Source organism: Sciurus carolinensis, unplaced genomic scaffold, assembly GCF_902686445.1.
Source record: "Sciurus carolinensis unplaced genomic scaffold, mSciCar1.2, whole genome shotgun sequence".
NCBI classification, from domain to species: Eukaryota; Metazoa; Chordata; class Mammalia; order Rodentia; family Sciuridae; genus Sciurus; species Sciurus carolinensis.
In genome coordinates this window covers 617,202-689,290 of record NW_025920139.1, presented here as the reverse complement: position 1 = coordinate 689,290, position 72,089 = coordinate 617,202, and the positions used below count along the sequence as shown (strand labels likewise).

The window sequence follows — 72,089 nt, the reverse complement described above, 5'->3', positions numbered from 1 at the left end:
TTCAGAGGACACAGTGTGATATTATGTGAATGACAGAGGTCAGGGTGGTAGTAGTCTGTGTCTGAAGCCAAAATGTGTGTGTTATGTGATTTTCAGAAATCAGAATTGGGGATTTATGTGAGTGTCAGAGGGTACAGTGAAGGTATTATTGCCAGGGTCCAGCCCTTGCAGGGGTCATAGTGATCACAGGTGATGGAGTAGGCATCAGTGAGGTGGAGAACAAAGCAACACAAATTCAAGGAACAGATGCTCAGTTCTAAATTTTATTTTTCCCAGCCAGCTTTTTATACATTAAAAGGTGGGCAGTTACACATGTTTTTTCAGAACAGGAATAGGTCACAAGGAAAAATAACAAAAATATTTTGTATGATCATTACTAGACTAGATAAGGAAGTATTCTGATTATTTTTAGTAATTGCTTACTTGTGAGAACCTATAACTAAATAATAAGACATATTAACATTGTTTAACTAATCATAGAGGTTAAAGCAAGTGTAGCAGGGTTGAGTAAATGTCAGTTGTGTGGCTACTGCTGTGGTTAATAAGTGCTAGACAGTTTAAGCTAACAATAATATGACATCATCTTCTACTGTGTGAACTTAACATTGAGGAACTTTTTCTCTGGGTGATAGGTGGCCAATAATATTTACAGCATTTAGTAAATCCTAATCTTTAAGAAATGGAATATCTTGTACTCTTGTATGTATACTTTCAAACCAGATTATAACATGTCCTGATTTTACATCTAAATATCCTGTGGGAGATAAAGGAGGGTCTAAATCCAGGGGCTTAAGAGGCATCCCTCTGTAAGGATGTCATGGCTTTCCATTAATTAAATAAGCATTGTCATAAGGTGTTTTAACTGTAGGAACTCTATTTTCTTTATTTCTCTTATTCCTGTTAATTATTCCTGATGGGGTTGGAGTTATTTGCCTACATACTTCAGGTCATCTGAGAGTAGTCAACTGGAGATTGGCAGCTAGAATCTATTTTTGTATATTCTCATAACATGCTTGGTTAATCAAAGTTTCATTAAATATGACTAAATCTGAAATCACTGTTCCATTAGAAGTCTGGTTTTTATGTTTTAGCCCTGGTTCTGTTAAGAGCCCTCTTTTCAGGGAAAACACATAAAATATTAATAGTAAACCTACACATATTAAGCAAGCAAGGAAGGAAAGTCTGCAACCGAATTCCCAACAAAATGAGACTTCGCAAACACCTTTATTACTCAGTGGAATCCTTGTCAAGCACTGAGGGGAATTGCAGGTGGCATAACATATTATGTGAGTGCCAGGGGTCACAGTATAGTTATTATGTGTCAGAGGTAGCATTGATGATATTATGTGTCAGAGGCCAATTAAAGATATAATGTCTGTGTCAGAGGTCAAATTGAATCCATAATATGAATGTCTGAGATCACAGAGAGGTTATTACTTGAGTGTCAGTGGTCAAAGTGAGAATGTTGCATTAGTGTCAGAAGTCCATTGAGGATATTTTGTGAATGTCATAATCCAAAGTGATGCTATTACATAAGTAACAGAGGTCTAGGGATGCTGTATTGTGATTATAAGAGTTCACAGTGAGGACATTATGTGAGTGTCACATAACAAGTGAGGAAATTAGGTAAGTATCAGAGGCACCAGTGAAGATAAATGAAAGTGTCCAAAGTCATTTAAGAAAATAATGTGTCAAAGATCACAGTGAGGACATAATGTGAGTATGAGTGGCCACAGAGGTATCATGTCAGTTTCTGAAAAAGAACAATGAGAATATTATTTGAGTGCCAGAGGGCTCAGAAGGGGAATTATGTGAGAGCAAGAAGACACACTGAGGGTATTCTGTGAGAGACTCAGGCCATGTAAGGATATTATGTGTTTGAGAGAGGTCACACTGGAGTTATGTGAGTAACAGAGGTCACACTCAGGATATTATTTCAGAGTTTGAGGCCAAAGGAGGGTATTATATGCCTGTTAGGGGCCATAGTGTGCTTATTTTATGAGCGTCACAGACCACAGTGAGGGTAATAAGTAAGTGTTAGAGGTCACAGTGAGGGTAATCTGTGAGTGTGAGATGTTAGACGAGTGTATCATGTCAGTGATAGAGGCCAATGGAGGACATTTGTGTCAGAAGTGAGAGTGAGGGTATAATGTGTCAAATGTCACATTGAGGGTATGACATTAGTGTCAAAGGGCAAGTGAGAATATTTTGAATGTAAAAAGTGACAATAAGCTTATTTTGTAAGTGTGAGATGTCATAATGAGGATATTGTTGAGTGTCAGAGGTCAAATCAGGTTATTTTGTGACTATCAGAGTCACAGTGAAGATATTCTTTGAGTGTCACATGCCACATGGAGGTAAAGTGAGTATCATAGGAAGCAATAATTGTATTATGCTGTGTCAGTGGTCACAGTGAAGTTGTTTTGTCACTCTTAGGGTTATATGTGAGTTTCAAAGCCACTATGAGGAGATATGAGTATCAGAGAAAAAAGTGAAGTTATTATGTTGGTTTCAGAGGCCACAGTGAAAGTATCATGATTGTACCTGAAGTCACACTGAAGGGATTTTTTGAGTGACAGAGGTCACAGAAGGATATGTTTTCAGGGTCAGAGGTCACTATGGGGGTATTATATGAGTCTAAGAGGCCATGTTGATGGTATAATGTACACTTCAGGGGTCACCATGTGGGTATTTGGCGAGCATCATTCGTGAAACAGATGTTACTACCTGAGTGTCAGAGGTCACAGTGAGGTATTTTGTGAGTGGCAGGGCAATTTGAGGACAATATTTGAGTGTCAAAAACAAAGTAAAGGTGTTGTGTGAGTGTCAGAGGGCATTTTGAGGGAATCATGTGAGAGTCAGAAGTCACAGAAAGGATATTATATCTGAATCAAGGTAATAGGGAGGTTATTATATGAGTCTTAGAGGTCACACTGAGAGTATTATAAGTGTCAGAGTTACCAGAGAGGTTATTATATGAGTGTCTGAGACCTCAGTGAGTATATTTTATCAGCATGAGAGGTCACAATGAGGGTAAAATGTGAGTCATAAGCCATGATGAGGGTATTATGTAAGCATCACAGACCACAGTGAGTGTATCGTGTGAGTGTCAGTGATCACACTTAGGATATAATCTGAGGCCACACTGAAGGTAATAAGTCAGTGTCAAAGGTCACAGCAAGGGTATCATTTGAGTGAGAGAGTTCACAGTGGGGATAATATATGAGTATCAGAGGTCACACAGAGTGTTATGTGAGTGACACAGGAAAAGTGAGGATATTATGTATCAGAGAATATGAGAAAATATTTTCAACATCAGGGACCATATTATGGATATTTTATGACTGCAACAGGTTATGATAAGGGTATTTTGTTAGAGTCACAGGCCAAGTATGGAAATTGTGTGAATTTCAGAGGTCACATGGAAGTTATTATGTAAACATCAGAGATCAAGTGAGGATATAATGTGTGTCACAGGAAATAGTGAGAGTATTATGTGAGTATTAGAGGAGAGGCCAAAGTGAGGATATTATTTGAGTGTCCAAGGTCATATTCATATTATTAAAAAAATGTAAGAGGACAAAATGGGATATTATGCCAGTGTCATAGGACACAGTGAGGATAGTAAATGAGTACTCAGTGTTACAGTGAGTATATTATGTTAGTTTAAGTGGTCATACTAAAATATGTAGTGTCAGAGCCCAGTGAGTTATTGTAATAATGTCAGGGGCCACTGTTATGATATTATGTGAGTGTCAGAGACTAGAGTGAGGGATTTATGTGAGTGCCAGAAGCCACAGTGAGGGTTTCATTGCAGTATCAGATGCCCAGGGTAGGATATTATGTGTCAGGGGGTGATGTGAGTGTATTATGTCTGTGTCTGAGGTCACTTGGAGATAATTATATGAGCATCAGAAGCCACAGTGAGGATATGATATCAATTAGAGGACACATTCAGGGTATCAGGTTTGTGTCTCAGGTCACACTGAAGAAATAATATGAGTGAGACATAAGACATTATGTCAGAGTCAGAGGTCAGAATGAGGGTATTATGTGAATGTCAGAGAAAACAGTAGGGTATTATGTGAATGTCAGCAGCCAAGTGAAGATATTATGTGAATGGTATAGGATAAAATGAGGGTATTATGTGAGTGTCAGTGCCCACAGGAGACTACTATATGTCTGGGATCATACTGACTATCCTGTGTTCATATCAGAGGACACAGTGAGGATATTTTGTGGGTGACAGCAGCCATGTGACAATAATATGTGAGTGCCTGAGGACGTAGTGAGAATTTTTTTTCTTGTGATCAGAGTCCACAGTAAGGGTATTTTGTGAGTGACACAAGAACAGTAAGGATATTGTATCACTATCAGAGGACAAGTGAGGATATTATGTGAATGCCAGAGGCCACATTAAGGTATTATGGGAGTGGTTGAGTCACAGTTAGTAAATTATATAATGTCAGAGTTCTGGTTAAAATATTGTAAGACTGCAAATTGAAGATATTTTGTAATTGTCAGAGGGCAGAATGAAGGTATTATGTGATGGACAATAGGCACAGTGAAGGTATTAGGTGAGTGTCAGAAGACCCAGTGAGAATATTCTGAGTGTCAGAGGCCACATTTTTGATATTATGTGTCATAGAGCATATGCAGGTGTTATATTAGTATCTGAGGTTACAATGAGGGTATTATATGAATGTGAGAAATCACAGTGTGTGCATTTTGGGGGGATCAGAGGTCACATTAGGGTGACAATGGTTATACTTAGGGTATTATTTGAGTGCCTGTGGTCACACTGAAGGTATTATGTGAGTGTGGTCATACTGAGGTAATTGTGTGTCAGAGGTCACAGATATAATATATGAGGATCAGAGGTCACAGTGAGAATATTATGTCAGTGTGAGAGGCCAAGTTGCTGTCTTGTCCATGATGAGAAAAAAGGATGAAGGGTAAGAAGAGGGAATAGAGCCAAGAGGTACAACAGACAATGCAGCAGGGAGAGAGAGGATATTTTGTGTTTTACAAGTCACATTGATGGTTTTATAACAGAAGTTCCAGTAAGGTAATATGTGAGTGTCAGAGACAACAGTGAGCAAATTCTATGAGAGTCAGAGGCCACAGTGACTGTATTATGTGAGTGTAAACTTCAGAATGATATGTCAGTGTCAGACACCAAGTGAGGATATTATATTAGTGTCATAGACCACATGTAAGGTATTATGTAAGATTCAAAGACCTCACTGAGTATATATGTGTGTAGGAGGCTACAATCTTGGTATTATGTGAGTGTCTGAGGTCACAATGAGGATATAATGTGTCAGTGGTAACAATGAAGGAATTATGTAAGTGTCAGAGGCCACAGCATGGTATTATATGAGTGCTTGATGTCAAACTGAGTATATTATGTGAGGAACTCATGTGACAGTGAGTGTAAAATGTGAAAGACATTTTGTAAATGAGAAGATTTGTTTTAAATTTCAGAGGCCAGTTAGGAAAAAATTTTAATGTCCGGGACTATTCTGAATAACTATATGAATATACATGAACATTGTAAGCATATTTGAGAGTATTAGATGCCATAGTGAGAATATTTTGTCAATGGCAGGGGCCAAAATGGTATTGTGTGACTGTCAATGTCACAGTGATGATATTGTATGAATGTCAACATAAGAGTAAGGATATTTTGTAAGAGTCAGAGGCCAAGTGAGGGTATTATGTGAATGTCAAAAGCCACAATAGGGTATTATATGAATGTCAGATGACATATTGAGCATAACATGTGAGTGTGAGAGCCCCAGTGAGGGCATTAGTTGGGCGTCAGAAGTCAGTGAAAATGCTATGTGTGATAGGCCATGGTGAGGGTGTTATGTGAGAGTCAGAGGCCAAGTACGGATATTATGTGAATGTCAGAGGCCATAGTAATGCAGCATATCAGTGTAAGAGGCCACAGTGAGGGTATTATGTGAGTGTAAGAGATTATAATGAGGGCATTATGTGAGTGAACCATGTCATGTGAATTTCAGAAGGTGATATTCCTCCATTTATGAAATTGAAAAAAATGTTTATCTTGAAAGATTAACTAGAAAGTTTAATGCACATACCCAGGATTTCATGGATGCCCAGTACACAGCTGTCTTGCCCATGATGATGAGAAAAATGGATGTGGGGTAAGAAGAGGGAATAGACCCAAGAGGTACAACAGAAAATGCAACATGTTGGGACCAGGAGCCCCACATTCCCCTATGAATTGTAAGGTAATGGTTGTCAGGCCTGGTCCTCAGGTCTTAATATGAGGAATGGACCACTTTCTTAACTAAGACCATTTTCTGAAAGTCCATTTCCCTTGCTAAGCCAAATTTAGACTGGTAACAAATATGTCAAAACTCCTCCCAGCTATTGTGTGCCATGTCCCTCTGGGAGTCACAATATGAGATCAGTACACTGTTGGCTAATTGAGGTTTAATTTTGCCTCCATTCCTTCTGGGCACTTTGGGCTAGGTGCTAAGGTGAAGACTGGCACAGATTCTTGGGCATGACTGACATGGCCCTGAGTCACCTAGGATTTTCTAGCCAGTGCAAGTATCAGCCTTCACAAGAAATAATGACAGTAGGGGGACCAGGGGGAAAATATTACATGTTAAAACAATTTATAAAACTATTCGGTAGTATTTTAAATTTATTTTTATTGTAAACAAATGGGATACATGTTTCACTATACATGAAGTAAAGGCATACCATTAGAATAATCATACATTTACATAGGGTAATGGTGTTTGATTCATTCTGTTATTTTTACCCCCCACTTCTCCCACCCCTCCTGCCCTCTATACTATCCCTCCTTCCTCCATTCTTGCCTCCCTCCCACCCCCATCATGTGTCATCATCCACTTATCAGTGAGATCACTCATTCTTTGGTTTTTTGAGATTGGCTTATCTCCCTTAGCATGATATTCTCCAATTTCATCCATTTGCCTGCAAATGCCATAATTTTATTATTCTTCATGGCTGAGTAATATTCCATTGTGTATATATACCACAGTTTCTTTATCCATTCATCAATTGAAGGCCATCTAGGTTGGTTTCACAATCTGGCTATTGTGAATTGAGCAGCTATGAACATTGATGTGGCTGAAACTCGGTAGTATGCTGATTTTAAGTCCTTTGGGTATAGGCCAAGGGGTGGGATAGCTGAGTCAAATGGTGGTTTCATTCCAAGCTTTCTGAGGAATCTCCACACTGCTTTTCAGAGTGGCTGCACTAATTTGCAGCCCCACCAGCATTGTATGAGTGTACCTTTTTCCCCACATCCTCACCAACACCTATTGTTGCTTGTATTCTTGATAATCGCCATTCTAATTGGGGTGAGATGCAATTTAGGGTAGTTTTGATTTGCATTTTTCTTATTACTACAGATATTGAACATTTTTTTCATATATCTGTTGATTGCTTGCAGATCTTCTTCTGTGAAGTGTCTGTTTATTTCCTTAGCCCAATTGCTGATTGGGTTCTTTGTGTTTTTGTTGTTGAGTTTTTTGTGTTCTTTATATATTCTGGAAATTAGTGCTTCATCTGAAGTATGAGTGGCAAAGATTTTCTCCCAGTCTGTAGGTTCTCTCTTCACACTCTTTATAGTTCCCTTCACTTAGAAAAAGCTATTTAGTTTGAATCTCTCCCAGTTATTGATTCTTGCTTTTATTTCTTGTGCTATGGGAGTCCTGTTAAGGAATTCTGATCCTAAGTCAACAAGTTGAAGATTTGGACCTAATTTTTCTTCTCGGGATTCACAGTCTCTTGTCTGGTTTCAAGGTCCTTGATCCATTTTGAGTTGATTTTTGTGCAGGGAGAGAGAGAGAGGAGTTTAGTTTCAGTCTGTTGCATATGGATTTCCAGATTTCCCAGCACCATTTGTTGAAGAGGCTATCTTTTCTCCATTGCATATTTTTGGCACCCTTGAAAAAAGAGAATATTGTATTTATTTGGGTTTGTGTCCATGTCCTCTATTCTGTACCATTGATCTACCTGTCTATTTTGTTGGCAGTACCATGCCATTTTTTTTTATTATTGCTTTGTAGTATAGTTGAAGTTCTGGTATTGTGATACCCCGTTTCATTCTTCCTGCTAAGGATTGCTTTAGCTATTCTGGGTTTCTTATTCTTCAGGATGAATTTTATGATTACTTGCTCTAATTCTGTAAGGTGCATCATTGGGATTCTAATTGGAATTGCATTGAGTCCCTATAGACTTTTTGGTATTATGGTCATTTTCACAATATTAATTCTGCCTATCCAAACATGGGAGATCTTTCCATCTTCTAAGGTCTTTCTCAATTTCTTTCTTCAATGTTTTATAGTTTTCATTGTAGAGGTCTTTTACCTCTTTGGTTAGATTGATTCCAAAGTATTTTTTGTTTTTGACGCTATTACAAATAGTGTTGTTTTCTTCATTTCCCTTTCAGATGTTTCATTGCTTGCATATAAAAATGCTTTAGATTTATGCGTATTGATTTTATAGCCTGCTATTTTGCTGAATTCATTGATGAGGTCTAGAAGTTTTCTGGAGGGTTTTTTTGGATCCTCTAAATACAGAATCTTGTCATCAGCAAATATCGACAGCTTAAGTTCCTCTTTTCCTCTTCATATCCCTTTAATTTCTTTAGTCTGTCTAATTTGTCTGGTTAGAGTTTCAAGGACAAAATTGAATAGAAGTGGTGAAAGAGGTCATACCTGTCTTGTTCTCGATTTTAAAGAGAATACTTTCAGTAATTTTTAAATATATTTTTTAGTTGTAGGTAGGCACAATACCTTCATTTTATTTTTATGTGGTGTTGAGGATCGAACCTAAGACCTCACACGTGCCAAGCGGGTGCTCTACCACTGAGCCACAACCCCAGTCACTGCTTTCAGTTTTTCTACATTAAGAATGATGTTGGCCATGGGCTTAGCATAAATAGCCTTTACAATGTTCAGGTGTGTTCCTACTATCCCCATTTTTTCTACTATTTTGAGCATAAATGGGTGTTGTATTTTGTTAAATGCTTTTTCTGCATCAATGGAAATATCCATATGATTCTTATCCTTAAGGCTATTGACTTGATGGATTATGTATATTGATTTAAAGATGTTAAACCATCCTTGCATTCCAGGGATGAACCCCACTTGATCATGGTGCACAATTTTCTAAATATGGTTTTGGTTAAGGTTTGCGAATATTTTGTTAAGGACCTTGACATCTATATTCATCAAGGATATTGATCTAAAACTTTCTTTCCTTGATGTGTCTTTGCCTGTTTTAGGTATGAGTGTGATATTAGCTTCACAGAATGAGTTTGGTTGGGTACCCTTCTTTTACATTTCCTGGAATACTTTGAGAAGTATTGGAATGAGTTCTTCTTTGAAGGTCTTACAGAACTTGGCTGAGAATCCATCTGGTCCTGGGCTTTTCTTGGCTGCTAGGTTTTTAATGGCTTCTTCTGTTTTTTTTTTTGCTTGATATTGATCTGTTTAAATTGTGTATGTCCTCCTGGTTCAGTTTGGGAGGAGCATATGTCTCTAGAAATTTGTGAATGTCTTTGGTAGTTTCTATTTTGTTGGAATACAGGTTTTTGAAGTAACTTCTCATTATGTTCTGTATCTCAGTGGTGTCTGTCATGATATTTCCTTTTTCAACATGAATTTTAGTAATTGAGTTTTCTTTCTCCTTCTCTTTGTTAGTGTGGCTAAGGGCTTGTATATTTTGTTTACTTTTTCAGAGAACCAACTTTTTGTTTTGTCAATTTTTTGAATTGTTTCTTTTGTTTCAATTTCATTGATTTCAGCTCTGATTTTAATTATTTCTTGTCTTCTGCTACTTTTGCTGTTTTTCTAGGACTTTGAGCTATAATGTTAGGTCATTTAGTTGTTGACTTATCATTCTTTTCTGGAATGCACTCCATGCAATGAATTTTTATCTTAATACTGCTTTCATAGTGTCCCAGAGGTTTTGATATGTAGTATCAGCATTCTCATTGACCTCCAAGAACTTTTTTTTATCTCCTCCCTGATGTTTTCTGTTAACCATGTTTTATTCAGTACCATATTACTTAGTCTCCATCTGTTGGAGTAATTTCTGTTTTTTATTTTGTCATTGATTTCTAATCTCAGTCCATTATGATCTAATAGAACACAAGGCAGTATCTCTATTTTTTTGCATTTCCTAAGGGCTACTTTGTGGCATAACATATGGTCTATTTTCAAGAAGGTTTCATGTGCTGCTGAGAAGAAAGTGAATCTGCTCATTGATGGATAAAATATTCTATATATGTCTATTAAGTCTAGGTTACTGATTGTGTTATTGAGTTCTACGGTTTCTTTGGTTGGTTTTTGTTTGCAAGATCTATCTAGTGGTGACAGCGGTGTGTTAAGTCACCCAGAATTATGGTGTTGTGGTCTATTTGATTCCTGAAATTGAGAAGGATTTGTTTTATGTACAGAAATGCACCATTGTTTGGGGCATAAATATTTACTATTGTTATGTCTTCCTGATTTATGATTCCTTTAAGCAGTATGAAATGTTCTTCTTTATCCCTTCTGACTGATTTTGGCTTGAAGTCCACTTTATCTGATATAAGGATGGAAACCTCCACTTTTTTCTGAATCCATGTTCATGGTAGTTTTTTTCCCATCCTTTCACCTTTAGTCTGTGGATGTCGTTTTCTATGAGATGAGTCTGTTGCAGGCAGCATATTGTTGGTTCTTTCTTTTTAATCCATTCTGCCAGTCTATGTCTTTCAATTGATGAGTTTAGGTCATTAACGTTCAGGGTTATTATTGAGATATGATTTGTATTCATAGTCAATTGAGCTTATTTTGGGTTTTGAAGTTGGCTTGCTTTCTCCTTTGAGTGGTTTTTCTCTAAGGTAGTTTCTCTCTTTGCTGACCTACATTGTTGTTTTTCATTTTCTCCTCATGGAATATTTAGTTGAGAACATTCTGTAGCACAGACTTTCTATTTGTAAATTCTTTTAACTTTTGTTTATCATGGAAGGGTTTTATTTCATCTTCAAATGTGAAGGTTAATTTTGCTGGACATAGAATTCTTGGGTTGGCAACCATATTCTTTCAGAGCTTGAAATATGTTTCTCCAGGTCCTTCTAGCTTTTAGAGTCTGGGTTGTGAAGTCTGCTGCCATCTGTATTTGTTTCCCCCTATATGTAATCTAATGCTTTTCTCTCACTGCCTTCAAATCATATCTTTATTTTAAATGTTAAGCATTTTCATTATAATGTTCCTTGGCGTGGATTTGTTGTGATTTTCTCCCTTTGGTGTTGTGTAAGCCTCTTGTATTTGATTTTCCATTTCATTCTTCAGGTTTGGGAAATTTTCTGATACTATTTCTTTGAATAGGTTGTTCATTCCTTTGGTTTGTATCTCTGTTCCTTCCTGAATCCTGATAATTCTTAAATTTGGTCTTTTCTTGATGTCTCACAGTTCTTGGAGATTCTGTTCATGATTTCTTACCATCTTCTCTGTTTGGCCAACTTTATTTTTATGATTAAATATTTTGTCTATATTGTCTTAGGTTCTGTCTTCCAAGTGGTCTAGTCTTTTGGTGATGCTTTCCATTGAGTTTTTTATTTGGTCTATTTGGTCTATTGTTTCCTTCATTTCAAGGACTTCCTTTTTTTTTTTTTTTGAATCTCTATCTCTTTGCCGAAATGATCTTTTGTTTCCTGCATTTGCTCTTTCAGTTTATTGGTTTTATCATTTGTTGGCTGCATTTGCTCTCTTATCTCATCCTTTGCTTCACAAATCATCTTATTCATGTATAATCTGAAGTCCTTTTCTGACATTTCTTCTAACATACTGTCATTGAATTCTATTAATATAGAGTCTAGATTTGTTTGTATCATTTTCTTCCCTTGATTTTTCATGTTGTTCATGTATCTTCCCCTCTAGCAGTGCAGATCTGGGTATTGCAGATTCCCCCCTATAGGCTTATAGTGGCTCTATCATTTCCAAAACCTTTTTTAAGGGGAGATCAATAATTATCAGTGCCCAATTTAGACACTATGCAATCCTAGACCAAATAGCCTTTATGTGGACAATAACAATATTGTCATAATAAACAGAATGAGTTCAAATATTATCTTCAGTATGAAAAGCAGATTTGCAATAAGGTCTGCAGTTTCTAATGGAGGACAAATAGGATGCAGAAAGATGTAGGATGTAGCTGTTAATGGGATAAGAAAAGAATATACAGAAGTTCTAGATAATAGAAAGGGTGAGAGTGTAATCAAAAGAATTTGGATGTTAGCATGCAAAAAGGAAGAAAGAGACTCTGAGGGAACAGGTAAACAAAAGGAAAAGAGAGCAAGTAAAGAAATAAGAACTTAATTTTTTTCCCATAAGGAGAACAAAGAAATTCTACAGTATAACAGTCATATAGTAATAAAACCTCCCAGTGTTCAGTAGCCTGATGCATGAGAGGTACCTGACAATGAACTTCAAGGCTCCAGCAGGTGTTGCAGTATGGAATTTTCCCCACCTAAAGATTGGAGGTATGGCTTCCAGGATTATCTAAGATGGCCACTCTGGCTTCTATATATGTTAGCAAATGGGGAGCTGCATGTCAGAGTGTGGATGTGGTCAGCTGGAGGTCCTATAGGCGGGGTGCGGTTGGCCAGACAGGGGTTCTGGAGATCGGGTGTGTTTTGTATGGTTTTTGCATCCTGGAGGCCGGGTGCAATCAGTCAGTCTGGTGTCCCAGTGATTAGGTGCAGTCAGTTGGTCTGGGGTTCCTGGCGGCAGGGAGCAGTCAGTTGATGTTAGGACCCCAGAAGCAGGGAGTGATGGGTCGGGCTGAGGGATCATGTAGGTGGGGCTCAGTCAGGCCAGGGGTTCTATGGGGACTGGATCTTGTCTCAAAATGGCAGCAGCCACGTGTAATCAAACCTGCAGGTACTGTAACAGTGAACTTCCAGGCAACAGCAGGCAGCTGGTGCTCCACTGGTGGTCGGCGATCAGTTTGCCGACAGTTCTTGGATGATTGAGTGGGAACCTCATGCACTGGGTGATGGATAGGTGTAAGGCAGATGATGGACAGGCAAGAGGCTGGCAAATGGCAGATGATAGGCACCTGACAGTGAGCAATCTGCACTCAAAAAAGGCATTGATATGCTGGCAGACTGCAGGTGATCACAGCAGACAAATGGGGTAAACATCAGGGGATCGATAAGCACCAAAAACTGCTTCATCAAGAAACAGATATCCTCTATTTGAAATCGGAGTTAGGGAGCAACAAGGAAAGCAGCCTCCCTCTAGTCTGCCATCTTGGATCTCTGAATTTTTTAATTAAAATAAACAATGTCCTTAATATGATATTTTGGTGACTTAAAAATTTTAATGGAAAATAAAGTCAATGGATTATTTATGTTCCTGTAAATATAATGCATTCCACAAGTCAAAATATTAAGAACAATTTTACTATGAGTTTTGGACCAATCTGAATGTAGCTGTTAGTAGAATCTTCAACAAAACTGCTGACATTCAGGACAGTACATTTTGCTGTGGAGTCACAGCGTATATTCTTCAAGTACAAATGGTGTCAGCTACACTGAACAAAATATATGTGGGTCATCTGATGTAAGCATCAGAGTCAAAATTTTACTTATAACATTTAGGAGTTTTGTGAATAAATATAGAACAATTCTGTAGAAAGCAAAGCAAAAAATGTATCATCTTTATGGTATCAAATAAGGCATTAATCAATGCTTTCTTTCTTGGAAAAAGAGCTACCTAGAAAAACTCTAGAATTCTAATACATAAGTTCTACTCTCATTTTATTTAGAGCTCAATGTACTTCATACTTTGCTAATTTTCCTTACTGAACTATAAAATTAATATGACAAAGAAAGGTAGGAATTTAATTACATTAGGTCCCAAAATATTTAAGAATTGTATGTATTATTTTTTGTATGGAATTTTTATTGTGACAAATACTTGAAGAAATTAAAAAGAAACATATAATTTCTCCCCTTTTCATTTAAAAAATACCTGGTTGTATGGCTAATTAGAGGCTGTGGTTTATATTTTGGAAAGTTGTACTTCTTGAATTCATCATTTGAAGAAACACCTGGCCATGTTTCCTGAGATAGAGTTCCTGAATTAAAAAAAATAAATATACATAGAAATTTATACATATTCATGTAAATTATCCTTATGCACATATATATAGGCATTACTAACAAAGTGTCTTAGAGAACATTTTACATTTATTAGATATTTTATTTCATCTGAAATTACAATGATGGAAATTATAAATACCTTTGTGCTGAAAGGGGCAAGACAGGAAGGAGGAACAGCAAATAAGGAGATTGTGGTAATTTAGGAGATGGTGGTGGCATGAGCTAAGGCATAAGGTAACAGGAATAAAGGTAAACAAATAATTCAACACTTTATACTGCAGGAAGAACAGACAATTTGCAGATGCAGGGCGGTGTGTGTGTGTGTGTATGTGTGTGTGTGTGTTTGGGCAAGGGAAGAAACATAGGGAGAGTCAATGTAGAGACACTATCACCTAGGAGTTGTGTGAACACACAGGAGTTTAAGACACAGTCCTTCCTTTAAAATCTCACAATATAGCCAATATTGAAAAATTATGTAAAATCTAATTTAAATATTAATATATTATACAGAAAGTAAAATGATTGAAATGAGAAACTGTACACTGGTTCTTCAAAAACTTAAAAACAGAATTACTATGTGATTCAGTAATTCCATTCCCAGATCTATACCCAGAAAGAAAAGCACAATCTTGAAGAGATATTTGTATGCTCCCTTTCATAGTAGCATTGTTTACAGAAGTTAAAATACAGAAGCAACTCCAATGCCCTTTGATAGATGAATAGATAAACAAACTGTGGCACATATGTAAATGTCTGAAAAGAAAGTTCTCATGACACAATCTGCAACATGGATGAACCCTGAAGACACTGTACTAAGAAAAATAACTGAAATAAGTCAGTTACAAAAAATACTGTGTAATTTCATTCCTATGAGGTGCTCAGTAAATTTCGGAGACAAAAATAATGGTAATTTTTAGGGACTGCAGAAAGGGGTGGAATAGGAAGTTGTCTAATTGGTACAGAGTTTCAGTTTTGCCAGACAGATAAAAGTTCTGAAGACAGAGATAGGAGGACAATGATGAGAAGTTTTTTAAGGTCTGAAAACTACACTTGAAATTCATCAAAATGGAAAATTTTATGTTATGCAAAATTATTGGAATTCTATAAAGAGAAAAATACATTACACAAAACAAGTTTTTATAAAATTTCTTAAGACAATGATAGAAGTATATGATTTAGTACATAAATACAGAAAATAAATGCAACTGCAAGTCAGAGGAAGAAATTGCACCCAGAGTCTAGGTTATATTCAGGAGAGAATTTTTGAAAAGTTGTGTTTTGAAGGTTATGAGGCACAGGCCCCAGTTAGAGCAACAGAGCAGGCAATTGGGATGAGTGAACTGATATGAACACAGAAAGCAAACATAGGAAAACCCAGGTTTTTCTGAAGTACATTTAGCTAAAAGGGGAAATTTGCATTGAGAAATCGTTTGAAATTGTTGAAAAAAGTAGTTTACAGATGTGTTATGGAAATCTCTAAATACTGGGTTAAGAAATGCACTTTATAGCATAATGAGTGTACTGGCCACAAAGGTATTAAAATAGGGGAATATCAAGATCAACGTGAGGCATGAGAAAGATGGTTACAGGAATTGATTAAGTTTTTAGAACAACTTAAAACTGGCAGATTTTGAGGAATATTAAGTAATGATAAATAATTTTGCTCTCAATTAATGTGTCAATCAATATTTATCTGAATTTTTATATGTTAATTAATTTGGCCTTAACATTATGTACGGAACATTAACAAAGTTATTGTTAAATATTCCCATTCACTTAAATGTGGAATCTAAGGCACCGGCAAGTGATTTGGATAATGAAATTGATATTTAAATATAGATAATCTTGATACCATGCCAGAACTCTTATTTACTTCTTATGCTGTGACTCTTTAAAAATAACTCTTTTAAGATCACTATTAGTATGCCCTGTGTTATCAGCTACATGATTTCAAAATTGTAATTTTGTATCTCTATATATTTACCACTTGTCAATCTGTGTTGAGTACTCTGTAGAATCAAGAAACACATCAGGTGACTGATGCCATTGTGTGACAACATCACTTGAGTAGGTCTTGTGGGAACTGACATGGATCTGACTAGTTCTTACAAGGGAAAAAAACACAAAGAATTAAATATAACAAAATCCATTAGGAATATACAGGATTTCTTAGCCCCTATCCTCACCATGACTCCATTCACAGGGATACTGAGATGGCTACTACATGGCTTCTTGAAGCTTCAACAAAATTGATTTTATGAATTCTGCTGAGTACATGAGGTCTTGGGCCAGCATATAATTATATAATTAAACTAAATACAATAATTCTGAGACCACAAATTTTACTTTTATGTGTTGAATGTACCTGGTTTAAGGTGTAGATGTTTAGTTTATCTTAATCATAGCTAATGTTTTTCTTTGGTCCATAAGTCATGGTGCCAAAATTATTTTCTACCTGAAAATAAATAAATCCAAAATAGGTCAATGACACTGATACACAATTTTTCTTGCCACAGTTATAAACTTTTATCACCTTTTACCTAATTCTAGCATCCACTTGCTATACCACTTTTAATTAAAAATTCTGAAGTCATGAGTCTATAATCCAGTTGAATTTCACTGACAATTTCCTAGCAGAAATCAATTCAGAAAAGGTTTCCATGGAATAGAAATTACAATGCATTCTGTACTCCTTTGTTGCATGGATAAGTTTAGACTGAGATAGACCTTATTGCTTTTGAGTATTACCAATTGCTGTAAATGATGCAAAACATTTACCATTCCTTTGTCAATTTAATATGGAATACACTAATCATCCACAAATAAAGACTAGAGTTCCCAATTTTTTTTGTCATTAGCACTAGAGTTATTATCATCTCTAAGTCTCTAAATCCTGGTCACTTGAAGAAGGAGAAATTTTGAAAGATAGATTAAGAAAATAAATTTATTTTTACCATACATTTTATTTCAAACAAGATAATTTTTTAGGCTGAGATTACTATTACATATAACTTTATATGACACAAATTTATCTGATTAAAATATTAAAAATATCAAGCAACTTAAATCAATACATTATTACTTTGGATAAAAATTGCAGAAGCAATACCAGAAAGTTAAATCATGGCTAATGGTAACTGAAACAATGCTGACACCATTTTATTTATTATCAATTCTACTATTAATATCCCAACTTTGAGAAATAAGTTTGACAAATTATTTTCTACAATTTTTGGTAATTAATAGGATGGAAGGTAGTTTTATGATTTATCTTTCAGATGCTAAGACTGAGTTATAAGAAGGTAAAGGACAGAGGTATAAATTTGCTTATCCTATAGGTTTGCAAGTTGTCAGTTGTATTTCTCCTAATACTTTACTCTTCTGATCCTGAGAAGATCATAAACTAGCATGAAAGTCCAAATAGATTCCTGGTCTACAATCAGAATTTTGGTATTAATATGAAATGAAATAAACAATCTCTCAAACTCAACTAACTAAATGTCACATGATTCTACACAAGCCAATTTTTATCATTAGTGAAAATGATTATATTGTATTTCTTGGCCTCTGATTTTCACTGGTCATGAAAAAAGCATATAATTTTCAGAAGGATCAAGAACAACTTACAATATAAAGACTCAAATTTAATTGACCCTCACTTACTTGAAGCCCCAAGTGTATTTAGTATGCAATAAAATAAATAAATAACAAAAGCAACAAAGTTGATTGTATTTTCTCATGGAAAAATCAGAATTTCTTTTCTCTCTCTTTTGTTTCTTTCTTTTCTTCTTTTTTTGGTATTGGATATTTACCCAAGGGTCTCTTTACAATTGACCTATTATTTTGAGTCAGGGTCTTGCTAAATTGTTTAAGGGCTTTGCTAACTTGCAGAGGCTGTTTGTGAAATTGCAATCACTCTTTCTCTGTCTCCCAAACCACTGGGATTGCAGGCACACATCAATGCACCTGGAAGTAATCAGAATTTTTTACTCTCCTGTGAGAAGATAAAATTTGCTTTCTTCCTTTAAAGAAATTAGAGGGGGCCTGGGGAGATAGCTCAGTTGGTAGAGTGCTTGCCTCATAAGCACAAGGTACTAGGCTCAAATCCCCAGCACCATAAAAAAAAAAAAGTTAGAGGCAACATTTAAAGCACTCAGAATAGTCCCAGATAAAAGGGAATTTTTCATGGTCCTTGACATTCTTTTTGCATTTCAAATACTCATGAATGTTTCTCTGTCACAGTCTTTCATTTTTCAATTATGTCAAATAGCAGTAAAAGCAGTTTGACAGGGAGAAGGAGGAGTGGGGAAAATTAAAAGGGAAATAACAACATAAACTATTTTTAAAAGACTGTAAAATATATGCATGTGTATGTAAATAATTTGTAATTTTTTGTTTAAACATAGTTGGTCCACTCATTTCTTTTTTAAGGAAGAAAGTACAAATAGGAATTTACCCTTAAAACAAATACCAAAATACTAAGTGAGTAGAAGTATACATATTGCCAAAGACAATTGCACCATTTAAAAAGTAAATTTTTAATCCATTACTAATAAACTGAAAAACTCATACTTATAAAATTTAGTGAACTTTTTCAAAAGTGAAACTATTGTAATAATTTGTAATAAATTAAAAATGCGATTTTGGAGAACTGCATGGGTTTTTAAAAACTGAGATCTATCAAAGTATTCTGAGAGTAAAAAAATTTCAAAGCTATTCTACAAAGTTCTTTCTCCTTCTTGTAGAAACAATTTACTCAAAACAAAAAGAACATATAATTTTGTTTTACTTTCAAGTCCCTTAAAATCATATTACCTAATGATATAAGTAAATAACTACCAATTAAATTACTAAGCACATAATAAATGCAGTCATGGTGGCAAGCATATAAAGGGACCCCCCTTTCAGAGGTGGATTTTAAATTCTTGGATCTTGGAGCTCATTTTAAGTTCTTAAAAATTATTGAGGACCCCCAAGTATTTTTACTTATATAGATTACTGCTGATGTTTGCCATAAAATATGAGAAAAATTAAAACATTTAGTTATGCATTAAAAACACCTCTCATGTTTATATGAATATCATTTTTATGAAAATTTTTTCCAAAAAAGTTAGTTAAGAATGGTCTTTTTTAACATCTCAATAATTTTTTAGTCTCTAATTTGATAGAAAACAGCTGTATTCTGTATTTGCTTTTGCATTCTATCTGTTGTGATATGTTGCTTTACTCCATATCACAACATATCAATATATATATATAGCTATATGAAGAAAATCAAATATCACAGACATGAAGTTTGAAAAGAGGAGACACATTTTAACAGTATTTTCTAATTATTGTAGACAGTGTTCTTTGATATATTGGAATTCAATTAAGTTCTTTCTTCAAGCTTACATGGTAACTGAAATTATATCAATAAAGTGTTCATACTTTTGTTAAAATTCACTGGTCTATCTTGAACTTTAAATGAATCCTTTACCATGCATGATTCTATAATATGAGGTGCTGATAACTGGGAAAATATTTATTCTTGAGATATAGATTAAAATTTTTATATATTTATTCAAAATTTAAAAAATAAAAACTATTTGTTAATATCACAACTGACCTCATCAGAAAAGTTTCTAATTAGTGGGGAGATATTAAATTTAAACTAGCAGATACAAAAATTTAAAATTTAATTTGCATTTGTAAATCTGAATTTTAGTATTGGCAAGAAATACCTACAGTTGATTTCCTTGAAGTGACAAGCTTACTTCATTAGTTTTCAAGAAAAATCTGCGCTCTCTTCACGGGGCGATCCAAGATGGCGGCCTAGAGGGAGACTGCATCCCCAGTCACTCCAGAACCCTGGAGTTAAGAAGGGGAGGCATTGAGAGACTCGGACTGAAATAGAGCCACGGGTGAGTCTGCCCACTGGGTAAAGCTCGATACGGGTGGCAGGCCCAGATAGAGGTGGCTTATCGGAGCTGGGCAGGGCAGCTAGAGTCATCCACAGGCAGCCCTGCGCACTCCGGCGGTGGGTCCCACCCACACAGCCAGCTTCTCCAGGTTCTCGGAACAGAACTGGCCCGCTAGTGAGAGCCTTTCTGACCAGAACAAGCTCTGAGTCCCGGAGCCCCTGCAGTGCAGTGTACTCCAGCAACGAACCAGCGGAGAGCCACGATCCGCAAACAGCCTCTGGGATTAGGGCAGGGCAGCCAGAGACCTCTTCAGGTGGCTCTGCCCACTCTGGCTGCAGGCTCTCTTCACGGGGCGATCCAAGATGGCGGCCTAGAGGGAGACTGCACCCCCAGTCGCTCCAGAACCCTGGAGTTAAGAAGGGGAGGCATTGAGAGACTCGGACTGAAATAGAGCCATGGGTGAGTCTGCCCACTGGGTAAAGCTTGGCCCGGGTGGCAAGCTCAGATAGAGGTGGCTTATTGGAGCCGGGCAGGGCAGCTAGAGTCTTCCCAAGGTAGCCTTCCACACTCTGGCAGTGGGCTCCTCCCACACGGCCAGCTGCACGGCGCAGGCCCACAGTGAGAGCATTTCCGCACAGAGCCAGTTCCAAACCGTGGAACCAGTAGGGGGCTAGGGGCAGTTTTCTTCGGGTGAGCTGCTTTATCAGATTCCTCCAAGACATCAGGCTACTGAAGGCTGGGAGGTGATACACTGGAAATCTACCAGAACACTATAAGCCAGTAGCGGAAAACTGCAATATGTCAGGGTCCCACTGACAACTGACCAATATGAGAAAACAAGGGAAGAAAATGTCCCAAACAAACCTAGATACTGCATCAATAAAACCCAATGACAGCACAGCAGAAGAAATGTCAGAAAGGGAGTTCAGAATGTACGTAATTAAAACGATCAGGGAAGCTAATGAGGAGATGAAAGAGCAAATGCAGGCATTGAAGGAGGAGATGAAAGAGCAAATGCAGGCATTAAATGATCGCACCAATCAACAGTTAAAAGACCAAATACAGAAAGCAAGAAATCATTTCAATAAACAGAGATACTGAAAAAAAAACAAACTGAAATATTGAAATGAAGGAAACAATAAACCAAGTTAAAAACTCCATAGAAAGCATAACTAATAGGATAGAACACCTGGAAGACAGAACCTCAGACATTGAAGACAAATTATTTAATCTTGAAAGCAAAGTTGGCCAAACAGAAAAGATGGTAAGAAATCATGAACAGAATCTACAAGAATTATGGGATATCATGAAAAGGCCAAATTTAAGAATTATTGGGATTGAGGAAGGCTTAGAGAAACAAACCAAAGGAATGAACAATCTATTCAATGAAATAATAACAGAAAATTTCCCAAATCTGAAGAATGAAATGGAAAACCAAGTACAAGAGGCTTATAGAACTCCAAACATACAAAATTACAACAGACCCACACCAAGGCACATTATTATGAAAATACCTAACATACAAAATAAAGACAGAATTTTAAAGGCCGTGAGAGAAAAGAATCAAATTACATTCAGAGGGAAGCCAATAAGAATATCAGGAGATTTTTCAATCCAGACCCTAAAAGCTAGAAGGACCTGGAACAACATATACCAAGCCCTGAAAGAAAACGGATGCCAACCAAGAATCTTATACGCAGCAAAACTTACCTTCAAATTTGACGATGAAATAAGATCCTTCCATGATAAACAAAAGCTAAAGGAATTTACAAAAAGAAAGCCAGCATTACAGAACATTCTCAGCAAAATATTCCATGAGGAAGAGATGAAAAACAACGATGCAAATCAGCAACAGGAGGCGCTAGCCTAAAGGAATACCCAAATAAAGGAGAAACCAAATCATGTCAAAAACAAATATGAGTCAATTGACTGGGAATACAAATCATATCACAATAATAACCCTGAATGTTAATGGACTGAATTCATCAATCAAAAGACACAGACTGGCAGATTGGATTAAAAAGAAAAATCCAACAATATGCTGCCTGCAAGAGACTCACCTCATAGAAAGAGACACCCATAGACTAAAGGTGAAAGGATGGGGAAAAACATACCATGCACACGGACACAGCAAAAAAGCTGGAGTATCCAACCTCATCTCAGATAATGTGGACTTCAAACCAAAACTAGTCAGAAGGGATAAAGAAGGACATTACATGCTGCTTAAGGGAAGCATAAATCAGCAAGACATAACAATAATAAATATCTATGCCCCAAACATTGGCTCATCCACGTACGTCAAACAAATCCTTCTCAATTACAGAATTTAAAGAGACCACAACACAATAATACTAGGCGATTTTAACACACCTCTCTCACCACTGGATAGAATGTCCAAACAAAAATTGAATAAAGAAACTATAGATCTCAACAACACAATCAGCAATTTAGACTTAACGGACATATATAGAATATACCATCCAACAAAGAATGAATACACTTTCTTCTCAGCAGCACATGGATCCTTCTCTAAAATAGACCATATTTTATGCCACAAAGCTACTGTTAGCAAATACAAGAAGATAGAGATACTACCTTGTACTGTATCAGATCATAATGGATTGAAATTAGAAATAAATGACAGAATAAAAAACAGAAACTTCTCCAATACCTGGAGACTAAATAATACACTATTATATGATGAATGGATAACAGAAGACATCAGGAGGGAAATAAAAAAATTCTTAGAAGTAAACGAGAACAAAGACACATCATATCAAAATCTCTGGGACACTATGAAAGCAGTACTTAGAGGAAGGTTTATTTCATGGGGTGCATTCAAAAAAAGAAGTAGAAATCAACAAATAAACGACTTAACACTACAGCTCAAAGCACTAGAAAAAGAAGAGCAGACCAATACCAAAAGTAGTAGAAGACAGGAAATAGTTAAAATCAGAGCCGAAATCAACGAAATCGAAACAAAAGAAACAATTGGAAAAATTAACAAAATAAATAGTTGGTTCTTTGAAAAAATAAATAAAATTGATAAACCCTTAGCCACACTAACAAAGAGAAAGAGGGAGAAAACTCAAATTACTAAAATTCAGAATGAACAAGGAAACATCACAACAGACACGAGTGAAATACAAAACATAATTAGAAGCTATTTCGAAAATCTGTACTCCAACAAAACAGAAAACCTCGAAGATATCAACAAATTTCTAGAGACATATGAACTACCTAAACTGAACGAGGAGGACATACACAACTTAAATAAACCAATTTCAAGCAATGAAATAGAAGAGGTCATCAAAAGCCTACCAACAAAGAAAAGTCCAGGACCAGATGGGTTCTCAGCCGAGTTCTACAAAACATTTAAAGAAAAGCTCATTCCAATACTTCTCAAACTATTCCATGAAATAGAAGAGGAGGGAACCCTACCAAACTCGTTCTATGAAGCCAATATCACCCTGATACCTAAACCAGACAGAGACACATTGAAGAAAGAAAATTTCAGACCAATATCCTTAATGAATATCGATGCAAAAATTCTCAACAAAATTTTAGCAAATCGCATACAAATATATATTAAAAAGATAGTGCACCACGATCAAGTGGGTCTTATCCCAGGGATGCAAGGTTGGTTCAACATTCGGAAATCAATAAATGTCATTCACCATATCAACAGACTTAAAGTTAAGAATCACATGATTATTTCAATAGATGCAGAAAAAGCATTTGATAAAATACAGCATCCCTTCATGCTCAAAACACTAGAAAAAATTGGGGTAGTGGGAACATTCCTAAACATTATAAAGGCAATCTACGCTAAGCCCATGGCTAATATCATTCTAAATGGTGAAAAACTAAAAGCGTTCCCCCTAAAAACTGGAAGAAGGCAGGGATGCCCTCTTTCACCACTTCTATTCAACATCGTCCTTGAGACTCTAGCCAGAGCAATCAGACAAACCAAACAAATTAAAGGGATACGAATAGGAAAAGAAGAACTCAAACTATCCCTGTTCGCTGATGACATGATTATATATTTAGAGGAACCTGGAAATTCCAGCAGAAAACTTTTAGAACTCATAAGGGAATTCAGTAAAGTAGCAGGTTACAAGGTCAATGCTCATAAATCCAATGCATTTTTATACATAAGTGATGAATCTTCAGAAAGAGAAATTAGGAAAACTACCCCATTCACAATAGCATCGAAAAAAATAAAATACTTGGGAATCAATCTCACAAAAGAGGTGAAAGACCTCTACAATGAGAACTACAGAACACTAAAGAAAGAAATTCAAGAAAACCTTAGAAGATGGAAAGATCTCCCATGTTCCTGGATAGGCAGAATTAATATCGTCAAAATGGCTATACTACCTAAAGTGCTATACAGATTCAATGCAATTCCAATTAAAATCCCAATGATGTACCTTGCAGAAATAGAGCAAGCAATTATGAAATTCATCTGGAAGAATAAAAAACCCAGAATAGCTAAAGCAATCCTCAGTAGCAAGAGCGAAGCAGGGGGTATTGCAATACCAGATCTTCAACTCTACTACAAAGCAATAGTAACAAAAACGGCATGGTATTGGTACCAAAATAGACAGGTAGATCAATGGTACAGAATAGAGGACATGGACACAAACCCAAATAAATACAATTTTCTCATACTAGACAAAGGTTCCAACAATATGCAATGGAGAAAAGATAGCCTCTTCAACAAATGGTGCTGGGAAAACTGGAAAACCATATGCAATAGAATGAAATTAAACCCCTATCTCTCACCCTACACAAAACTCAACTCAAAATGGATCAAGGACCTTGGAATCAGACCAGAGATCCTGCATCTTATAGAAGTAAAAGTAGGTCCAAATCTTCAACTTGTTGGCTCAGGATCAGATTTCCTTAACAGGACACCCATAGCACAAGAAATAAAAGCAAGAATCAACAACTGGGATAGATTCAAACTTAAAAGCTTTCTCTCAGCAAAGGAAACTATCAGACATGTGAAGAGAGAGCCTACAGAGTGGGAGAATATCTTTGCCAACCATACCTCAGATAGAGCGCTAATTTCCAGAATCTATAAAGAACTCAAAAAACTCTACACGAAGAATACAAATAATCCAATCAACAAATGGGCTAAGGAAATGAACAGACACTTCACAGAAGAAGATGTACAAGTAATCAACAATATATGAAAAAATGTTCAACATCCCTAGTAATAAGGGAAATGCAAATCAAAACTACCCTAAGATTTCATCTCACCCCAATTAGAATGGCGATTATCAAGAATACAAGCAACAATAGGTGTTGGCAAGGATGTGGTGAAAAAGGAACACTCATACATTGCTGGTGGGGTTGCAAATTAGTGCAGCCACTCTGGAAAGCAGTGTGGAGATTCCTCAGAAAGCTTAGAATGGAAACACCATTTGACCCAGCTATCCCACTCCTTGGCCTATACCCAAAGGACTTAAAATCAGCATACTACAGAGATACAGCCACATCAATGTTCATTGCTGCTCAATTCACCATAGCCAGATTGTGGAACCAACCTAGATGCCCTTCAGTTGATGAATGGATAAAGAAACTGTGGCATATTTATACAATGGAATATTACTCCGCAATGAAGAATGATAAAATTATGGCATTTGTAGGCAAATGGTCGAAATTGGAGAATATCATGCTAAGTGAGATATCATGCTAAAGGTTGAATGATCTCGCTGATAAGCGGATGAGGACATATAATGGGGGGTGGGAGGGGTTAGCATTAGGTTTAGGGTTAGGTTTAGAGTTAGGCTAAGGACAGCGGCAAGAATGAAGGAAAGAAGGACTGTGTAGAGGGAAAAGAGGGGTGGGAGGGGTGGGGGTGGGGGGAGGGGAAAAATAAAATAAACATCATTACCCTATGTAAATGTAAAAAAATAAATAAATAAATAAAATTAAAAAAAAAAAAGAAAAGAAAAATCTGCCAAATATCTAAGTCTGAATAACCATAGTTTTTGTCTATTGGTCATTTTTTTCTAGAAAAAATGATGTTCCTTGAAAAAAAAAGAAAAAGGCTAGTTTAGCTTGCAGCCAAATAATCATGCAAAAATTTTTCCTTGAGATAAATATAGTATTTCTGTGTGCAGTCCATGTGTTTTTATATAATTCCCATTTCATCATACATATACAACACAAAAATACTAGTCATACTCAAGAATGGATTTAGTAAAATGACTGCATTTTACTGCTTGCAAAATACTTTAAGTGTAACTGATACTTTTTCTCTAAGAATGTGCAGTGATGAAGAATACCACAATATACTTTGGTAGCATTGCCTGAACATATACCAAGGAACAGCAATTTTATCCTTATTACTTCTGGATCAACAGTGCAAATATTAACACACAGGAAAAATAAAATAGCATTTAGTGAACTTCTGAAAATATATTTTTACCTCTGGACACTCCCTGAAATGGTATCAGAAACCTGGGGTCCATGGGCCACACCTGGGAACCCACACCATTTAGTATTGTTGATAACAACCTACATAAACCACCCACATTCTTTCAAATATTGTTCAGTGGGCTTAGAGAAAATTCCCAAACTCACATGAAAGTGATAACACATTGTGAAAATGGTTGTTCTTTTATACCTAACTTCCCGGAGTAATTTACAAATATTTAAACATTCCATACCCAAATCTGCTAGTTTTAATTGCCCTTTTTCATTAATGAGAAGGTTCTGTGGTTTCAAGTCTCCATGTAACACCATTCTTCTGTGTCAATAAGTTAACACATATATAATTTGGTATAGAAACAGCTACAAAAGCAAATAAGTAAAAATAAGTCTTACAGATATCAAGATATATTTGGTATTAGCATAAGCTATGGTTAGTACAAAAGCAACTGGTATAGAATAGTAAAAGAAAAAAACAAGAAATTATAGCATTTTAAGGACAATGTCTTTTCCATTTTGAGTTGTTTTCTCAATTCTAGTTCATTGTTCAATTTGAAGCATCTATCAATTTTGTCAAGTGTCTATGAAAATAAATATAAATATAACAAAATTTTGTTTTCATAATAATAGTTCATTTATTAGGGAAAGCAGCCTAAACAGATGTATCCTGTATAATACTAAAGCTTATAGTTTGATTATAAAATTCCATTATGTCAATCAAACACAGGCACTTACTCCACTAAAAAACAATCTGATCTGGATCAGCCTCTTTAAATGTGGCATTGGACTTGGTGACTTTATGTAATGTCTCAGGTATCAGAGAGAATGAGGCTGAATACCCTGGCATATTACCAGTTATAAAAATAACTCAATCAGCTTTTAACAATTACCTCCTGGATATTTTAATTTTAGCAACCCTTACTCAGTTTCAAAATCAGCTGTGATTCAAAAAGGGGTAATGCAATCTAGTTATCTGATAAAGCAATTTCTATATGACTAATGGTAGAGGTTTTGTTGTGTACTGTGGTGACAAGAGAGATGTGGAATACATCTTGATTTTCTGGGGTTACCAAAATGAACTTTAAGTACTGAAGACTCAAGAGGTACCTTCGGTTCACTTTTAGATGAAAAATGACATTTGAATACCAAGAAAAAACCAAGGCAGTAGGTTATTAATGGCAGAAATACCTCTGGTGGTTTTTTGGAGGGGTGTAGTAGGGATTAAACTCAAGAGCACTCTACATCAGAGCTATGCCCCCAAGTCTTTTTGCATTTTAATTCTGAGACAGAGTCTCATTAAATTGCTCAGGCTGGCCTCAAATTTGTGATCCTCCTACCTCAGTTTCCCAAGTAGCTGGATAGTGGGCATGCACCACCATGCCTCGGTCTGAATAAATTGTAAGTTGTGAAGTCTTCAGACTCCACATATTTATTTATGTGTTTTGAAAACTCTAAAATTACTACTTTAGTATACTCCTGTTGGGTTGCATTGGGGTTTCAGTGGTGAGCACAGCTACCTTTCAATATATTCCTGTAAAATTTTACATTTGGAAAACATTAAATGTGATTTTAGCAAACAATAAAATATTTTCTAATTATTTAGACCTGACTTAAAAGATTTCTCAAACCTCTGTCCAATTACGATAATTAAAGGGTATTTTCTTTCCAAATTAGTGCTAATATAAAAGCAGAAAAAACAGAATATTAAATACTGAGATCGAAAAATAGCCTTCACAACACCTTGCAAAGGAAAATATAACTGATGACAACAATCCTCATGAAATGTATATGGAAAAACTTTTAAAGCCTTTTTCTAAAATTCTTAGCATTGTGCTAGCCATATGTTCAGAGTTCTCTGTTAATAACAGAAACAACCTTTTCTTTATATTTACCAAGTTCACTATTTAAAAAATGTAACCTTAAAGTTACTAATTTACTATCTAAAGAATTATAAAGGTCTCAAACACACAAGAAGAGACAGTCTATTTTCAAAATAGGTTTCTACAAAGTGTTTAACTCTGGACAAATAAAATCTTCTTTTTTCCATCCCATGGTGCTGGGGATTTGGACACTGGTCCTTCTGCATGTGAGGCAAGTGCTCAATGAGGTGGGCTATATCATAAACACCAAATAAAATCTTTAAAAATGTAAAATATACCACTCAGAACAAAGAAGTCTATAAGAACACAAGTTTGTCAAGTGCTTTTATTTATCTAATAACTTCTGGGTTTCTTGTGGATCTGATTGTTATAGTAAATTTCTTTAGCAATATTTGAATTCTTAGATGTAACACAAAAACACAATTATCTTACTACTCCTTCTGACAATACACATAGTTACTTGAAGCAAAGCAATCACAATACCTACATGTTTCTGGCCTTACTTATAACCATTATTCATAATGCAAAACCCTGAAAACTCACTGTTATTATATAATTTAATACCATTTTAAATATATAAGGAGAGTTCATTTTTAAAGGTGGTCTTTTGCAAAGTGTACCCACCATTTGGATTTTTTTTTCAGAAAGCAAAATATACCTGCAGATTTATTCTACACATGTAGGACAATCAGTTATAATGTGAAATAAAATATCAAAAATATTTTTAGAAGACTTTTAAAATGAAGCAGTTTTCCAAAAACGTATGATCCCAGGAAATCTGTAGTATAGTAAATGGAAGTTGAGTAAATAAGCCAAACAGAAATTTCAAAGATTGGTTAAGAGGTTGGTATATTTCACTGTGCAATCTAGCTCATTTTCTTTATAATTTAACATTACACAATAAACATACCTTTATATTTTGCATACTCTTCATGTTCCTCCATCATCCATCTACTGTTTTAGGTTTTTATCCTGAAAAAGCACAGCATTCTTAGTACATGATAACAGAGTTTTCAGAATGCATAGTTGATCAACTTAATAGTAATTAATTTTTTAAAGAAAATTGTTTGTCAGGGAAAGATACAGAATGTACCTAATCTACTTAAATACGAATTAAAAAAATGGCCCTGGGACTGTTGAAAAAAAGTCTAAATTTCTATTACTAAAGAAAATAAATGCTTACTAGATACTCAAGGACCAGAGTCAAAGATTTTTCTGGGTGAACAATGTCATGTAAGGTTACTATGTTTGCATGTTTTAAATATTTTAAGAGTGAAACTGTAAAACAGAAATGAAAACCATTTGTTTAATATGTGGAAGGCCAGATTTTATAAAATTTTGAAGTATGTTTAACATATAAACCAATTGTGTATAATATTCTCTTAAGTTAAAAACAGCAATTTGCCATGTACAAACAGAGAAACAACATGTATCCCATTTGTTTACAATAAAATAAAAAGCAGCTATTTGCCAAGGAGATGAGTGGTAGAAAAACTGAAGGAATCAACTTTTACCATTTTTATGATTTTGAGTTTGATATTATGATACCTAAAGTCATCTTTAATATTATAACTCACCATCTTCTGCTTTTTTTCTTTAATGTTAACTTTTTGAGACTCTGGGATTAACTTATATACAGTTCAAGGTAGTCTTTCTTCTGCTATGTTGCTAATCAGTTGCCTCAAACATTATTTATCTATTTATTTATTTGTTTTGGTACCAGGGATTGAAACTGAGCCATATCCTTAGCCCCTGTGATTTTTCTTTAATTTTTATTTTGAGGCAGGGCCTAGCTGAGTTGCTTAGGGTCTGGCTAAGTTGCTAAGTCTGGCTTCAAATCTGCCATCCTGCCTTGGCATCCTGAGCCACCAGGATTAAGGCATTTACTACCATGTCTGAACCAAACCAATTTTGAATAATTCACTTTTTAAATAAAATGGTATCATGACATGTTTGTGTACAGTTTATTTCTTATATTTAACATATGCAGCCAAATTAGTTATCATGTTTCCCATATACCAATATATAAAATTTCCTTATCAGATATTTATCTATGTCAGTATTTTTAATGACATCATAGTATTTCACTATACATTAAGAATATTAATTTCTTTCTACTGTATGGGCTAATAAATTTGGTACTATGAGAATGTTATAGGCCAGACTATAAGGGAATTGACTAAACAGACTCCATTTTGCTCTGAGTCTCCATGTTATGTGAGAAATAAGTTTCTCCCATGGGAACACCTGGGAACATCCCACCTCTGTGCCCATCATAGTTACTTGGTGTGACATGTTTAGTAATATACAATGGCAACTCCTATGTAGTAAAGAATTGCTCTCTTTTGATTCCTACTGCTCCTAAACAATGTACCATGTAAACAGTGATTGTGTGGATGTTAGTAACCATTATTTAGTTTGTACCTAGGTAAGGGTCATTTTGACCCACTTCTCCCTCTGTCGATGATCTCATGATGTTAATGTGCAATTTTGAATCATAGCAACACACACTTATGATTAAAGTGATTTTTGGTATAAGAACCCCTACAACCCTGTGGTAGGGGCTGTTCTCCAAATAGACATTTCTGGGGCATTGTGACACAGTCAGCCAGCTGGCTTAATAAAGACTCTCAAATTTGGAATTCTCAGTGGTGATCAGTCTGTTCCTAAGTTGTGCCCCATAACACTACTGAATATGTTAGTTTTAGAAATAATTTTTAAAGGTCTAATTATATCTTGCAGTCACTTATTGCTATCTGCTTTTATTTATTAAAATTACTCTTATACAGCTTTGGTTTTAAAATAGTCTAAATAAATATACCTTCTCTTATAGCTGTACTGGGTGTGCCTTCTTCATGTTCCTAACAGATCTCTTTTAATGCCACCAAATTCTTTGTCAGCTTACTACTTCCTTTACAAACTGTTGCATATGTACCCTAAAAAACTTACTTTGGAAGAACAAGTCAGGAGTATCACAAGAGGGTAACAATGAAGAAAAATAAAGAGCACTAACTGAATTTCTAATTTCTAAGCATGTTGAATTCCATCTTGCAAAGAAAACTCCACAATGTATAGTATTAGATTTTCTAATGCAAAGATGACTTTCAGTTACATACACATAGCTTCCATGTTTTTATAAGACCAAAAATTGCCTCAAAAGTATAAAGCAAGAATTTAATTTACTTTTTGTGCTTTATTTCAAATTACGATTTGGATCAATCGTATTAAAATGAAAGGTACTTTCCCTGTAATGGAATATGAATACTGAAGGACATTGAGCACATTAATTGAAAGAATAATTATATTGTTAATTCAAAAATGTTTTTACCGGGTTTCCAAACTTTTCAAAATCTTTACACATTAATTCTGTTAAAAAGAAAAGAAGCTTCCCTTTCAACTTTTGTTTCCTTCCTGCTGTTTATTATTTATTACTTCTATCTTTTTAATTCTTACTCTTTATTTATTACTTTTTACTTATTATTTTCTTGCCATTTATTACTGTGGAAGATAGAATGTTTCTAAATTAGTAGCATTACAGGTAGTGGCAAGTTCAAGAAAAAAACACACTTTAAGAATTTCTTACCCTTCAATGAAATGTTTTTATTTCTAATGTTATCTTTCAGAAATTTTAAGTCATGTAATTTCCCATGACAGTAAAGACAGGATACTGCTAGGAGGCTAAACAAACAGATGCCTGTTGTGTTACCAAGAAAGCAAAATATTCTGTGTTTCAATAAAAGATTTTCAGCGTATTAAAAATACGCATTTCCTCTCAAACTGATAGGATACATTCAAGAATTTAAAGTTTCATTCCTCTTAATTTTGTTACCTTTTCAGAGCAACATATAATTTCTTAGGCAATCATGTTCACAATTTTGTATAGTTGGCAAAACCATACACTTAGATGATGAATGAGAAACTCTTACATTTTTAAAATAAGAATTTTTTTACCTTTCTAAACTTTTCCAATTTTATGTAGGTTCTTATTTTTCCAAGTCCAATTCTTTTACTTCAAGGAAAACTATGATAAATTGAGTATTTATTATTAATTTTTATCTCTTCCTCAACTTCTAAAGCTCTCCATTTCTACAGTGTTTGAGAACAGAAACAGCTGGTTACAGTCAAATTGTTGAACATCTATCAAGTTTCAAAATATACTTGATGTTGGAATATTGAAAAGGTCAAAAGAATCAGTATTCATGATTGAAATAGTCAACCTATCTTACATATGGATTGGATAATGGTCTGCAGTGATCACCTTGTTTTATTTAAGACCTCATTTTAAACTACCACAAACTTTCATTTTAAGACACTAAAGAATCTTGTAAAAATTATTGTTTGATTTTTCTTTTAATTAAATCACAAAATAATTTTCTGGCCAATCTTTGAATTCCTATGGAGATTTGATAGCAACAAGATGCTATTTGTTTCAGGTTCCTTATTCAAAATACAATTAAAGAGAAAACCAATTTACATTCTCATATTGATCATCAAACATGCAAGCACAAAACCAGTAATGTAAGTCTAAATTTTCCCTCCTTAAAAACTTTAAAAGTGAGTTCTCAAATCCTTTCTTTTAAACCTTAAACTCACTGCTTATTTTCTACTGAGTCAATAAATGGGGTACATGGGATATATCAAAATATATCACAGAAATCAAATATATCCAATGTATATTTTAAAAGAAAAATTAAAAAGGTAATCAACCTTAACACCAAAGATTTGAAAAAAAACAATACAAACAGGTGGAGAATAGAAACTGAGTGAACAAAATTTAAAAAAATAGTAAACAGAAGCCAAGAATAAGAATTTTCTTTTAAAAAGTTTTCTAGAATCCCTTTGCAATAGAAGAAGATACAATAATAATCTAAAAAAGATTCACTTCTTGCATAAATGATGCTAATGTCCTTAAAAAAAGTTAGTTAAAGGATGTATTTCACAATTATTAGGATGTCAAAATGTAATTGAGAGCATTTTTTCTTTCTGTACATACATAAATTAGTGATACAAATCATGGTGTAGTCTTACAAATGATGAAACAATGTACTTTCTACCAAACCCATTTCTTCAAAAATTTACACATAACTTCTTTCTGATTTACTTTCTGACTTGCAATAAGCAGGTTTATCAGATCACCATTATACTATAAGCCTTATCCTACATAAAAATAAGGTTCTCATAAACTCTTTTATGCTTGGACTGGGGTTGTGGCTCAGTGGAGGAGTACTTGCCTGGCATATGTGAGGCTCTGGGTTCAAATCTCAGTACCACATAAAAATAAATAAACAAAATAAAGGAATTGTATCTATCTACAACTAATGTTTTTAAAAACTCCTTTATGCTAAAATACATGTTTTACCAACCACCTCTGTTTACCTATTTCTGTCTGTATTTTGCTTATTGTCTCATTCTAAGGCTCTATTCTAAGTAGTTGAGTTTGCTGAACAGGTGACCTCTGCATAAGATACTAGTTATGTAATCATCTTTATTTGCTCAGAGGTTAAATGGAGGATATCATGTACAAATTTACAAGTAGCAATAATTCTGTCCCTTACCTTCTCCATGTTACATTTACTATATATTTCAAAATAAACACAATAAGAAAAATATAAAACCACACATATTGAAATAGCAAGAATTACAATTACATAATAATAAAGACATTTTTCACTCCTAAGCTGTAAAACAGGAGATGGACTTTTGTGAATTATTGAAAAGACTTTAATCCTTAGCTTGGTTTGGTTATAACACTATACTGACAAGAATATTCTGCTGAATATCTTCTATTAATTTATCTTTTAGATTACTATTTCTCTTTTAAACTGTATCTAACCTGCAACTAAACCTATCTATTGGGTTCTTTATTTTAGTTACTACATTTTGCCTGTTTCAAATTTTCTTTTATTTTCTATAGATCCCACTTCTCTAGTAAAATTTTCAATTTCCGCATGCATTTTTATAACTAGATCAGTTATCATGTTTTAATGCCTCTGTAACTCCCAAGTCTGTGTAATCTGTACCAAGACTATTTTGATGCTTTTAAACATTCCTGTTGTTGATTTTTTTTCCTCTTGGTCTTATTGTACACTTACCAATTTTTTATTGACTGCCAAGCACTCTGCGAATGATTGTATGAAATGCCTATAGAAAAAAATATACACATTCTAGATGCTGTTACCTTCCACCAAAGAAAATTTAATTCTTTTCTAGAGGGAGGTCAAAGTAGAGAAACAGATCAATTCAATCCAATCAATAACAGAGATTGCTTGAGACAGAGTTTGAACACTATTATAAAGATTTACCTGCCTGTGGTTTGTTCTCATTCTTATGACACAAATTCCACTGTAATTGAGCAAAAATAACAAACTATTAAAAGCTCCATTCAATTACTCCAGTTGCTTTTTGTTTAATTTTTATAACCTACTCAGCTTTTATTCTTTTCCTCTATACAGCTTGAGTTAGAAAATACAGGAGAAAATGTGTCTGTATCCTTCTCTCCTGAATCTAACTGACTCAGCAGTTCTACAATGCCTTCAAAAGAATTTTAGTTTCCTAGCACTTCTAGCAGTTTAAGCAGAAGCTTTAGTCTTCTACAAGTTACTCCATCATAGGCAAAAATGGAAGTTTTGATGTGGATTTAAAGATAACATAACACAGGTATTTTACCAAGGAGGTAGTCAATGAAATCAAAAGTTAAATCCAAAAAGAAATGTGTTTAGTGTAGGGCTGTCCTAAATTGTATCTCATATCTGACTGTCAAACTTATTGAGCTACCTTCATGATCAGTCACAAATGCCATTCATTTAAACATACTAATATTTAAGATGAACTGAGCTGTCACTCTCATCTCTCTAAATTAATCTGAAATAACACTTTATCCTAGAGACATGAGAGAGTGTCCCTCTAGCAAGTCATCAAGCATGGTAATTGTGTCAACCCCAAAACAGTCATGAAGAAATCTATATTCTACAGAAGTCCTAAGAGCTGGTAGCTCATAACCACCAACTTCTTAGACAGCAACATTTTTAAACACAGTCAAATGGCTACTGATGTCAAACCAACTACAAAAACATCATATCAAAATCTGGGCATGCAATTTTTTTTTAAATTGGGACCTGCCTATTTCACAATTTTTGAAAACTGGAACCTTCCTATTGTTCATAACAAGAATAAAATTAAGAAAGTATAACAGAAATAATTTATATCACATACTAACAGATCAATTATATATGAATTCAGTATACATTACAGCATAGAGCCTGGCTATTTGAAACAACAGTCAACAGCCAAATGTGGCTAAGGAGTACCTGAAGGAAGTTGGTACAAACTGAGTTGTGCCATATGTATGAAATATACATTAAATTTAAAATTCTTAGTAGAAAAAAGAATATAAAACAATTTAATAATTGTAATGAATATCATAGGAAAAGAAAATAGAAATGGTAGCTGCTGGGGGAAGAAGTGAAATGAGAATTACTGATTACCTGGTACAGATCTTCAGTTTTATAAGATAAAAAGGATTCTCAGAGACAGAAAATAGTGAGGGTTGCAAAACAACATGAAGTATTTTCATAATAACAAACACAATAATGGTTAAATCAGTACATATTAAATGTATTTTTAAAAACTAAAAACACTTAATTGCCTAGGACAGTAATAAGCATTCATTATCTCACAAATTTTAATTTTAAATTTTAATTGTTCTACTGATAATGAGGAAAAGATACTTTGGATATATTTAAGTGAAATACATTAGTAAATTAAATCCATCCTTAAAAAATCTTTTAAAAATACATATTCAAAACTTACTAGAGAGGACAGAAAAAGTCCTTCCCCTGTATGAGTTCATTTCTGAGTAAAAAATATAAAGGCTATCTGTTTAGCTAAATATTTCCCAAGAATCAGATCAATAATGTTAGATTGGGGCTACAGATTTGGGTAGTAGAATAATGAGCTTTAGGTATTTTCAGAATCAGATGTAGGAAAGTATAAAATATTTGAGTACTCCATGTAAAAAGGAGGAGGAGAAAAATAATAATGACAGAAACAGGAAAACCTTCATTTACACTAGTCACACAGAAATAACTTTAATAGTTGCTATTATTTTATTTTAGATGAAATAATTTTATTTTAGACATGGAAGAAAAGATATTTCAGGATCTACTAATTTAAAGCAAGCATCTGTATACAGATAACAAAAGCAAGAACTTTTTACAGCCTAGCACAATATCCAAAGCAAACAGGCTAACCCCTGAATATAATTACTTTTTAAGGTTACTGTGACCACTAAATATGTTTCTTACATGAAGAGCTGTACATTATTTGAAAGTACTCAAATGATGTCCCAGGGTCTTAATGTTTTAATTATATGGTTCCAATATGGGGATGTTGGGATGTTTGGGAGAAAAAAAAATGAATAATGGAGGGGGTGGAGTGGTCCAAAATAACCACTGAGTGAATTGCACTGCAGCTTTTATTTACAAGATATCCTTATTTTTTTATAAGAGAGTGGCTGCAAAATGCAAAACAAATTAATAGATATATTTTGTTTACAATATATAAACATTTAGGTATTGAGACCACATGAAAATTTTTGGACTACATAAATAAGTTTGGTATTGATACATGGAAAGGGGTTATCACTGAGCAATATATAGTGCAGAAGACATTTCTAACACAGCTTTCTGACAGTTCTTAAAGAGATTGATCAATATCATAATATAGCACAAATGTGATTCAACAAATATGACACTACAAAATTTCTTAACTGAAAGTTTTAAATATTTTACATAAGTACAAATTAACTTTGTGTTATTTAAACATTCTTGTGTTATTTAAACATACTCTTTTATGTAGTACATTAGAAAATTCTAACTCAGTTTTCAAGAAAATCACAGTATAGTTTTGCTTTGTTTTTTATTCCACTTCAACAAATGAAGACTGAACAACACTTAGTATTATGGAACTGCTTACTTGAACAGAGTAAGTCATCCAAATTCTCTTTGATAAACAATAATGAATGCTATGTTTTCTCTTTTAAAATAATCACAGATGCTTCATTACTTGTAACATGCTTGTGCTGAAGATGAATAATTACTGAAAACATTTACTTGTCATACCTTGTCAGAAAAATAAAATATATCAAGATCATATATGGAATGAAATAATACAGGTAAGATGAATGCAAACAAGAAAACATACAATTGTATGTAATTGTAATGATACTGGTTCTGAAATATTCTATTATTATTTTACAAAATAGTTACCAAGGTGAGGATATTTTCTTTCATAAATATTTCAGTTCCCTATTCTCTCTGCAAAATTTTGCATACTTGATGAGTATTCATTTAGTTTACAGGGACATTAAAATATTCATATTGTGACTACTATAGCAGATGAGCTTGCTTAATTGCTTTAAAACCATTTTTCTTGGATGTTTCCTTAACTTTCCCTCCCAAAAGAAACTCATTCAAAATAAAATAAGCCTTCTCAAAATGAAAGATGATATCAAGTTCACAACACTGTCAAGTAATTTACACATAACAGTTAATTATTTCCAGGCTACTTATTTAATTTTCCTGATTCTCAATAGCACAGCAAAAGGTAGACTAGCATATCTTTTGAAAACAATCTTCAGATCTCACCACTCAAGGTAGCACATTTGGGTTTCCTTGATAAATGGTCTGAAAAAGTTCTCATGTGATCTTTTTCTTCTCTGTGTATGACATTGGGACATACCATTTCAGTAGTCTACACTTGACCTGACAACTGAAAAACAACATAAATTGCATGGCAGCTGCTGGCCATGGACATAGTGAAGCTTAGCAAGGGTGACTGAGGAGAAGCGCCTGGAAATGTGCTAAGGAAAAGAAGTCATGCTGCTGTGATGAGGCAGATTTCAAGAGATGGAACATCTGGCAGAGGGCATTGCACAAAAATAAACATGAGTTTATATGGAAAAGATACACATTAGAAAAATAGAAAGAATTTAGAAAGCTGGATAGGACATTAGGTCTTTAGAACATACTGCCAAGAAATTTGTGGTGTCATATGTGTTTAATTTTCACAAGAAGGTTCATGGATTTTCACACCATTTTAATATAAAAATAGAGCTCTATAATTCTATTTCTTTGTGTGGTTGAGTCTCTTCATCATTATCTCCAGAACATGCACAGAGACAATTATAAACTCTAGACAAAGAAACAAAAGGAATTCTACCTGAAAACACTAAATAAGGATTAAGTCAGGACAGAGAATAGAGGTCCATTTAACACTTTGAAAAAGGCAATGTCATGGCATTGGGATTGGCACAGGTTTCCCTTCCTCTTTTTGCTTGAGAAGAAGCCACAGGGTGAAGGGGGTTAAAAACATTTTTAAAGAAACCTGTAACATGGGTTCATGCAGTCCCAGAAATCAGAGAGTTAATCCCCAGATAATGGAAAGTGACAGGTAATGCCAGAAAGAAGAAACCCTGATAATGGGGACCCAAATTTTTTGGATAACTTCTCCCCACATCTCTAATGACTGAAGGAGATGTTTGTAGGCAGATCAGAAACAAATTAAAGCTAATAGAACCGAGATCTGAATATCCATGAGGAGGAAGTTTCTGATGACTGATGTAATTAAAACTTTAGGAATCTAAACTCTTGATGCTAACTCATGAACAAAACATGGCAAATGTGTCTGTGCATGTTTTGTGTATGTGTATATTACAGGTGATACAAGGACCTGGAAAATGCCTTATAAAAACAAATTAAAAATGAGAAGCAACTTAAAATGATAGGAAATAAAAACCATATCTCAATAATAACATTGAATGTAAATGCCATAACTCATCAATCAAAAGACAGTCTGTAAGATTGGATTAAAAAGGAAGATCCAACAATATGCTATCTCCAAATGACTCTCCTCATGGGCAAAGACATTCACAAGTTAAGGTAAAAGGATGGAAAACAAATATTCACTTGGAACTCATATACAAGGAGGATTTAATATCCTTATAACAGATAGAGTGGACTTGAAGTCAAAGTTAATCAAAAGGAACAAAGAATGCCATATCATACTCTGTGTAAGGTTATTATACATCATTGAGACATACCAAGTATAAATATTCATGTCCCCCAGAATGGAGCATCTACATATATCAAACCTTTCTCAAATTCAAGAATCAAATAAACCAAAACACAATAATACTGGGTGATTTTAATATACTCCTATTAACAACTGATAGATCCTGCAACCAAAAACTAAATAAAGGTTTAGAAATAAATAATAGAAGTAATAATTCAGACATTACTGACATATAGAATATTTCATCCATTAGTGACTGAATACACTTTTTTCTCAATAGCACATGGATCCTTCACTAAAATAGATCACATTTTAAACCACAAAGCAACTCAGTGTAAATGCAAACTATAGCTCTGATACTTTGGATTATATCAGATCACAAAAGTAGGAAATGAGAAATCAATGATAAAATAAAAAAGAGTGGCAACCCTGACAACTGAACAATAAATACTACACTATATTTAATGGATAACTGAAGAAATCAGGGATAAAATTAAAAAAATACATAGAGGTAAATGAGAATAGTAACACAGCATATCACAATTACGACACTATGAAGAAACTTCTAAGAGGAAATATTGCTTTGAGTTTATTTAATAAAAGAATAGAAAATTTCATCTAAATAACCTAAAATTACATCTCAAAGCCTAAGAAAAGAACAAATCTATACCAAGACAGAAGACAGAAAATAATTAAAATCAGTACCAAAAATCAATGAAATTGAAACAGAAAATTCAAAACATCAATGAAACAAAAACTTGCTTCTTTGAAAATTAATAAAATTAATAAAAACCTACCCAAGCTAATAAAGAAAAGAGAGAAAAAATTAATAAAATTAATAAAAACCTACCCAAGCTAATAAAGAAAAGAGAGAGAATCAAATTACTAAAATTGATGATGAAAATAAAATATTACCACACACAACTGAAATGCAGTTGACAGAAACTGTTGTGAAAATCTATAATTTAATAAAATAGAAAATCACAAAGAGATAAACAAATTTCTAGAGAAATATGACCACACAAATCAATGTAGGAGGACATAGAAAATTAAAACACACCAACTTCAAGCAATGAAATAGAAAATGCCATCAAAAGTCTACCATCAAAAAAAAAAAGAAAAAAAAGAAAAACCAGGACAAAATAGATTCTCAGTCAAGTCCTTCCAGACCTTCAAAGAAGAATTTACCCCAATATTTCTCAAATTATTCCATGAAACAGAAAAGGGGAAAACACTTCTAAACTCATTCTATGATCCTAGTTTCACCCTGATATCAAAACCACACAAAAATTTATCAGGGTCTGAAAACTTCAGACTAATATCCCTGATGAATATATATGCAAAAAATTCTAAAGAAAATACTGACAAATTCCATACAAAATTATATTAAAATGATACAGTACCATGATCAAGTGATTTTCATGCCAAGAGTGCAAGGATGGCCCAACATAAATAAATAAAATAAATAAAATAATTCATCACATCAATAGATTAAACACAATAATCACATGATTATCACAATAGAGAAAGAAAAACCACTTGACAAAATTCAGCATCCATTCATGCTGTATACACTAAATAAATTAGGGATAATTGGAACTTTTCTCAATATTGTAAATGGTACATATGCTAAACCAAAGACCACTATCATTCTAAATGGATAAAATTTAAAGATTTTTCCTGCTAGAAACTGGAACAAGAGAGGGATGCCCTATTTTTACCACTTCTATTCAACTTAGTACTTACAAACCTCACTGGAACAATTAAACAAAAGAAAGAAATTAAAGTGATATGAATAGGAAAAGAAGACCTTAAATAATCTCTATTTGACAATGACATGATTCTATATTTACATTAGCCAAATCTTCATCAGAAGATTTCTAGAATTCATTAACAGATTATGCAAATTAACAGGATATAAAATTAATACCCAAAAAACAATGTGTTTCTATATATCACTGATGAATCCACTGAAATAAAATTAGAAAACTCTCCCATTCATAATAGGCTCAAAAAATGCTCATTTATTAATCTAACAAAACAGGTGAATAACCTTCACAATGAAAAACTACAGAACATTAGAAAAAGTAATTGAAGAAGACCTTAGAAGATTGAAATTTCTCCCATATTCTTGGATAGGCAGAATTAATATGCCAAAATGGCCATACTACCAAAAGCATTATAGAGGTTTAATTCAATTTCTATAAAAATTGAAATGATTTTCTTCATAGAAATAGGAATGTCAATCATGAAATTTATTTGAAAAAACAAGTGGACCTCAATAACTAAAGCAATCCTTATTAGAAAAGTGAAGCAGGAGACAACACAATTGTACGCCTTAAGTTATACCAGACAGCTATAGTAACAAAAACAGCAAGCTATTGGCACAAAAACAGACATGAAGACAAACAGGACAGAAAACACAGAAACAAACTTACATATATGCAGTTAAGTCATTCTAGGAAAAGGTGCCACAAACATGACTCTTCAGCACATGGTGATGGGTTAACTGGAAATCCATGTAGAATAAAATTTATCCCCTTTCCTTCATCCTGCACAAAACTCAACTCGCTTTTGGTCAAGAACCTAGACATTAGAAGAGATTGTTTACCTCATAAAAAAAAAAAAAGAGGACAAATTATCCACGAATTTAGCCTAGGAACTGACACCCTCATCGAGATTTCTAAAGCACAAAAGGTAAAATAAAGAATCAAAAAATTCATGACATCAAATATTTCTCACAGAAAAGAAAACAAGAATGTGAACAGAATGCCTACAGAATGGAAGAAATCTTTGCCACCTGCACTTCAGGTAGAGAATTAAACTCTAGGAAATAAAAAGAACTCAAAAAACTTAACAAACACACACACACATGCACGCGCATGCACGCACACACACACACACACGCACACACACACACACACACACACACAAAACCATCCATTAAATGGGCAAAGGGATTTAGCAGGCACTTCACAAAAGAAATACAAATTTTCAACAAATATATGAAAAAATGTTCAATATCTCTAGCATTTAAAGAAATGCAAATCAAAACTACAATGAAATTACCTCCCACTCCAATCCAAATGGCAAATATCAAGAATACAGGTGATATTGTTGGTGAGAATGTGGGGGATAATGCTCACTCATACATTGCTGGTGCGACCACTCTGGAAAGCAGCATGGAGCTTCCTCAAAAAGTTTGGAGTAGAGCAACAATTTGACTCACTTATCCCACTCCTCAGTATATATACAAAGGATTTAAAATGAATACACTAGAGTGATGCAGCCACATCAATTTTATAGGAGCTCACTTTGAAGAATATAGCTATGGAACCACACTATGTGCCCCTCAACAGATGAATGGATAAAGAAAATTTGGTATATATAAACAATAAAATATTACTCTGCCATAAAGAAGAATAAAATTATGGCATTTGCCAATAAATGGGTGGAAATAGAAACTATCATGCTAACTTAAATATGCCAGTCTCAAAAATCAAAGGTCAAATATTCTCTCTGATATGTGGTTACTAACACATAATAAGTGGTGAAAAGGGAGTAACAAGTTTATTGTATTAGACAAAGGAGATTGAAGGTAAGGAAGTGACATGGGGATAAGACATTCAAATGAATTGGACATAAGTTTCCTATTTTCATCTATGAATACACAACCAGTGAACTTCCACATCATGTTCAACCACAAGAATTGTATCCTAATTAGAATAAAATATATTACATGAATCTCTAATATCTCAAATATAGTGTGTATGTGTATATATATATATATATATATGTGTGTGTGTGTGTGTGTACAAACACACACACACTTATATCTCATATGTTCTTCATCTACTCATCTGTTGAAGGGCATCTAGGTTGGTTCCATAATTTAGCTATTGTAAATTGACCTGTTATAAACATTAATATGGATGTGTCACTGCAGTACATTAATTTTAAGTCCTTTGGGTATAAATCAAGGACTGGGATAACTGGTTCAATTCCAAGTTTTCTGAAAAATCTCCATAATACTTTCCATATTGGTTGCACCAATTTGCATTTGCACCAGCAACAAATGAGTGTACCTTTCCCCCTGACATCCTCACCAACATTTATTGTTGCTTGTATTATTGATAATTGCCATTCTGATTGGAGTGAGATAAAATCTTAGTTTTTTGATTTGCATTTCTCTAATTGCTAGAGATGTTGAACATTTTTCATGTATTTGTTGATCAATTGTATATCTTTTTCTGAGAGGTTTCTGTTCAGTTCCTTAGCACATTTATTGATTGGATTATTCATTTGTGTTTGTGTATGTTAAATTGTTTGAGTTCTTTATATATCCTAGAAATTGAAGCTTTATCTGAGATGCATGTGGTAAAGATTTTCTTACAATCTGTAAGCTCTCTCTTCACATTATTGGATTTTGTCTTGTGCTGAAAAGAAGCTTTTAGTTTAAGTCCATTTCATCTATTGATTCTTGATTTAACTTCTTGCACTTTAGGGGTCTTGGTAAGGAAGTCAGGTTCTAGGCTGACATGGTAAAGATTTGGGCCTAATTTCTTCTATTAGGCACAGGGTCACTGTTCTAGTGCCTAAGTCTTTGACCCACAGTGAGTTGAGTTTCGTGCAGGGTGAGAGATTAGGGTTTAATTTCATTTTGTTACATGTGGTTTTCCATTTTCCCAGTACTCTTTGTTGAATAAGCTATATTTTCTCCAGTGGATATTATTGGTACCTTTGTCTCATATGAGATATCTGTATTTATGTGGGTTTGTCTCTGTGTCTTCTTTTCTGTACCATTGGTCTACATGTCCATTTTGTTGCCAATGCCATGCTATTTTTATTAATATAGCTCTGTAGTATAGTTTGAGGTCTGGTACCATGATGACACCTGCCTTACTTTTCTTGCTAAGGATTGCTTTGGCTACTCTGGGTCTCTTATTTTTCCAAATGAAGTTCATATTCCTTATTCTAGTTCTATGAAGAATTTCTTTGGGATTTTAATATGAATTGCATTAAATCTGTATAATGCTTTTGTTGGCATCTTCAGGCAGCAGCATCTGTGACAGAGTCTGTGGTGACTGCAAGAGCAGTTGCAGCACCCAGGGAAAAAAACCTCTGGGCATCTGCCATTGAAAACATTTAAAAAATGACTAGTAGCATATGTTACTAGTCAGCAAGTCTTGGTTAGGTTAAATCCCCTGTACTAAAAAAATAAACTTTTCATTTGACTCTATACAGTAATATCTTACATATTACTTACTATGTGCATGTGTGTGTGTGTGTGTGTGTGTGTGTGTGATTCACTGCTTAAACAGTTTTAAGTACAAATTCACATGATTATCTTAACAGAAGCAGAAAAGTTTTCTGACAACATCCAGCACCCATTTTTCTTTAAAACTCTAAGGAATTAGTGATGGAAGGAAATTTCTTCATCATTATAAAAACTGAATATGATAAACCCAATGCTAACATTATAGTGAATGGAGAAAACTTAAAAAAAAATTTCTCTGAAAAGCAAGAAGAAAACAAGGACATAAACTCTCACCACTCCTATTCAACTTGAAATTCAAGTCAGTATAATCAGGCAAGAGAAGAAATTCAATGGCATGCACATAGGAAAAAAAAAATTACTTGTGTCTACTTGATGATGACATGAACCTTACTTAGAAGATTTGAAATGCTACATTAACAAATATATAGAGATGATAAACAAATTTACTAAAGGATCTGGGTATAAGAACAACATACATAAATCAATAGCATTCCTATATTGCAAGAGTAAATCTGCTACAAAAGAAATTGGGGAAAAAGATCTCAATATCAGTACCCCAAAAAATACTTGGGAAAAAAATCTAACCTATGAGGTGGAATACATCAACAATGAAAACCACAGAATGCTGAATTTATAAAAATGGAAGCACACCTTAGGTGGTGGAAATCCTTCCCATGTCCTTGAATAATCAAGATTAATATTATCAAAATTGCCATACAACATACAGCAGTAAATAGACTCAATACAATCCCAATCAAAATATCAATAGCATTCTTTACAAGATACACTGATAAAAAGGCAGTTCTAAAATTCATTTGGATAATTAAGATACAAAGAATATCCAAAGTGCCCTGAATGAAAAAAAGGATGCTGAAAGCATCACAATATGTTAACCAATTATGTTATAGAGCTTTTGTATATAAACTGTATTACCAAAACAGACTTTAAGACCAATGGCATAGAAAATACAGAAAAATCCACATAGATACAGTGGCCTGATATGTGACAAAGGTGCCAAAAACATATGATGGAGGAAGGAGAAACTTTTTAACAAATGATGCTTTGAAAATTAGATATCCATATTTAGAAAAAGTAAAACTTGATCCCTATCTCTCGCCCTGCACCAAAACCAACTCCAGTGGATCAAAGGCTTAGGAATTAAACCAGAAAATCTAGAAGTTCTTAAAGAAAATGTAGGCTCAACATTCCAACATATTGATAGAAGCATCAACTGCCTTAACAAGACTTCTAGAGCATAAGAATTAAAACCAAGTATCAATAAGTGGAATGAAATCAAATTTCAAAACTTCTGCCCAACAAAGGAAACAGGAATGTGAATAGAGAATCTACCAATGTGATAAAATTATTTTCACCTGCTCCTAATGATAGGAAATTAATACATAGAATAAAAAACAACTAAGAAATTTGAGCCAACCCAATTACTAAATGGGCAAAAAAATCTAAACAGATATTGCTTAAAATAAGAAACACAAATGACCACCATATATATGAAAAAGTGTTCAACATGTCAAGAAATCAGTGAAATGCAACTCAAAACTACATGGAGGAGAGTCTATTATTATTGTGTACTTGCTCTTTTCCTCTACATCAATAACAGTATTACATTTAAAAAGAACTAAATAGAGATTTTTATCTCACTTCACTCACAATAGCACTTTTCAAGATTAATGTGGCGTATGCACATATCAGAGAGAACTTTGGAAGGAGACTATATACACAAGACCAGTGTAAATCCACATTATGTATAGCACAAGAATGGGAAGTTATACTTCATATGTATATAATATGTAAAATATACTCTACAGTCATGTATATCTAAAAAGAATTTTTAAGAAGATCAAAAGTAATAAGGTGGAAAATGTACACTTACACAGTGTTGGTAGGATAGCAAATTTGTATAATAATTCTGTAAAAATCTATGGATATCCCTTTCAAAAGTTGGAATGGAATCACCATATGACCCAGTTGTCTGACTCCCTAATATATAATCCAAATATCTAAAATCAGCATACTGTAGAAGAGCAACCACCTCAGTGTTTGTAACAACACAATTCACAATAACCAAATTACAGAACCAACCCACATGCCCATCAACAGACTCATGGATAAAGAAAATATTGTGTACATTCACAATGACATTTTAATCATACAGAAAAATGAAATAATAGCATTTGGTGGAAAATTGATGAAACTGGAGAACTTGATTCTATGTGAAATAAGCCAGATTCAGAAAGTCAAAAGTCAAATATTTTCCTTCATGTGTGAATGCTAGAAAAAATAATGGAAAAAGAGGTAAATCATTAAATATAATAGAGCCATCTGTGGAGTAGAGGAAGGAGTTATAGAAAAGGAGGTAGGACCAAAGTGGGATGAATAGTAGAATAAAACAAACCAAACTCTCTTATGTACATATATGAATAAAACACAGTGAATTTCAATTTTATGTATACCTATAATCACTAACATCTATAAATAAATAGAAGATGAATCAATAGAAGCCAAACTCATCATTCTCTCTTTCACTCTTTTTAAATTGTTTTTTCTTTATTTTGTCCTCCCCCTCAGAAACAACACATAATATTTTGCCTCTGCATCAGCCTTATTCAACTTTTTAAATTGCAAACCGTTTTCTATCCACTCATCCCATCTTTGTCCCTCTTAATTAAATCTATTTTTAACTTCTCTTAGTATTGGTTAGTTTACATAATGTCAGACTGCACCACTAAAGTTATAGCAAAAATTAATACACAGCAAGTCAAAGATAATTCTTACTGTTTGATTTTATGAAAGATATGATTTTATGATTCATGATTACCTATGGTCTTTACTGATAGAAACTGCTCTCTTACCATTTCTGTTTATTGTATCAACCAACCTTGTAGATGTCACAATAGGAAATAAGTATGTGATTTAATCCAATGTCGTATGCATAAGTTTTAGCCAACAGGATTCCTCAAAATTGTAGAGTAGAAGCCCTCGTTCTTCAGATCCATTTGAACATACAAATAAACATATAAACAATATGTGAAAGCAACGGAAGAAAACATCCAAAACAAAACAGTAAAACAGTGTGATTCAACAGTAGACTCCACTGACACTGCAGTGTCGAAAATGTCAGGTGAGGAATTTAGAAAGTACACAGATAAGATGATCTAAGAGGTAAAATATGATGGAAGGAGTAAAATCAGAGAGAAAATACAAGTGAAAGATCACTTCATTACAGAGTCAGAGATTTTGAAGAAAAATTTACTGGTAATTCTTTTTTTTTTTTTTTTTTAATGTGGTGTTTCAGATCAAACCCAGTGCCTCATGCATGCTAGGAAAGTGCTCTGCAACTGATTCACAACCCCAGCCCCAATTGGTAATTCTTGAAATGGAAGAATCAATAAAACAAATTTAAAATAAAATGGAAAGCATTACTAATAGACTAGATAATCTGAAAGATTTTCAGGCAACAAAGGCAATATACATAATTTTAAAACTTAAATCGATCATGGATAAAAGACGTTAAGAGACAATGAACAGAATTTTAAAGAAATATGGGATAATAATACAAGGTCAAATCTAGGATTTACAGGGGCTCTGAGGTACAAATTAAAGAAATACACAATATTTTCAATAAAATAATAATGGAAAATTTCTAAATCTTAAAAATGAAATGGAAAATCAAAGATACAGGAGTTTTACAGAACTCCAAATATACAAATTTACAACAAACCCATTCCAAGAGACATGTATTAGTCAGGGTTCTCTAGAGGAACAGATTCAACAGAAAGTATGATTATAAAAGAGGATTTATTAGATTGGCTTACATGAACAGAAGCTGGATAGTCCACAAAGGTTATCTGTAGCAGGAAAGCAGGAAGAACCAGAAACTACACAGTTCGAACACAGAAACCCCAGAATAAGAAGGATTAACAGTGCTACCCTAGTTTGAGAACAAGGCTTCTGGAAAGTACGTGGAGAATCACCAGCAGATTATGCTTTGGAAGAGTGAAGAAGCGAGAGTGTGATATCCTCAGATTATTCAAGCACTGATCAAGAACGCCTTCAAGAAGAGCCGAGCTTGCATCTGCATCTGCTTTCTTGTCCTTCCAGCTTTTATTTCATCCTATTGGGTGGTGCCATCCATGCTTAGGGATGGTCTCCAGTTCACTGTCCCACATTCCAAACATTTCTAGACACCACCCTCACTGACACACCCAGAGGTCTCTTAATCAACATCATCTCTTAATCCAGTCAAGTTGAAAATTCAAATTAAGCACTACAGGACATTATTATAAACATGTCTAACTTACAGGAAAAGGACAGAATTTGAAAAGCAGCTAGAGAGAAATGACTGGTCACATTTAGAAATTAACCACTGTAGATTTCAGTTGATTTTTCAACCCAAGTGCTAAAAGGTAGGAGGGCTTGAAATATTTTGCACAAAACTCTAAAGGACAATACACTATCCAAGAATACTATAACCAGGAAAATTAAGGTTCATATTTGAGGATAAAATAAAAACCTTCCATGATAAAAGTTAAAAGAATTCACAGCTTGAAAGTTGGAACTACAAAACATATTCAATAAACTATTTCATGAAGAAGACATGGAGAAAACATGAAAGCCATCAGAGGATGAAACTACACTAGGAGAATCAAAGGAAAATCAAATTCAACTTTAAAACTAGAAATAAATCAAAATGACAGGAAATAAAATAATAAATCTGTCTTTTAAGGGCTCAATTCATCAATCAAAAGACAGATTGTATTAAAAAACTAGACTCAACATTATGCTTTTTCCCAGAGACTCAGCTCATAGGCAAAGACATACACAGATGGAAGATAAATAGATGGTAAAAAACTTATCACACACATGGATCAATAAGCAAGCAGGTGTTTCTAGTCTCATATTAGATAAAGTAGAATTCAATCCAAAGTTAATCATAAGAGACAAATAAGGTCATTTCATAATGCTTAAGGGAATTATGAAATAATAAGAATTAACAGTTGTAACTACTTATGTCCCCCAAATGGAGCATCTACTTATCAAACAAACCCTTCTCAATATAAAGAATCAAAAAGACCACAAGACAATAATACTCAGTGATTTTAATAATCATCACTCATCATTAGAGATTATACAAACAAAAACTAAATAAACAATGTACAGAAAAAGTACAGTTTAGACTATATATTTATACTTATATTAATATATGTATAACATTTTATCCATCAGTGACAATACAATTTCTTCTCAGCAGCACCTGTAAAATTTTCTAAAATACACCATATTTTAGGACACAAATAAACTTTAGGCAATTTCAAAAAATGGATAATACCTTGTATTCTATCAGATCATAATGGTAAAATAATTAGAAATAAGGGCTAAGAAAATAAAAACTTCCCCAAATGCCTGGAGTTTGAAAAACTCACTAACAAATGATGAATGGAGAGCAGAAGAAATTAGGGGTGATATAAAAATTACATAAGGGCAAAAGAGAATAATGATGCAAAACACCATAATCTCCAGGACACTAAGAAGGTGATTTTAAGAAAAAAGTTCATAACATTGAACTTTAAATACATTAAAAAAACCTGAAAGAAACCAAATAAATAATCTTACACAACACCTTATGACCCCAATATGAAAAAAACAAATCAACAAAGAAATCAGTATAACACAGAAAATAGTTAAAATCAGAGCCAAAATCAATGAAATTGAGATTTTTTAAAACAATTTTTTAAAAAATCAATGAATCAAAAAGTTGGTTCTCTGAAAAAATTAATGAAATTGATTAACATTTAACCAAGTTAACCAAGAGAGAAAAAAATAATTTATTAAAATTTGTGTTGAAATGGGAAATTTCACTACAGGTACTACTGAAATACAGAGGGTAATCAAAAGCTATTTTGAGAATTTATATTCCAATAAGACAGAAAATCTTGAACATTGACAAATTGCTAAAGACATATGACATACCACTAATTGAACAAGGATTATATAAAAAATGTGAACATATCAATTTCAAGTAATGAAATTGAAGAGTCCATCAAAAGAGTACCAACTAAGAAAATCCCAGTACCAGATGGATTCTCAGGTGAGTAACATCAGACTTTCAAAAATTCATACCAAACCTCCTTAAATTATTCTACAAAAAAGAACAGAGGAGGAAACTCCTTGAAATACATTATATGTAGTTTGTATCACCCTGATATGAAAATCAGGCAGACATATTAAGGAAAGAAAACTTTACGCCAATATTCTTGATGAACATGGATAAAGATTCTCAATAAAATACTGATAAATTACATAAAAAAGTTAAAAAGTTATGCACCATGATCAAATGTAGTTCTTCCCAGGACAGCAAGTTTCTTTTAACATATGGAAATCAATAAACATAATCCATCACATTGAATAGACTTAAAGATGGGAATCACATGATTACCTCAATAGCTGCAGGAAAAGCATTTGGCAAAATGCATAATACATTTGTGATCAAAACACTAGAAAAAGTAGAGATAGAGGAACATAACTCAATATTTTAAAAGCTGTATATACCAACCCCATAGCCAAAAGCATTCTAAACAGAGAATAACTGAAGCAGTTTCCTCTAAAAAGAGGAACAAGAAAGGTATACCCACTTTTACAATCTATTCATCATAGTCCTAGAATACCTACTCAAAACAATTAAGCAAAAGAAAGAAATTGAAGAAACATAGTTAGAAAAAGAAATGCTAAACCTATCCCTTTTTGTTAACAGTGTGACCTAGATGTACAAGACCCAAAAAATCCACCAGAAACCATGTAGAACTCAAAAATTAAGTCAGAAAACTAGCAGGATTAAAAATTTACACTCATAAATCAATTGTACACCTATACTCCAAGAAAAACCAGCTGGAAAATAAATGAAGAAAACTAACCCCTCAAATAGAAATAGATACAATCCTTGGGAATCAATCTATCAAAAGAAGTGAAAGGCTCTATAGTGAAAAAAAAAAAAAGCACTGAACAAAGAAATTGAGGAAGACCTCAGAAGATGGAAGAACTTCTTCTGTTATTGGATAGGCAGAATTATTACTGCCAAGATGGCCATAGTACCAAAAGCACTATACAGACACAGTGAAAATTTTAACAAAATTGCAATGACCTTCTTCATGGAAATAAAAAAAAGCAGTCATAAAATTCAATCATAAAAATAAGTAGCCCAGAATAGATAAAGCATTCTTTAACAAGAAAAGTGAAGCAGGAGGTATCATGATACCGGACTTTATACTCTAAAACTATAGTAACAAAACAGCATGGTACTGGCACCAAAAGAGGCAAGAAAACCAATGGAGTAGAATAGAAGGTACAGAGACAAATGCACAGGAATATATCTATCTCATACTAAAGAAAGTCACCAAAAACATGCACTGGAGAAAAGATAACCTCTTCAACAAATGGTGCTGGGAAAATTGGAAATCCATATGTAATACATTGAAAGTTAACCCTATCTCTTACCTTACAGAAAACTCAACTCATAGAGGATCAAGGGCAAAGTACTGGATCAGCAATGCTGCACACACTGCAAAAAAAATTGTTAGACAAACAATGCAACATATTGATAACAAACTGATCCTCAAAAAGATATTTAAAACAAAAAAGATTAAAATCAAAAAACAGGTGTTGGGGATATACCTTTTTTGGTAGAGTGCTTGGCCCTTGGTTTAATCCCCAGTACCTCACCAAAAAAAAAAAATAATAATAATAATCAAGACAATAAATGTGATGGCATCAAACTAAAAAGCTTCTTCATAGCAAAAGACACAATCAAGATCATGGAGAGAAAACCTATACATTGGGAAAAAAATAACCTTTGATATCTGCTCCTCAGATAGGGTGCTAATTTCCAGGACAAATAATAATTTGAAATTAATGTAAAAAAATCAATAAATGGGCAAAGGAATTGAAAAGACACTTTATAGAAGAGGAAATACAAATGGGAAACAAATATGTGAAGAAGTGTTCAACCTCTCTTGCTATTAGAAAAATGCAAATTAAAACCACACTGAGATTTCGCATCACTTAGAATGGCAAATTTCAAGAATACAAATAACAATAAAGTTCATGAGCTCATGAGCACACGGGGAACAAGGTTCACCCATACATTGCTGGTGGAATTACAAATTGTTGCTACCACCCTGAAAAGCAGTATGGATATCCTCAAAAACTAGGAATGGAGCCACCATTTGACCAAGTTATCCCACTCCTTGGTAGACAAAGTGGTTAAAATCAGCACACTAAAATGATGTACCCATATCAATGTTTAAAGTAGTTCACTTTGCAATAGCTAAGCTATGGAACAAAATGGGTTGCCTTTCAACAGATGAATGAATAAAGAAAATGTGATATATATACACCCTGGAATATTACTTGGGCATAGAAAAGAATGATATAAAAAAGAATGACTTCATGTCATTTGACAGTGAATAGATAGGTCTGTAGACGATCATGCTAAGTGAAATTACCCAGTTCCAAAAGCCAAAGGTTGAATATTTTCTCTGATTTTTGGAAGCTAAACACATTGAGGACATAAGGGGAATAATGGAATTTCAGTAGATTAGACAATGTGGAATAGGTGGAAGGAAGGGGAATAGAAAAAGGAAGGAGAGTGGAATGAAACTGACATAATATTCCTATGTATGTATATGAAAACAACACACTGAACCCCATCACCAGGTACATTCACATAGTGGGGTCCTACTTAGAATAGGATATATTGAATGCTTATAAAATTATATCAAAATGAATTTTACTGTCATAGCCAAAAGGAACCAATAAATACATGAATATATAAAAAATAAATAAATGGTAAATAAAAAATATCAATAAATAGAAAAAAGACCAGTAGAACAAAGGAAAGGCAACAGGGGAACAATGAGGAAATCTAATGGGGAAAATCCGGGGCTTGAATTGGAGCAAATTATATTCTGTGCTTGTGTAATTATGTGAAAAGAGAACATAGTTTTATTTATAATTGTAATGCATTAATAAAGATTTTTTAAAAGTAACCCTGTAAATGGGAGCTTATCTTGATAAACATGAAATTTAAGTTGGATGTGGAGGAGAAAAGAAAGACAGAAGGAAATTAAAGAATGGAAAGAATGGGAGAGCTGAAAGGAATCTGGGGTTCTACAAAGAAGAACTTAATGAGAAAATGTGCATAGTTTTCATAGAATTTTACCAAAAAGAGTGGCTGGAGAAAGAGGAGAGAGGGCAGTTACAAAACTTTTCCCAATAAATTAAAGGAATGTATCAACAGGGAGAATATTTTAGTAAATTGCACACCAATATTACAGTTATTTCAGAAAAAATGATGTTTTCATATGGAAATAGAGACATGAATACAACAATTATGTATGCATTGTGGGAGGTTTTATTTAAGAAAAAGAATTTTAAATACTAATACTTAAAATCATGAAAAACCTTATGAAAATTAATGTCAGCAATTTGACAGTTTTATACCTTTGGAGGTAAAATTTTACTATAAAGTAAGATCACTGTACAGTGAATTTAATTATAGTATGAGCTACTGTTCTATTAATACTACATGAATTATTTTGCACACAGATGAAGAATTTCTGGATTTTATGTGTCACTCAGGTGATGTCAAACATTGTTATATATAAGGGTCACTTCTCAGGTTTTATATATTCTCTTTAGTTTTTAGTGCTGAGGCCCCAGTTTGCTCATTTGCAAAAGGCAATGCCATTCTTCACAGGATCCCACAGTTGGTTCAGACTGACAAAGACATATAGAAATTCAGCTGTCACACTAATTCTTCTGCCTTTTTTGGTTTCTTATACCATCTTTATTTTGCACTCAAAGATTAAGAGTCAAACATGGGTGCTGGTAAATTACAGAGGCCCTAAATTGAACATCAGTGTTAATACACTAGAAACTACATTACAGGGTGAGTAAGAAAGAGTGATTTCACACAATTTATATCATATTAAGGGGCTAAGGAAAGTCTTCTGTAGAATCATGTTAGTCCTCACATACTAATCAGCATCAGTGTCCAGGTGAGTCATCACAGTCTTCTGACACTCATCACTGACAACCTACTTTGTCCAATGGGGCCATGTGAGGGAACACACAGTGGAGTGTTTTAGAGAACCAGGAAAACCCTGAAGCACCTACAGCATCCTCTTTGCCTTTGACCTGCTCTAGGCAATACATAAAAGGGGGGAATAAAAGCTGAAACAAGGAGAAGCAGTCTTGCTACTGTATTGCTAATTACTGCTGTTTATAGAGATGCCATGCCTATTGCTGATTTGCAAAAATTCCACTAAAGCTCTATCCTTTTGTAAAAATCACTGGAAAATTTGAAATAAAAATGCTTCATCTGTCCAGAAGTTTGGATCTTTGCCTTTGCAAAAAAATTATGCTCATGAAATCAATATTTTTGCCTAAAGAAGGTCCTATTAAAGAGGAAAAGCAAACTCACCACTTGATTTCTGGGACACAGTCATGAGGTGTGGTTCTTCCCTGCATCTTTTGGGATACTTTTTTTTAATTTATTTTATTGTAAACAAATGGGATACATATTGTTTCTGTTTGTACATGGAGTAACTGCATACCATTTGTGTAATCACACATTTACAAACATTGATGGTGTTTGATTCATTCTGTTACTTTTTCCTTCCCCATCCCTCCTACCCTTCTTTTTACTCCATACAGTCCCTCCTTCCTCCATTCTTGTCCCGCTCCCACCCCCCATAATGTTCTGGCTAGAGTTTCAAGGACAATGTTGAATAGAAGAGTGAAAGAGGACATCCCTGACTTGTTGCTATTTTTTAAAGGGAATGCTTTCAGTTTTTCTCCATTAAGATTGATGTTGGTCATGGGCTTATCATAAATAGCATTTACAATGTTCAGGGATATTCCTACTATCCCTAATTTTCTTAGTGTTTTGAGCATGAAGAGGTGTTGTATTTTGCCAAATGCTTTTTCTGCATCAATTGAAATAACCATATGATTCTTATCCTTAAGTCTATTGACATTATGGATTATGTTTTTTGATTTACAGATGTTACACCATCATTGAATTACAGGGATGAACCCCACTTGATTGTGGTGTACAATTTTCTTAATATGTTTTTGGATATGGTTTGTCAATATCTTGTTAAGGATCTTTGCATCTATATTCATCAAGGATATTGGTCTAAAATTTTCTTTCGTTGATGTGTCTTTGCATGGATTGGGTATGAGAGTGATATTAGCTTCATAGAATGAGTTTGGTAGGGTACCTTCCTTTTCTATTTCCTGGAAAACTTTGAGAAGTATTGGAATGTGTTCTTCTTTGAAGGTCTTGTAGAACTTGGCTGAGAATCTGTCTGGTCCTGAGCTTTTCTTGGATGCTAGGTTTTTAATGACTTCTTCTACTTCATTGCTTGATATTGATCTCCTTAAATTGTGTATGTCCTCCTGGTTCAGTTTGAGAGAAGCATATGTCTCTAGAAATTTGTCAATGTGTTTGGTAGTTGCTATTTTGTTGGAATACAGATTTTCAAAGGAGCTTCTCATTATGTTATATCTCAGTGGTGTCTGTCATGATATTTCCTTTTTCTTCATGAATTTTAGTAATTTGAGTTTTTTATCTCCTCTTTGTTAGTGTGGCTAAGGGTTTGTCTATTTTGTTTACTTTTTCAAAGAACGAACTTTATGTTTTATCAATTTTTTGAATTATTTCTTTTGTTTCAATTTCATTGATTTAAGCTCTGATTTTAATTATTTCCTGTGTCTACTACTTTTGCTGTTATTCTGTTCTTCTTTTTCTAGGGCTTTGAGCTGTAATATTAGGTCATTTAGTTGTTGACTTTTCATTCTTTTCTGGAATGTGCTCCATGCAATGGATTTTTCTCTTAGTACCACTTTCATAGTGTCCCAGAGATTTTGATATGTTGCATCATCATTCTCATTGACCTCTCAGAATTTTTTTTATCGCTTCCCTGATGTTTTCTGTTATCCTAGCTTCATTGAAGACAATATTATTTAGTCTCCAAGTATTGGAGTAATTTGGTTTTTTTTATTTTTTCATTGATTTCTACTCTCAGTCCATTATGATCTGATAGAACATAAGGCAGTATCTCTATTTTTTTGCATTTCCTAAGGGCTGCTTTGTGGCATAACATGGTCTATTTCGAGAAGGTTTCATGTGTTGCTGAGAAGAAAGTGAATCTGCTCATTGATGGATGGAATATTCTACCTATGTCTTTTAAATCTAGGTTATTGATTGTGTTATTGAGTTCTAAGGTTTCTTTGGTTTGTTTTTGTTTGGAAGATCTATCTACTGGTGGCAGTGGTGTGTTGAAGTCACCCAGAATTTTGGTGTTGTGGTCTATTTGATTCCTGAAATTGAGAAGGATTTGTTTTATGTACAGGGATGCACCATTGTTTGGGGCATAAATATTTACTATTGTTATGTCTTCCTGATTTATGATTCCCTTAAGCCGTATGAGATGTCCTTTATCCCTTCTGACTAACTTTGGTTTGAAGTCCACTTTATCTGATATAAGGATGGAAACCCCTGCTTTTTTATCTGAGTCCATGTGTGTGGTAGTTTTTTTCTCATCCTTTCACCTTTAGTCTGTGGATGTCTTTTTCTATGAGATGAGTCTCTTGCAGGCAGCATATTGTTGGGTCTTTATTTTTAATCCATTCTGCCAGTCTCTGTCTTTTGATTGATGAGTTTAGGCCATTAAAGTTTTGGGTTATTATTGAGATAGGATTTGTATTCCCAGTCATTTGGGCTTATTTTTGGTTTTGAAGTTGGCTTGGTTTCTACTTTCAGTGGTTTTTCTCTAAGGTAGTTCCTCCCTTTGCTGACCTACATTGTTGTTTTTCATTTTCTCTTCATGGAATATTTAGTTGAGAACATTCTGTAGCACAGGCTTTCTATTTGTAATTTCTTTTAACTTTTGTTTATCATGGAAGGATTTTATTTCATCCTCAAATCTGAAGGTTAGTTTTGCTGGTTATAGTATTCTTGGTTGGCAAACATGTTCTTTCAGAGCTTCAAATATGTTGTTCCAGGCCCTTCTAGCTCTTAGAGTCTGAGTTGAGAAGTCTGCTGCCATCTGTATTTGTTTCCCCCTATATGTAATCTAATGCTTTTCTCCCACAGCCTTCAAAATTCTCTTTATTTTGAATGTTAGGCATTTTCTTTTTAATGTGCGTTGGTGTGGACCTGTTGTGATTCTGTGCACTTGGTGTTCTCTAAGTCTCTTGTATTTGATTTTCCATTTCATTCTTCTGGTTTAGAAAATTTTCTGAGATTATTTCATTGAATAGGTTGTTCATTCCTTTGGTTTGTATCTCTGTGCCTTCCTGAATCCCAATAATTCTTAAATTTGGTCTTTTCATGATGTCCCACAGTTCTTGGAGATTCAGTTCATGATTTCTTACCATCTTCTCTGTTTGGCCAACTTTATTTTCATGATAAAATATTTTTTCTTCATTGTCTTAGGTTCTGTCTTCCAAGTGGTCTAGTCTTTTGGTGATGCTTTCCGTTGAATTTTTTATTTGGTCTATTGTTTCCTTCAGTTCAAGGATTTCCACTTTTTTCTTTTCTTTCTTTTTTTTTTTTTGGATCTCTATCTCTTTGCAGAAATAATCTTTTGTTTCCTGCAGTTGCTCTTTCAGCTTACTTGTATTATCATTCATTACCTGCATTTTCTCTCTTATCTTATCCTTTGCTTCACAAATCATCTTAATCATGTATAATCTGAAGTTTTTTTCTGACATTTCTTCTAACATGCTGTCATTGGATTCTATTAATATAGAGTCTAGATTTGTTTGTATCATTTTCTTCACTTGTTTTTTTCATGTATCTTCCCCTGTAGTAGTGCAGATCTAGGATACCGGAGATTTACCCTTATAGGCTTATGATTTCCAAAATCTTTTCTTTAAGGGGAGATCAATATTAGCAGTGCTCAATTCAGACACTATGCAATCCTAGACCAAATAGCCCATATGTGGATAATAAAAAAATTGTCATCATAAACAGAATGAGTTCAAATATTATCTTCAGTATAACAAACAGATTTGCAATGAGGTCTGCAGTTTCTAATGGAGGACAAAGAGGATGCAGAAGGATGTAGGATGTAGCTGTTAATGCAAAAAGAAAAGAATATACAGAAGTTCTAGATAATAGAAAGAGTGAGATTATAATCAAAAGAAATTGTATGTTAGCATATAAAAAGGGAGAAAGCGACTCTGAGGGAACAGGTATACAAAAGGAAAAGAGAGCCAAAAAAAGTAAAGAAACAAGAGCTCACAATAGTTCAATAAGGAGAAGAAATAAAATCTACACTATAACAGTCACATAGTATTCAAATCTCCCAGTGTTCAGTAGCCTAATGCATGAGAGGTTCCTGACAATGAGCTTCAAGTCTCCAGGAGGCATCTCAAGATTGGATTTGTTCCACCTAAAGATCAGAGCTATGGCTTCCAGGATTATCCAGGTTGGCTGCTCTAGCTTCCAAATGTGTTGGCAAATGGGGAGGTGCAGCTCAGGGTGTGAACGTGGCTGGCTGGAGGTATTGGAGGTGGGGTGCAGTTGGTCAGGAAGGGGTTCTGGAGGTCAGGTGTGTTTGGTGTGGTTGCAGGATCCTGGAGTTCGGGTGCAATAAGTCGGTCTGTTGTCCCGGTGATAGGGCACAGTCAGTTGGTCTGGGGGTCCTTGCAGCAGGGAGCAGTCAGTCGATGTGATGGTCCCAGAGGCAGGGAGTGATCAGTTGCACTGAGGGATCCTGGATATGGGGCTTAATCTGTCCGTCCAGGGGTCCTATGGGGTCTGGCTGTTGTCTCAAAATGTCGGCAGCCATGTGTAACCAAAACTGCAGGTACTGTGACAGTGAATTTCCAGGCAACAGCAGGCAGCTGGCACTTCACTGGTGGTCTGCCGTCAGTCTGCTGGCAGCTGTCAGACTATCGGGTGGTGGGTGATGTGTAGGTGAAAGGCAGTCAATGGACATGCAAGAAGCAAGCAAATGGCCAATGATAGGCACCTGACAGTGAGCAATCTACACTCAAAAATGGTGTTGATATACTGGCAGACTGCAGGTGATCATCATACACAAATTAGGTAAACAGCAGGGGATTGATAATCAGCAAAAACTACCTCACCAAGAAATATATATCCTCTGCTTGAAACCGGAGTTATAAAGTGACAAGGAATGCAGCCTCCCTCTAGTCCACCATCTTGGATCTCTGGAATACTTCTTCCATGACAAAGCTCTAGGAGGTTGGAAGTGGTGGCACAGTCCTTTGATCCCTGAGTCAGGAGTGCAGTGTCTTGAAGATGCTCATATTTATTCTGTACAAAGAGAAAAATCTAAATTTAGACTTCAGGCTGCAAATTTCCATGACCATTTTTGCTACAAACTGAAATGGACTGCAGTTTATTCCTGGGATTTTTTGCTGTAAAAAGTTTTTGATGTTTGAATTAACCCCTGATTTACTCTTACAGTTAGAGACAACTAAATAATGTGATAGCCCTTTCTGAAAATATTATGGGGATTGGGAAAGTAGAGAAGATAAAGAGGTCTTTAAAGAATTTTTTGGAATAATTTTTCAGATAAATTTGCATCATAGTTGACTCTAGTATTCATCTAAAAAGATTAAAAGGTGTTCTAATTTTACACAATGCCAACAGTATTCATTTAACTTTAGAAAATCCTTGTACTCTGTTAGCCTCAACTCCATGATTTAAATAATTTATCCTACCTGTACAAAGGAACTTTAAGGGTAAAATACATAAAACTTGGTGGCAAATATTATTTTCACATTTGGAAGAAAGCATTATATATGTGCAGCATCACTCTTACTTTCCCATCTGAAAGAGATATTATATGGTTTTACTAATTTTATAATAAGAGTGACTCAACATCACTTGGACTGGTATGCTTGATTTATGCCTCCCTCCCTGAGGCTGGTGTCCATAGGCAGTAATCAGAAGGAAGAATGAATAGAATTACAAACAGGAATAGATGCAAAGATGAATTTACTAACTAGAAATACTAAGCTCTAGAGATCAGCCAGTGTGACTTTTGCTCTCCTGTTCTCCAAAATGCATCTTCCTCATATAGTCCTCATGTATTTCAATCCTGGCAAATTTTTAGGTATACAGGTTGAGTCACCTTCTATTCTTAACTCTGAGTGTCATTTCATTAACGCTTACTCTTCCTTACCAAATGGTGCAGGCATGTAAAACAAAGTGTTCCAAATATTTACACATTACAGTAATTTTTAGGTATGGAAAGAGAAATGGCTTTTATAACAGCAATAAACAAAATTTGTTTATCAAGGTAGCTAAGACCTGTCCCAGGATATTCAATAAGAGCTTGTAATAAAGTTTGAAACTGCTGTAATTAGTTGCTATCTACCTACTTTCAGTTTACTAAACTAATTATTTTATATTCATACTTCATTTTGATGTTTTAGTAGTGAATTTACTTTTGATTTTAAGTATATATTTCATCATAAATTATTCATTTTAATAAACTACATCAAAAGACTAACTTAAAATTCCATCAATTTTGTGTTATGATCTATGTATGATAACTTTCTATATTCTAAGCCTTAGCATTGGAATGCATGGCAATACTTCAGAGGAACATTTGGTTTTACATTACATAGATTACTGTAAACATTCTGGATAATTAAATAGTGACATTGCCAGCAAGGAGATGATTATATGGGATGATACATATTATATTCTTCACACAATGTCCAGCAGATAGTACACATTTTAAATTGCTAACACATTGTAATCATTACTTTTGTCATCATTTCAAGAGCTCTAAAAGACTATGCCACTTATTGTAATTGAAAGATTTCTGTTCAGTACACTGAACAAAATTATTTATCAGAAAATTTGCTATGTGTATATAAGCAATATTAATCTCACATATTCATATGTGAACACAGCATAATTTGTTAGGATTCATTGCCCAGTACTTCCTCACTTCCACCATGCCCTGCTCCTCTCAATCTCTTTTCTCTACTTTATTGATCTCCCTCATAATTTCATGAGAGTCACCACCATTTTTTCTTCACTGTCCAACATCAGCATATGAGAGAAAGCATTTAAACTCTGACTTCCTGAGTCAGGTCTATTTAACTTAGCATGATGTTCTCCAATTCCAGTCATTTTAAAGCAAAAAATGAAATTCCATGCTTCCTTATGGCTGAACAAATCTCCATCAGGCAAATATATATATATCTCACATTCTTTTTCCATTTATCTATTGTCAGGCACATTGATGGTTCTATAACTTGTTTTTTATGAATTGTACTGCTACAATAATTGGTATGAATGAAGATACTGATGTTTGATTGCATAGAATAATTGACCAAATATATCATAAAACAGTAATTGATAGTGCAAAAATTTATATTTTGGTTGTATGTCTTCAGATTATCACCCAAATAATGCTAATTGTGTTCAAACACTTTCATAGCACACTAGAATTCTGTTGCATCTTGGGATCCACTAGGAGGAAGAAGTGGAAGAAATTATACAAGTTTTCTCTATATTTTCTATTGCAGTTTCAACCACTAGAGTTCAATCATATTTATAAAGATTTTTGTAGAGTTCGCTAAGGAGACTCCTAAATCCCCCAAATTTGTCATTAAAATACTCAACAATGGGTGTAGCACTCTGCCTGTGAAACTAAAATACTGACTTCAACCTGATGCCAAGGAACTTGCTCCCAATGATAAAATTTTCTCCATCTTCTGGCAATTTCATGCTCCCTTGTCTGAACAGTAATGGTCTCAGGATATCTACCATTGTCATTTTAATTTTATTAGTCTCCTTTATTATGTGCTAAAACATTTTATTTCAGCCTACCTCACTTATCCTTCATTCATTACATGACATCCCAGCCAGAACCAATCCACCTCTTCCTCAGTCTGACCAAGAAAGAGTAAGCCCCATGTCCTAAAGTTGTACCTGTTGAAAACTAAGTTGATGAATGCTAAGCTACCTGTATTTTGCAATTTTGCATCCTGCTTGTCCCCTAACTCTGTTGAAAGTTTTGGATTACTTACTACCAGTGTTCCAGAGAGGCAATCCCATTAGTGCAGTCATTGGTTCCCCAGGTGGGACAAATCTATCTAGTCATTTGTTTAACCTTGGGAAATTGCAGTACTCTAAATGAGATAGAGGATAGCTCTCAGAATTGTGGGAACTTGGGACACAGGCCTGGAGAGATAATAATTTCTCTCTGGAACCAGATCATGTTGATTCCCTAAGTAAAGCAGTTCTCATTCATCAGATTTTTTTTTTCCTCCTTACTTCCTGGAATTACACCTGGCAGTTTACATCTGACAACTGTAATTCTGGTGATCTACTTCTTTTGTTTAACTTTTCTATGTTTTGCTAGCTTCTCCTAGTGTTATTATAGATGAATACACTTGCTGTGGCTCCTGGCTACCAAGGTGTGACCAATTCATATCCTTATAATACTGTCCAGAAAGGGTAATTTCAATACTATAATGTTAGTCAAGAAGATGGATGTATGAAATCCCTGCCTGGGAGAAGGGCTGTGAATTGTTTAATTAGTTTACAACTCATATCCTGAGGTCAAGCCATGCACACATCATAGGGATAATGTTCTTTCCTTTCTGAAATTTTATTATGCTGTTCAGTTCATAAAACTCCCACAGTTGTTAGGGGCTGTGCAGGTCCTAAAAGTTATGCTGGTCATAGAGGATACTCAGGTTATAGAAACTACATTGGACATAGAGGTAAGTCAGTTAATAAAAGCTATTCAGGTCATCAAGATATGGAGGACCAGAGGCTTCAGAACACAGAAAATATGCAAGTCATACAGGTTACTTAGGCAATACGGGTTACTCAGATCACAGTGTGTCACTGGCTCTTTGCGGTACCAAATCCGCGAATATTTGTCACTGCCTGCAGCAACAATTTGCACAGGGTCTTTAAGGGAGGTGGACTGGAATCTGAGCTACTTCTATTTCTGAGCTACTTACTTACTTGCTTGCTTGTTTATAAAGGATAGAGGAAATGTGGTTCACTTGCTTTGAGAGGAGAGAGAGAGAGAGGCTTTGCTTATCGGAGAGAAAGAGAGACTTTGCTTAAGAGAGAGAGAGAGAGACTACACTTCAGAGATCCATATCTTCTTAGTTCTGCTGCTTCTTCTTAAAGGTGCATCCTGCATCCTGTGAATTAAGAGTACGACTACCTAAGGCGCCTTAGTGATGTGTCCCACGTACTGCGATCTGTGATCTGCAACCTAAAGATGCGTTTTCATTTCTCCACTCTGCGATCTGCCTTCCACCGCTGCCCCTACTCGCTGCTTCTATCTACTTGCCACTTCTTCTTCCTTTCTACTAATGGCTTCTCTGCTTCTTTCTGCTAGCTGCTGCTCTTTGCCTTCTATCTACTGCCCGCTTATATTCCCTCCAGGAGGCAGAGGGCGGATGCCAGTTGAGATCAGGTGAGGAGCCAGCTGCCCAATCACAATTAGGCATGAGCAGGAGCACTCAGAACACCTGTGCATGCATACCTCTGATGTGATCAAAACAACTTCTGGCTGGCTGTCAGGTGCCATCTTGGCAAGTCCGCATGGCATAGCCCCCAACAACAGAGGATATCCAGATCACAATGGCTTTTCAGGTCATAGAGCCTAGCAAGTCCTTAGGTGCTACTAATTCCATATTTTACATAGGGCATAAACCTGTGGAGGTCATTAAGGCTGTCAGGATTACATAGGTAATAGATGCTTCATGAGTTATAAATGATATAGGGTCATAGATGTTACTCATACAGTAGAGAATATGCAGGCTATAAAAGCCTTCTCAATTTTTTGAGGCTGCTCAGGTTCTAGAATTTTCACTATTCATAAGTGCTTCTCAACCCATAGAGGTCATTCAGACTATTAATACTACACATGTCATATGGGTTACTCAGTTTATTTAGGCTACTTAGACCAGAGAGGAAATGCAGGACAGGGGATCTATGGTAGGTCATGAAAAACATACATATTACAGATAATATTATACAGATCATAGAAATTTTGCAGGTTATAAAAACTTCTGAGATTATAATGACAATTCAGGTCTTAGAGGCAATGCAGGTACAGGGGGCTTCACAGATTATAGAGGCTCTGAATGTTATTGTGGTCACATTGGTTGATAGAGACTACACAGACCATAGTGGCTGCATAAATCAGAGGCTATGAGGGTTGAAAAAGCTACTAAGCAGAGAATAAGCAGTAAAGTCATAAAGTTTACAGAGATCATAGAGTCTTTCCAGGTCAAAGAGTTATGCAATTCACATAGTTTAATAGGGCCTAGACACTACTCAGGACAGGTAGGTTGTCAGGGTCTTAAGCCCCCTTGCTCTTCTCAACCAGCGACAAGGGAAGGGGACACTCCCCAACAAGGTCAGACCGGGATAGATAGGGCTGACTGAACACCCACTCCCAGCTCTCCTGGCAGAGGACAATCAGACGCATCAGGGAGACCCGTCACAGAAGGAACTCATTTATTGAGGAAATTGCACAGCTTTTATGTAGGGTAGGGGCTAGGCGGGAACCAATCAGCTTAAAGGTCAGCAAGGCAGGGGGGTTCACACAGGCAAGAGTCCCATTGGACTATATGGCAAGCATGAGCTGATCATGTTCATGGAACTGTTCTTAACCAATCCCTGACGGTGGTCCGATTTACTGTCATTAACTATTGAAACCGCCTTTGAGGCCTTGATCTTGCTCACTCTCCAGGGAGTAAGGAGTCAGTCTGAGTTAGTTAACATGTCATTAGTCCCAACAGTAGGTTACTGTGCATATAAGTCCTATGCAGGTCAAGAAGGCTACATGATTCATGGAGGCTATGAAGTTCATAGTGCCTACTGATGTCATTTATATTTCTCAGCTCATAAGGATATGGAGGTCATAGAGATTATTTAGACCATAGAAGATACACAGGTCATTAAGCCTATGCAAGTTATAGAAGCTATTCTGGCTACAGAAACAACACAGGGCATATGAATTTATGGTCATTTTGGGTACTCAGGCCATAGAAGTGGTACAAGTCAGAGAGCATTTGCAGACCAGAGAGTCCATGCATATTATAGAGGTTATGCAGTTCATAGTGCCTATACATATTATAGTGCATACTAAGGTCATTTAGACCACTAAGTCCATAGTGGCTATTCACTTCTACCAGGCTACTCAGGATATAAACACATGCAGGCAATAGAGGCTATGTATGCTCTAGAGGATACCCAGGTCATAGAAGTGATACAGTTCCCAAAGGCTACTCAGACCATACAGGCAACACATGCCATAGTGATGTTGCTGATCATAGAGAATATTCATTCATACAGGATATTCATGTCACAGAGGCAACTCAGGACACAAAGAATACACAAATCATATCAGTTACTAAGCTCATTTACACTTTTTAGTCCAAATAACCTATGAAAGTTATAGAACTTACAAAGAAATAGATACTATTCAGGGCATAAATAACACACATCATAGAATGTATTCAGGTCATAGAGAATATGAAGGTCATACAGGTTATTCCGATGTTAGACACTATTGAAAACTTAGAGTCTTTGCATGCCATAGGGGCATTTAGGTTATTCAGGCTATATAATCTACATTAATCTTAGGTGTTACTCAGGACGCAGAGGCTTCACAGGTAATAAAAGTTCTGCAGATCTTAGGGGTGCCATAGATCATAGTGGTTCATGAGATCATAGAAATTATACAAGTTGTTTAGGCTAATCAGGCCATAAAGGCAACACAGGTTTTAGTGACTGTGTACACCAGGCTATGCAAGTCATGAGTCATACACATGTCCTGGATACTACTCAGGTTGTAGATGCTACATTGACCAGAGAGTTTATGCAGATCTTAGATGCTTCTAAGCAATAGAGGTTATATTGTCTTCAGATTGACTCAGTTCAAGCTGTATAATCATCTTAGAGGTTTAAGTAAAAAATAGAGGTTTCTTAGGTGATAAATTCTATACAAGTTATAGAAATTACTCAGGACATGTAGGCTACATAATTTATAAATGATATAAATGTCATGGAGAATACATAAGTCACAGATAGGACATAGAAGTTACTAAGACCATAGAGAATACTTTGGTAATTAAGGAAATCCAGGACATAAAAATGATGCAGGTCATAGAGGCTACACAGGTCAGAGAGGTTGTGTTACTGAGAGAGACTACTCAGTTCCAAGATGCTACTCAGGTATAGGGTGTAAGCAGACAATATAGATTATTTAAGTCATATGTACTACACCGGTCTTGTGGCTAATCAGGTCATAGAGGTTACATAGGTCATGGAGGATACTTAGGTCAAAGAGGTTATGGAGGTCACAGGGACTACTCAAGCCATAGAGGGCATGTAAGCCATAAATCTACTCAGGACCTAGAGTCTTTTTAGGTCACAAAGCCTGCAGGAATCATAGAGTGTTTACTGGTCGAACAGGCTACTTAGTTTATAAAGGTTGTGCCAACCATAAAATCCACTCAGGTCAAATAGGATACCTGGGTCATAGAGGCTACAAGAACATGGAGGCTATGCAGGTTGGAGGGGCTACAAAAATCATATGGATAAGAAGGACGTTCATGCTACTAAGGTCATTATCCTACATTTAGCTTTCTCAGGCCATCATGATTACACAGGTAATTAAGTGTATGCTGGTTAAAACCTACTATGTCACAAAACTCATACTGTTTATAGATGCTACTTAGCTGATAGAAGAGAGGCAGGTTACAGTGGCTACACAGTTTACAGAACCAACTCTGGTCTTAAGGGTTATAGAATTCAAAGATGGTACTCAAACTATTTAGGCTACTCAAGGGCATTAGAACCCACTTTGGCCACAGAGATATGAGAAGTCACAGAGGTTATGAAGATTATGAAGGCTACTATAGTCATACAGAGTGCTAAGTACATAAGGTTATTGAAGCCAAAGAAGCTTCATAGGTACTTGAGTCTAATCAGGTCATAGAGATTATGCAGTTAACAATGACTCTGCAGGCCATGGAGAATACTCAGGCCATAAAGGCTACATAGTACATAGAGTCTATGCAGTTCATGGTGGCTATACAGACCATAGACTTCAAAGGTCATAGTGAATATTGTTTTTCTAGAGAATACTGATGCCAAATAGGCTACACATGTTAGAAATACACAAGTCATAAAGGTTGTGCAGGCAATAGAATTTATTTATTCCATAGGTTCTATGCAGGTCATAGAGGTTGCACTATTTATAGAGTCTATTCAGGTCACAGAAGGAACATGGGCAATAGAAGTGATACTATTGAAGTGAAGCTACACAGACCATAGACGATATACTAGCCATAAAATTCCTCATAGTCAAAAAGAATATATAAGCCAAAGATGATACAAAGATCAATAATCTACTAATCCCATAGAGATACAGAGGACATACAGTCTTTTTTGACACAGATTTTTTATAGTTAATAGAGGCTAGTCAGTTAATAGAGGCTAAGTTCATTAAGGACAATAAAGTCATAGAGACTTGCAGGTCATTTAGGTTACTCAAACAATAAAGGTTACATAGGTCATAAAGGCTATACTGTTCATAGGGGCTATTCAAGCACAAAGGCTATGTGGATCACAGAGGCTACTGAGGTCATAGGATACACTAAGGTCATTTAGTCTACTAAGGCCATAGAGGCTAAGAAGTAATTTGGACTACTCAGTAAATCTAGGGTACAGAGGAATTAGCACCTTCCATGGTCATAATTAGTGACACAGGATATAAAGTCTATGCAGGTCTTAGAGAGTACTAAGGTCATAGAGGCCACACAGTTCCCAGAGAATTCTCAGGGCATAAAATCTAAAAATTCATAGTGGATACTGAAGTAATTGAACTTTTAGACCATAAAGGCTATGAGATTTATAGAAACTGTGCAGGTCATAGAGGCTAATAAGGCCATACATTGAAAGCAGGCTATATGGATGATTCATGTCCTACAGGTTACTCAGGTATAGATGCTATGAAAGTCATAATGGCTACACAGATCATAGAGGCTATGAAGGTCATTGCAGATTGGCAGGTAAAGTATGTTACAAAGATCATGAAGGCCTACCCTGGTCATAGAATCTACCCAGCCACTATGGCTAAGTAGTTCATAGAGGCCAAGGCCATGTAGGCTCTTCAGAGCACAGAAGCTATGGCCCTATCTCTAAGGCCATAGAGGCCACACACTGCAAATGGGGTAAACAGGGCATAAAGATACATATATCCTAGACATTGCACAGGTAATAATGTCTATACAGGTCATTTAAGACACATAATTTACAGATGTTACACAGGTTAAAGAGGTTACATTGTCCATTGTGTAATTGGAGATCTTGGAGAATATGTAGACAATAAGGACTTTGTTGAACTTGTGCCATAGAAATGCCAAGAGTCACACACGCTATGCCAGTCATAGAGGCTATTCCATTCAAAGGTGATATAGGTAATAATAGCTGCCCAGGGCATTAAGGCTGTGTGGGTCATGGAAGAAATACAGGTCATAGATGTTACACTGGTCATAGATGCTACACATTCCTTACAAGTTTTAGAGGCATGAGATAAGAGTGGTTATATTGGTCATAGGTGCTACTCAGCACATAGAGGGTTCACAGTCATAAGATTCTTCTCAGCCTATAGATGCTACATAACTCATAGGAGCCACTCATGCAAGATAAACCACTCAAGTCATAGAATATATGAAAATCATGGAAGACAATCAGTTCATGCATGTTGTGCAGAAAACAGAGGCTACTAACACCAGACAGACTATTCGAGAAATAGAAATTGTACAAGTCACATATGCTATACAGGTCATAGAAGTTATGGCTACTCAGTTACAAAAGGTTATTCAGATCATGAGACTATTCAGGCCAAGGATGCCTTCTAGGTCATATAGGCTACACAGGTCATACTAGCTACATAGGCCACAGAGGGTTCTCAGGACATAGAAGCCACATAGGCCATAGAGACTTTAAAAAGTCCTTGAGAGTTAATGCTGGTGACAGAATCTACTCAGTCTACTCAGGTCACAGAGGCAACCCAGGCATAAATGTTGCTCAAACCATGAGATTTATACAGGTCATAAGTACTACTTAAGTCATAGTTCCTATAGAGGTCATGGAAGATAGTCTAGTCATAATTGATATTTGGGTCATGGAAGCTACACAGCTCCTACAGACTACATAGGTATAAACGTCTTCTTGAAGATATGCAGAATACTTGGGCTACTCAGTTAATAGAGTGTAAGCTGGTAATATGGGTAATTCTGGACACAGATATAGATAGGTCTAGAACCTGCACAGATCAAAGAGGCCTTTCAGGACATAAAGGCTACTCCATCCTTTGAGGGTATGCAGGTAACAGGTTTTAATTAGTTGAGTTAGACTACTCAGTGCATAAGAATATATACTTTATACAGGTTACTCAGGACACAGAAACTATGAAGGCTTAACAAAATGTACAGGAAAAAAGTGTTATCAAAGAGTAAGCCATGTTAGCCATAAAATCTATGAAGGTCATGGAGTCATGCAGGAAAAAGTATCTGCAAAATAAAGGCTATACAAACCATAGAGGTCACTGAGCTTTTTGATCCTACCTAGGTCTTACTGTCTATTCAGGTCTTCAAGTCTATACAGGACATACAGCCTAGAGAGATCACAGAAGCTGCACAATGTCATAGAGGTTATTTTCATCATACATGCTATGCAGGTATTGGAGGATTTTTCAGGTCATAGAGGAAATTCAGGTCATACAAGGTTCAAAATCATAGGGATTGTTAAGTGAATTTAGTGTAATAAAGGCCTACAGGCTAGGAATATCATTTAGGCTACTCAGATTATAGAAGACATGCAGGTCACAGAGGATATACACTAATAAGTTCATACAGGATAGGCAGAAAAATTTCTACTTATGAAATAGATGTTATGAATGTTATAGAATTTACTCAAGCCACAGTCTTCAAAGGACACAGAGGCTACACAGGTTCTAGAAGAAACCCAGGTCATAAACTCTTCTCAGTTCTTAGAGGCTACACAGGCCAGAGAAGATACTCATGCCATAGAAGCTATTCAGGATACAGGTAATGCACAGGTCATAAGGATTATGCCAATAATAGAGACTTCTCATGTCATAATACCTCTGTAGTTGATACAGGCTAGCAGATAATAGAGGTTATGGTGGCCATAGAGGCTCTGCATATAATAGGGATACTCTGGAAATACAGGCTTTGTAGGTCACAGAGGTTAAACTCATCAGAGAGGCTACAGAAGTCAAAGAGGGTATTATGGTTAAGATGTGAAGTGTCCCCCAAAAACTCTCATGTGAGACAGTGCACGAAGTTTCAGAGGAAAAATTATTGGGTTTTGGGAGTCTTAACCCAATTAGTGAATAAATCCCAGATGGGATTAACTGAGTGGTCACTGGAAGCAGTTAGGGTGTGGCTGGGAGAGTGGTTCATTGAGGGCATGGCTATGGAGTTATATTTTTATATATGGAGAGTGTAGTTCCCCACTTTCCCTCTCTCCACTTCCTGATGATGGGAGCTGTTCCCCTCCACCACTCTCTCCTGCCATGATGTTCAGTCTCACCTTGAGCCCCAAGGAATGTAGCTAGCCTTCTATGGGCTAAGGCCTCTGAAACTATGAGCCCTCAAATAAACATTTTTTCTTCTACAATTGTGATCACCAGATCATTTAGTCATGGTAGTAAAAAAAGCTGACTAGAACAGAGGATACACAAGGCATAGAAGCTACTGAGATCATAGAAGTTACACAGATCATAATAACTATGCATGTATAGGGGCTACTAAAGTCAATAAGGGTAATAAGCCCACACATGTGAGGGAGATAATTTAGGCTACTCCAGTTATAAAGGCTAGTCAGGACATACAGGGTACTCAGGTAACATATGATACAAAGGTCAAAGAGGCTACACAGGGCACAAAGTCTACTAACACCAGAGCAATTACAAAGACTGTAGTAGCTACAGAGGTCAGATAAGATACTGTGATCATTCAGAATACTCAGGCCATTAAGTTTATGCAGGTTATAGAGATTGCACAGATGATTAAGGTTATTCAGAGCTTAGGTTCTATGCAGGTCCTAAAAACTAAAGAGGCCATAAAGGCTTATCATGGCATAGGGGTTTTACACAAAATACAGGTAATTCAGGTCATAGAGGCAATTTCAGGTCAAAGAGTCTATGCAGAACCTCAGAGCTACTAAGTTTATTTAGGCTTTTGAGTCCATAAAATTT

The 72,089-nt window shown here is 34.9% G+C and overlaps 1 pseudogene; it reads right to left on the bottom strand.

The window, feature by feature from the left end:
• Window positions 1-37,780: 37,780 nt before the first annotated feature.
• On the bottom strand, window positions 37,781-38,185 carry LOC124974240 (AP-1 complex subunit sigma-2-like; annotated as a pseudogene).
• Window positions 38,186-72,089: the final 33,904 nt, after the last annotated feature.